The sequence below is a fragment of the Oryza brachyantha genome, chromosome 6 (genome assembly GCF_000231095.2).
Source record: "Oryza brachyantha chromosome 6, ObraRS2, whole genome shotgun sequence".
Classification (NCBI taxonomy): Eukaryota; Viridiplantae; Streptophyta; class Magnoliopsida; order Poales; family Poaceae; genus Oryza; species Oryza brachyantha.
This window is the reverse complement of record NC_023168.2, coordinates 9,007,674-9,071,078: the sequence shown is the minus strand read 5'-3', so window position 1 is coordinate 9,071,078 and position 63,405 is coordinate 9,007,674. Positions and strand designations below refer to the sequence as shown.

General features: G+C 41.8%; 1 protein-coding gene across 9 annotated transcripts; it reads right to left on the bottom strand.

Moving 5' to 3' along the window:
• Positions 1-5,566: 5,566 nt before the first annotated feature.
• On the bottom strand, positions 5,567-13,774 carry LOC107304490. 9 transcript variants are annotated; one of them, XM_040524904.1, is made up of 19 exons: positions 13,631-13,774; positions 13,358-13,431; positions 12,840-12,944; positions 12,555-12,616; positions 10,233-12,479; positions 9,845-10,155; positions 8,982-9,761; positions 8,704-8,875; positions 8,415-8,634; positions 8,068-8,331; positions 7,778-7,981; positions 7,609-7,701; positions 7,416-7,514; positions 6,950-7,330; positions 6,799-6,858; positions 6,679-6,721; positions 6,338-6,577; positions 6,202-6,250; positions 5,567-5,812 (listed from the first exon to the last, which is right to left on the bottom strand). In XM_040524904.1, the coding sequence occupies exons 4-6, from the start codon at positions 12,581-12,583 to the stop codon at positions 9,921-9,923; spliced, it is 2,511 nt and encodes an 836-aa protein (XP_040380838.1). In that variant the 5' UTR covers positions 12,584-12,616; positions 12,840-12,944; positions 13,358-13,431; positions 13,631-13,774; the 3' UTR covers positions 5,567-5,812; positions 6,202-6,250; positions 6,338-6,577; positions 6,679-6,721; positions 6,799-6,858; positions 6,950-7,330; positions 7,416-7,514; positions 7,609-7,701; positions 7,778-7,981; positions 8,068-8,331; positions 8,415-8,634; positions 8,704-8,875; positions 8,982-9,761; positions 9,845-9,920. The 9 variants fall into 9 exon arrangements, 7 of the variants coding, with proteins under 7 accessions (XP_040380838.1, XP_040380844.1, XP_040380839.1 ...); XM_040524910.1 differs by having other exon boundaries at positions 8,751-8,875; XM_040524905.1 differs by having other exon boundaries at positions 8,982-9,284.
• Positions 13,775-63,405: the final 49,631 nt, after the last annotated feature.

The following is a 63,405-nucleotide window of genomic DNA, read 5'->3' as shown; positions in this document are numbered from 1 at the left end:
TCTATAAATGATGATATTATGGTATAAAATTTGAATGCTAGAAATTATGTGTCGGTGGGTGGGGAAGGGAGGAGCTAGGTTGTTGGTTGTAGATAGAACAGTATGCTAGCTACAGTGATACACAAAGGCTGCTTTCTTTCTCCAATATTTCGCTGCTTGTGTGCGCATGCTTTTCACACTACTTGTGTTTATTTTTATAAAATTTTTGTATATAAGTCTTCCATCTTTTATCTTTTAGCTAGAAAGAATGCTGTCTACGAGGCTATATATAATTATATATACTTCGGGGCCTGTGAGACCAACAAGGTAGGATAGTTGGATGAGGCCAACGTGGTCGGACAATAGAAATATGCTATAGGTGGGCGGATGGTGTGATTTTGTACTCAGTTATTAGGGTCGTCAAATTCTATGCTTGATGCTATTGTCCTCTAATTCAAGATGTACACGCATATGTGATTAGTAAGTATGGATGCGTCCACTCTCTACAGGGCACTCGTGTTCAATGGACATGCATAGCCATGCGTTTTGGAGAGTTGGATGCCTCTTATATACTTTATGTGCATTGAGTGTTGTCTATGAGAGCATATATGTGCTTGATTGTGCTCTAAATCATAACAAGGTGGGTAGTTGGGCCAACGATAATTCCCTACAAAATACTTTATATATTATAAGACTTTTTAGCTACATCTGGATTTATCTATAGTACTTTAAATATCTCTAGTGGTGGTGGCAGTGAATCTGCCACCCCACTACTTTCTACAGTTCTTTTGTAAATTAGTCCATGGTATTCTTTGATATTATAGAATAGTTCGTATTTGGTTCAAACAAGTGATATTAGTATAACTATAGTACTTTAAATATCTTTAGTGGTGGGGTGGCAGCTACTACTTTCTACAGTTCTTTTGCAAATTAGCTCATGATATTTCTTGATATTATAGAATAGTCCATATTTGGTTCAAACAAGTGATATTAGTATAGTTGATAAAAAAATTTATAAAATTTTGTAATACATTTCCATATCAAAGCATGAGTATTTTGCTAGTCTATTGATAAATGTATATGGTTTATTTATATGCCTATATTCATAAGTATACGTTTGAATCCGAGCAACACTAGAAAATCTTACATTACATTAGAACAGAGGGAGTTCTTGTCTTTCTCTAAATGGGGGATAAGCACATACCACGAATGGCATCTCTGTAGCACACATTACTGAGCCTAGCACAACATGACTCTGAGCAACGGACATAGGGCATAGGACTACAACATGGAAAGCAAACTTTGTAATATTAGACATTAAAGTTGTAGCTTTCTGAAATTTGTCATCAATGTCATAAAAATCCTTGTACCTGACACTCCTTTGTTTTGAATGGCTGAGGTGTCGGAGTATATATATTGCCAATTCATGTATCCAAACAGGTCTATGCATGTTATGAGCTGCAAGCACCACTAGGGTTGGGAGGCAACAGGATCGCAATGGGTTCGAATAAATCAACTGCACCATCCTCAAAATAACTAGGAACTTGATAGGAGGCAAACCTCATTGCACGAATGGTGCAACACTTAACATGCACCCAACATATATGGTTAATGTCAATCGAAGCTACACAATGTGCCCTCCATAGGACAAAATAATAGCTAGCTCTCCACGCATCACAGGTAGAAACTACACTATTGCAGTAATAGGTGCCATTGCCATGATCAAGTTGTACCCATGACTTGAGGAATCATGGAGGACGATCTCACTAATATGGTTTTGAGACGGTTTACTTGATTGGAGCTATCACAAAATTTATGTTAAAATAGTGAAACTGACTAGCTGTGTAGTTAATAAGGTCTATGTACTTTCCAAGGATTGTATATAGTTTGACTCTAAGTCTCTAGTTACTGCATGTTTAATTTTCAGTATCGTACACAGTTGATGTCAAGAGAGAAAGCAATTTAACTTTGATTGACCTCTCCTGGTGCAATGGAAATACCACCATATATCAAAAATAGGGAAAATACATATGTTTGCCATGTGCCACACTACAACAAACACAGCCACAAAGAGACAGTCATAGAGAGATGGTCTTAGCTAGAACCTGTGTCGATCTACATAAGCTTGCCTCGCTGCCCACCTGTAATGTAGGGTCGAATTAAACCATTTGATGAACATTAAATCTCACTAAGAACAAAATCTATATTTAATGGCCTTTGAGACTGTGTGAAAAAATGTATTAAGCGCACTAGTATTAGTTAAAAAAGAGCAATTTTACCATCTTTGAAGAGGTGTCAAGAGGTACCACTGTTTTCTATATAAAATTTGGTACCTTAGTTAGTAGAAGGTACCAAATTTTACATAGAAAAGAGTGGTACCTTCTCAAGGATGAGAAAAAAGCTCGTGAAAAAATGGTTTTGTTCTATATTTTTATTACTTGATAGGTTGTACAACAAAATACACTATGCCAAGATTCTGTAATTGTTTTCAATGTAGAATGAGGTATATATGAAATTGACCAAGAAAAAAGTGAATGGTCAAGAAAGCTAATGTTGAACAAGCTATGTTAGATGTGCTTGGAATGGATTACAATAGTAGAGCTAGAGACATGGGTCCAACTATTACTCTAATTAACGAACTATTTTTGGTGAGACATTTTTCGTATATATCATCAAGCAATTAACAACACACTAGCTCTAGTAATGTCAATGGTTTCCTGAGCTTTATGGTGTCATATTTTGCTGAGAAATATCCACAAGATAATTTACTGTCTAGGTTGCCACCATCCCTTCCTAGGCTCATTCCGAGCCAAGAGGTAGGAGCACAATATTATATTTATATATCAGTAGTTTATATGGCCATAAGCTTGCAAATTAACATACTGCTCCATCCTTTGGTGGTAGAGCACCATCCGAGTATTCACGTGGACAAGAGTGAAGTTGAAGATTTGCACCGGAAACCAAAACATTACGTATCACTTGATGCAGTAGAATTAGTTTTGGTCAAACTAATCATGAACCTACTGGCTCATTGTGTCAGAAAGAATGATAAATCATTTCAATTGGGAATAATGTATGAATGTTGATTGCTTTAATGCTAAGCTAGCTATGGGTGCTAAAACATTGTTAATGTGGTATGATGGTAATTCAGTTTGATGATATTGTTTTTATGATCGAGTACCGTCTAGCTATGAAAGTTTCATTAATCGTTGGCATGTAACAAATAGTTCTTGAGATGGATATTTTATAAATATTGCCCGGTGTAGAAATGGGTATTGTTTGAAAAAAAAATACGTGTGTAGATATGGGTATAGCCATGTCTATAAAAGTACAACCATATATAGGAGAAAAATAAATAATACGTTCACTGTGAAAAGAGGTGGCTTTAACCGTTTCTGGACAAAACACAAACACCAGATGTACTTTATGACAGAGATAGAAATAACCATGACTGGTACTAGCAAGTGTCCCAATAAGAGTTCATATAAAAATTGTATTTCAAATTTGATATGGTCATAATTAAAAATAGAGACGGTTTTCCACATATCTAGAAAATTGATTTTCGAATTTTGAGTTGTGTCTACCAACCATCATTAGATATTTAGATGTACACAGAACTACTTAAACCTTCTTTATTTTTGTGACACGGGATCAATTGCAATACCCATGAGGCGGGTGCTAAAACCATCTCTATCTCTACCAGAGCTGGTCTCTATAGCACATAAAAACCTGATCTATAGATTGTTTTTGCTTTAGCGCCAACTGACCATAGAGGCGATGGAATCATATTCTTTACCAAACCGGCTGTCTAAGCTCACGTATAACTCCATTTTCTCAGGCTATCATTTGCCTTTTGTACTACTACCTCCCTTTCATATTATAAGACTTTCTAGCCTTACCTATAAATTCATTAATTGATAAATGTATATAATTTATATATATCTAAAATCATTAGCATCCATATGAATCTACACAAGACTACAAAGTCTTACATTGTAAAACGGAGGGAGTATATGTTATCGTCAGACAGGGATCCAAGATAGGTATATGTTGGAATATGGTTCGGTTGGTACCAAGATAGATGCGAGAGTGTATCGTCAAGGGGACATAAATGCTTATACTAGTTCAGGCACCCCCGATGACGGGTAATTAGCTTAATCTACTTAATTAAAACTTGTTTTGCTCTTCATATGATTCCGACAAGTGTACACATATACAATATCAAGAACATCTTACTCCGCTAGACCACCCCTAGACTGGATGTTGACCAAGTTGACGATACTATAAGAGCTTGATCTCAAGGAAGGCACTCTGGAATGCTTGACATGGTGTGTCTTGTGTATCTCTTCTAACTTGTCCTCTCCTCCTAGGAGGTCTTTGTATTTATATGTAACACCTAACCTGTTGGAAGCCTAGTAGTAGTGTGGTTTAGACCCATGTGACCGGGAAGTGGATATGTAGTGGTGGTTAGTACCACCTTGGAAGTTTAGGTGGACGAGGGCCTGCTTATAAACCTTGGTGTTCTAACAATAATATCTCTAGGTTAATCTTTTTACATGAAGCGATAACAAAAGTGTAAGAAAGATATTATGCAAATATGGGTCCGCTCAATGTGTAGAGCAGACTAATGCGGATTATAGAGATAGGGCGTTACATCATATCACATAATCCTCCTTCTTCAAGTAGAACTCGGGTAAAAATACAACTAGTGAGTATGTTTCGTACATGAATCGTACTTAAGTATTGTCCTATCTAACTAGGATTCCATCCTGTTAACTGTGTCTTCTTGGGAACACACTGAGAATTTAACACAGATACACCTTAATCAACTTGATAAAATATCACAAAACTATGATCTCCAATGTTGATGCAATATTTCTTGAGTACATTTCAGAAAACTATATATACCTTGATAAAATTTTCACAAAACTATTGATTTTAATAATATATGTAACAAAATCAAAACTTCCACTTAACAATTGTGCTAACTCTAAAATCTATAGTTTTTTTTATCACACACCACTAAATCCATAGATTTATGATATGTGACCTTAAATATGCACCACACCATGGTCCAATATCAACCACAATAAATCTGCCCTAGAAAAGTGATTTTCCTGGCAACTGATGTGCCACCAATAAGTTTTCCCGGCACTAAAAAATTGTCCCGTTAAGTGCTGACGGGAATTCGTTTTGCCAGCAGATATCTGATTGCTGGCAATTAGCTGCCCTAGATTCTCTAGAGCTTACCCGGCACATATTTTTGTTCCCGGCATCTAACTGCCCTAAATGGTTTATTGCTCTCCCGGCAGAAGCTTGGATTGCTGGCGGATGATGTGCACTTCATGCTACACCAATAGCCGATGGTACATCTGCCCTAGATGTTTTGCCGGCAGTTAATTGAATTATATTAGCAATTATTATTATTTAGATAAGCTTGTCTACTTCAAATAGTCTAAATTATAAGAACCCGCTACAACTTGAACAAACATCACATGCAAAATCTCTAAATAGTCAAGTTTAGATTCCAATAAAACAGGGAGCAAACATGTGTTCAACATACACACCAGCATCCATACAGGTGCAATTCCTTAACAAAATTATACTATGTCAATGTTGATGTTATTTACATCACACATGTGCATCCATACTGGCATACATCGTGGCATACATCGAGGGATAGTAATTTTTCAGCATTCATACAAAAGTAAATTAGGCCATTCTTATACATGGAACAATTCAAACATCAACTTCTACCACAACATTAGGCTTCTTTGTATATAAAAAACATCCATCTACAAATGATAGCTTCAACGACCTCCATGGGTGTGACCTGAACAAGAAAAAATAATATAAATAAATATGAAACATATAGTACAATCATGCATGAAGAAGTATCTAATAAATTTATAATATTGATAGTATAGCCATTATTAAGGGAGATAGATAATCAATCTTGTAAAGCAGTATATGAAACTGCTACTTCTAGTTCTAGGAATATGGCATTCAAGTGATAAATTTATAATCAGCTACTTCCAACATTATGCCAGAAAAGTCCTGAGTCACATTAATCATATTTCAGTAGAACAATATCTAACAGGAATGTGCTACCACTAACTAAAAATTCCTATATATTAAAGTTGTATCTCTGCCCAAAGCCACTTTATTCTTATTTTACTGAAACGTGAGTATCTCAAAACTAAAGTTCCATGTTTGTCTAACCTTGAAGATGGTTGGTACGTTGCAGTGGTGACTTTCTATCTTCTTTCATCTACATGTCAGAATATATGGAAGTTCATTAACCGAACAATAGAAATTCAGGTGAAATTAATATAAGACAAGTTGGATGAGTGATTACATGTTGAAGTGACCATGCAATAGATCTCCCAAGCGCATCAGCTATGACGTTCATACTCCCATATGGACGAAGAAGTGCAGCATTTCTTTTCAAGACAAGATTAACCACAACTTCACAACATTGAGCACCCAGTGGAGTACCACCCACTACAGTCATTCGGTTTGTTGATAGGACAGTAGCCTTGGCCACAGGGACATCATGTGGACCAATAAAACTGTATAATATAACTTCTTTTCCACCCTAGCATGCAACCATTCAATACGTCAATAGAAGTGTAGCCAAATAAAGATAAGTAAGAAGGTGAAAAAGAAGAAAATTAATGGTAAGAATTCAGATCTTACTACTTCATATCCTTTGCGAAGGTGTTGCATTCCTACTGGGCGTCTACATGTGCACATATAGTTATAACAAAATATGCTTTAATTTTAGCAGTGAAAAAGAAAAATATAAGTTTTTTTTACCTTTGCATGCTGCATGTATTCTGATTGTGTCTCACCATTGTCACTCTCATCTTGGTCGTTCTGCAGAGTTGGGAAAAAATAAATGAAAATGGAAAGATTCCACTACTTGCGAGTGAACTATAAAGATAAATAATTTATTCAACATGTTTACCTCGTGTATTGGAGAATTTGATGTTACGTGCACTTGGCGTCCATCCTGAGAATTTGCAAGCATTAGTTCTGTCAGTTTTGCCACTTGTTCAGTAAGGGCAGCAATTTTTCTATCATTTTCCGATTGTATTGCTCCAAAGTGTTGTATCAGGTGCTCTTTGTCCACTTCAGCTTATCGTTGACCTTCCATTGCCATTTGTACCTTAGTTGATCTATATTTGTTTCTTCCAGGCATTTTCAGATCTCCTGGAGTTGGTCCCTTGCCTATTGAACGAACATATCCATTTCTTTCAGGTCCAAATACTCGTGACATGATGTCACCATCAGTTATAGATTTCTCTGTCAACTCTGGATGTTCTTTAACAGCATCCTGAAGTGCTTTCTACAAATATGAAGATTGTGTTAGCTATATGCAGTAAAAATAGTTTCTATTGAATAAACCAATGTGTTACTTAAGAAATACTTACAATATTATCTTGTGAGTTATTTGAAGGAATACCATTTTTACGAGTATGTGTTGCAATATAGACCTCATCTCGACGTGGTTTATAGCCATTCTCAATGTGCTATATATATGCTAATTCATTTCAGTTCATATCATACAATAATATAATCACTCAGTAATTCTGAAATTAGTCACAACATAAAGGAATTATATACCATTTCATGGCTGACACGAGCATGGCTCTTGCTGCCAGTAGTATGTAACCCAGACATCCTAGCCCGATTTGCCTTTCCTCTCTGACTACGCTCCTGCAACAATGAAACTAATAAATTAAAGAGAATTCTATACCATGCATTATAAAGGGACATTTTATATTAGAATTACTTGAGCTAATGGACTCCTCCAATGGTTGATAAGCCATTTCCAAATAGTCGGGTTAACTCTCTCATCACATATAGCAATGAGTTGCTTATCAGTCTTTGTCTCATCAAAATGTGCTGCCTTTAGATCAGCCTTGAAATCCTTCCATATCTTGGCAGCTGTTCCCATAACCTAGTCTTGAACTCTTTCATCAACTTCATAGAACAGCTACATGCAAAGAACAAGCATAAGTAGATGTTCTCTAGATTTAATTATGATTAGGTGTTGACATTTGAGTTTGGGAAGTTAATTACCTTTAAATCCCTCCAAAGCTTCAACTTTTGCGATGGGTGGACCAACCTCCAATCCTTGTGTGCAAACGAAAAATTCTTGGATTTCACAAGTGTAGCTATGAAGTTAGATAGTTCTTTTGCATTTTCCCCAACAGGCTGTCCATGTTCATTGATAACCAACTGAATTAGTGGTTCATCAGCACCTCACTTATGGATGTTGTACTTTTTTGTGTAACGCCTTCCTTCTTTTTTTTTTCTTAGCTTGACCACCATTTAAACTACAGTCTGTATGATAATTAAATAGCAATGAGTAAACATTAATCTCCTAATTCTAGTAAATGATGCACCGTGCTTTATTTTATATGTACCTCCAGTATTCTCATCCACCTCTAGCTCATCATTAGCTATGCTGCAATTGTTCATTTGATCATCATGCCTCTGACAGATGTCACCTCTATTAGTATCAGTACCTTCAGTGTCATCATACACTTCTGCATCACTCCTAACACTCACTCTTGTCACCCTAGGTCTTAGATTTGGATGCCCCGTTTCATTTTGAACACTCATATTATTTGTGGTGTTTGTTCTCTACAAGATAGAAAAAAAATGTTTATGCAACAAGGTTGCATATGTTGCAATGACAAGTTACAGGACTACCTTTCTCTTTTGCTTCGATTTATCAGAAGATCCTGACCCAGGATTACCTTCCTGAGTGTTATCCAACTCCCTTCTTATAGCAATAACTTTTTGAAGGGCTTCATTATTTCACCTTATCCTTTCTTGCCTCTCTTCCTCGTACTTATTGCCTTCTCCGCCTGCCATTTTTTTCCTGCAAATAAAAATACATCAGCAAAATTATAACATAGTGTAAGATCAACAAATAGGACTGAAGAAAATTAGACTGAAAGATGGCAGTAGAGGGTAAAATGTCATACTTTCGCTTTTCACTTGATCCAACAAGTGTTCCATCTATATCTAATCTAGTTGGAGGTACATCTCTAGGATCAACACTAATGTCGGTTTGGCCATTTATATCAAGGCATGGGTCTACATGTTCATTTTCACACTCCAAATCTTCCAATAATACATTAGACATATCATAGAAATCTCTTGGCTTTGTCTGAATAACAGCACTTCAACCATTGCATGCAGGGTCATCAACATAGTATACTTGTGTTGCTTGGGATGCCAAAATGAAAGGTTCATCACTCAACTTATCACCAGTATTAAAGAGGTGCCTGAAATTAACATCAGTGATACCAAACTTATCAACTTTAACCCACTTATCTTGAACACGATTGTCGACCCAGTCACACTTGAAGAGCACAATGCTTCTTTTGTCATTATAATCCAACTCAATGATTTCAGTTATAACACCATAATAAGTCTTATGTCCTACCAATGGAATATTATTTGTTCCTGATGACAAGCAAGAGGTCTGAGCAACTAGAGCCACTCCACTGCATTGGACAGACCTACCCTCATCATAAGACCTAGTGTGGACAATATGACCATTTATACTGTAACTATTATATTTCTTTGCAACTATAGAAGGCTCATTAGCTAGGGTTTGAATCTCTTCAGAGAATTGTTCACCATTCTGTAATAATCCTGCCACATGAAACCCAAACCACTCATGGAACTTCTCAAAATGAATACGACTGATTTCTCTGTTATTTTCATGGACAAGTGACGACAGGTAGTCAAGATGTTTTCTGTAGAGGTTAAATTTATTCAGTACAAACAGTAATAAAAAATCATATATGCGATAAATAGTAATATCATTAGCATAATTTACCTCAAATATGGCTCTATATGGTCATAATTAAACAAGACATATCTATGAGCTTGACACCATGTTTTGTAATCTAAGGTCACAATAAACTTGCCAGATAGTTCTCGACCCATGTTCTTGCAAAAGAATGGCATGGTATGGGTAGAAGTACAAGGCTCAGTTGAACCATTTCTTCTTTTCGTGAGAATCTAGTTTCGCATCCTTCCAAATAACGGGAGCAAAATGTAAGACTCTCATCAAACACATAACTTTCTGCAATTGATCCCTCAGGATGACTCTTGGTACGAACATATCCCTTTAACCTCATTAAAAACCTACATATAACTGACACTAGATCAGATTACAAGCATATTAATATTTTTTATATAGACAATTAGTTTTGGCATGTCACCTTTCTACTGGATACATGTTCCGGTAATGAACTGGGCCAGCAAGCCTTGCTTGAGTTGGAAGATGTACCATTAAGTGAACCATAATATCAAAAAAGGATGGAAGAAACATAGTCTCTAGAAGGCTTAATGTTTTAGCAATTTCTGCATCTAATTTTTCCATATCACTTATTCGAATAACAGGAGAATAGATTTTCTTGAAGAAGTTACTAACACGAATCAGTGTTGCACTAACATTTTCTGGTAATACTTTGCGGACAGCTAGGGGAAGTAAGTATTGCAACAGGATATGATTGTCATGGCTCTTTAGCCCAATTATCTTTTTCTCATTGACATGTACATGGTGTCGTAGATCAGAGGCATGACCGTCTGGAAATCTCACTCCTTTGAGAACTTGACAGAACAATTTCTTCTCTTCAGAACTCAATGTGAAAGGAGCAGGAGGCAAGAAAAAAGAATCTCCTACTTTAATAGGATGCAGATCTTTTCGTATATTAAGAAGTTTGAGATCTAATCGAGCATTCAGGTTATCTTTAGATTTCCCATCAATACCCAACAGTGTGTTAATGATGTTGTCACACACATTCTTCTCAATGTGCATGGCATCAAAGTTATGTGGGACTAACAAGTCTTTCCAATATGGTAACCGGAACCAAATTGATTTTCTTTTCCATATTATTTCTTTTTTTGTACCCTTGCCCTTATCTGTTGTTCTTGGCCTTTTTTTATTGGGATCCTTTCCAAAATTTATAGGTAGATCCTTTGTCTGATCCAAAATCTCTTCTCCAGTTAGTGGTTTTGGTGCTGACCTTAACTCTACATTTCCATCAAATGATGCCTCATCAAACCTAAATTTGTGATTTGCATCTAAGAACCTTCGGTGGGCCATGTAACAAGTTTTGCCACCATTCTTTAAACGAATAGAACAAGTTTGTGAGTTACATTGAGGGCATGCTAGCTTGCCTGAAGTTACACATCCAGCAGCATAGCCCAAGCTAGGAAAATCAGTAATAGTATATATTATGGCAGCACGCAATTGAAAGTTCTCACTCCTTGAAGCATCATAAGTTATAACACCTCCCTCAAACATTTCTAGTAGATCATCTACTAGTGGTTCAAAATAGACATCCATATCCTTCCCAGGTGAATAAGGGCCAGGAATTAATAGAGAAAGTATGAAATTTGGTTGCTTCATGCAGATCCAAGGGGGGAAATTCAATGGAATTAAGATAACAGGCCAAATGCTATAACTGCAGTTCATCGATCTAAATGGATTAAAGCCATCGGTAGCTAAAGCTAGCCTGATATTGCGGCTATCTTCAGAAAATTTTGGATGTTTGCAGTCGAAATGCTTCCAAGCTGGAGAATCAGCTGGATGCCTTAATAATCCATCCCTAGTGCGTGCCTCGTCGTGCCACCGTGCATCAGTTGCTGACTTAGGAGACATAAATAATTTTTGAAACCTCTTCTTTAGTGGAAAATAATGGAGAACCTTTCTAGGAACCTTATACAACCGCTTCCCATCAGGACTTTTCTTAACTGTTTTCCAACGAGAAGTGTTACATTTGGGACATATATTTGCATTCTCATACTGCTTTCGAAATAATATGCAATCGTTTTCACACGCATGAATGTTAACATATCCAAGCCCAAAACATCTGATCATTTTCTTAGCTTCGTTAAAATTCTTAGGAATTGTTGACCCCTCAGGAAAAGCCTCTCTAAGCAACTCTAGTAGCATGTCAAAACTTTTGTCACTCCAACCACCAAGAAATTCGATGTTGAGTAATTTTACTACAAAACATAGCTTTGAAAAGTTTTTGCTCCCTGGATAAAGCTCTTTACTTGCATCACAGAATGATTCATGCAAATCATTTTCCCCTTCACTTGGATCCACAAAACTATCATTATTTTCACCTAAATCCCCTGTATCTAATCCATGTGCTACATCATTAAGCAGTTCAAACATCTCATTATCTTCCTCTGAATTATCTTCCACCACAAATTCATTAGCCCCAGTTTGTTGTGCATACTGTGCAAAAGAAGATGTCGGTTCTCCATGAAATATCCATTTCTTATACCCTTCTAAAAACCCATCACATATTAAATGGACATAGATATCATCAGCTTCCTTCCAACAACTGTTCACACACTTCCTACATGGACATAATATGGTATTTGCTTTTGCAGAATGGGTAAAAGCATATTCTATAAACTTTTTGACCCCCTGTATATATTCAGATGTGTGCCTACAATTTTATTTTTGGTAAGTTCAGAAAAAAATTGAAGCACACTGTGGAAATATTTCAGTTTTTCTTTTGTACCTCGGAAAGTCCATCCATCTTTTATCCATAGGTAATATACACAACCAAATTTTTGAGGTCACCTAAATTATGTAAATTGTTAGAAAAGTCAGTAACTATGAAACTAAACATTTTCTTTACTATTTCATTACTAAATAAGTTTATGTTTTAGTGGTATTTTTCCCTTATCAGGTCAACTTATTCTCAGCGTTGTGTCAGTGGAAAAAAAATAATGTTGCATAGGTAAAATAGCAAGGTTACAGATTTCAGAAACATGGTAGGAGTAAGATAATGATTAGTACCAACCTATTATTTCAGGCCTTTGTGCTCAGTAGCAGTTGTTCAACACGTACACCTTAGGTAATCAGCCATAGGAAACAGATTACTATCTAATGTTAATAAACCTTCAAACTGCAGGACGCATAATAGTTTCATTGTCAGAAATGGATGTAAACCATGAAAGCAAATAAATGCTACAGAAATTTGTCATCAAATAATGCATCACGATTTAGAGATAAGTATATCCTAACTACTAGCTAGACACTCAAAATCAAATCTGTGCTACCAATTAAAAGCTCCTACTACCCTTCTTCAGACCAAAAAGAACCCATAGTTCTATGTTCAGGGAAAATCATATTCTAGAAAAAATGCAATTAGGAGCTGTCGTATCCTACTCTAGAATAGGAGCTATTAGGAAAGCTTTTACTCTTGTTTTTAGCTGAAAACGAAAATGCTTCTTTGCCCAAATAAAATCAACCAGAATGGGACAAGCCAAATCCACGCATAGAGAGGAGGGAAAGGGATGGAGGAGATAGAAAACACACCAAGGAATGAGCCAGCTACCAATTAGTGTGTAAGTCCTCACCGATGTCATTCTTCACCACACCCCTACATCAGCCTATGAAAAAAAAACCCCAATCAGAAAAATCTTGAACAAAATTTAACCACATAGTTGGGGAAAAGTCTAGTTATTGCAGATCTGAGACAAGAGAGCTTGTTGGAAAGAATTTACCAAATCAATTTGGGGTTATAGAAGACTAGGAGATGAGACTTATGGTGCAAATCAGGGATTTAGAAGTGAGGATGGCTATGGTGACCTGAACGGAGATGGGGAGGGCAGCACGGCAAGGATGGCTGCAGTGGACGGCGTGGTGAGGATGGCTGCGGTGGCCAGGCCCGGCGGAGTAGAGGACGGCAACACGACGAGGATGGCAGTGTGGACTGAGGAGCTAGGGTTTGGTGTGTGGACTGAGCAGTGAAGAGTGACGCACTGATGTGGCGTGGCTCTTTTATGCGCCATTTTTTTGGCCATTTTTTCCCCTTCGCGCTCAGTCACCGCGCCAAAAAAATTGGCATCCGATAGTTCCAAAGTGCTGGCAGTTGCTATGACGTATTATCTTCTTTTGAGGACAGATTGCTCGCCACTAAATACAAATCAATCTAGGACAGATGAAGTGCTCTAGTAGTGGCATATTTCTGGCAGATAGTTAGACGTTGAATCACTTGTGCATTGCCGGCAGAAAGTACGCCATTACATTATATTTTGTAGGGCAGTTTTACTGTTCTAACTACTATAATGGTGTAGTGATGTACTTTTGGGATAAACACAGAGTTAAATTAATAACTTTACCATTCACATTATAAAAATCTATAGTTCTGCGATAGGTTGATCAAAGTATCTGCAATTTTCTGAAATTTACTCGGTGGGTAGAAAAAGAAGGTTGAAGTATGAATAGACAGTAACCATGAATTGCTGATGTGTTTTGCGTGGATTTCAAAACTATGGTAGCGTGTTATCTGACTTAATTCATCTCTGCAATAGTAAAATGATTCTGGCCTATTAAAGCAACCACATATTTCATATCCCACGACGCCAGATGACAGAATAAATGCATCTCTACTTGTTGCCATCCAATACAGTATTACCCTGCCCATTGTGAAACAAGACAAGTCTGTGCCATTCATTCATCGATCTAGACATGGGAAGCATTTGGGATATGCATGAGTGCCATCCCATGCATTAGTTTTCATGATAGGCCCTTGCCTCCAACGGTCTCCATTTCATGAGTGTCATCTTCCCATGTTTATGCTTCTTCCACTGGGATGAAACTTAATTTTGACAAACACGGAATTAAGAACCCTCTAAATTTAAGATTTTTGTACCAGTAGATGTTAATAATAAGGTTATGCCACACCATGGAACCACTAATTTATGATGGGTTAATCTACATTTGTGACAGATATATGACTCATCACTGATTTAGTGATGATAAAACCTCACGTATGACGGGTAAACACCAAACATCCCTCATAGATGAGTCATGTCTGACAGGTTGATGTTATGAACTATCATTGATCATACATCACAAATTTGAATTTCAAATGGAACAACAAAAATCCTAAAACTTGTTTAAAATTTTACTAGGCATCTTGCCAGATCACCCATTGTTGGCCTTAGGCGATGCACAATTTTGCAACGAAATTATCACCGCATTTTCTTTCTAAATTCTTTTCACCAATTCTTTTAACATTACATATGACTTGAAACAAGAATGTCAGCGATGTAAAATTGTAGATCTTGTCAAGCTCTACAATTTGTGTATAGGGAATGTTTTACAAAATTCATCACTTACAATGCATACCGTTGTATGTAAACGATCTCAAGTGAAACTACTGTGAAATTCAATGTGTCCATCTGTGGTCATATCAAAAATATAAAAAATATTTTTTTGTCAAAATCGACCGAACTATTTAGAACATATATTCGAGAACGTAAACAATATCAAATGATAGCTTTGTTAGTTATAATGTTGTAGATCCGATCCAAATCTACAGTGTTGATACATGGCACTATCCATTGTTTGAAAAAAAATGAATATTCACTAATCTATGATTGTTTGTAAGGACCACCCATCAGGGTGAGAGAGAGCCAATTGTGAGTGGTATAGTTATGAACGATCATGCATGAGCGTTTTCATCTGTGACAATTCATCCCACTAGATCTATCATAGATAACTTATCAACCATAACGGGTCACAACTACAATTCTTCCTAGAAGATCTCACGATTTTCATAGGTCATATTTTATAAACATATCCTAAACATGATACTTCTGAACCTATCAAAGATGAGCCATCCTACACAAGTTGTGTTAACCTGTTGTAGATAACTCATCACGAATAACTAGTTATATAATTATATGTTTGTGCACCAATTACATGCACAATCTTTAACGAAGTGGGTGTCATTGATTAATTTTATTTCCGAAAGTTCCTATGAAAACATAGTTTCAGGTTTGCGCCACCCGATACATTCGCGCCACCCGATTCATTCGCGCCATCGTTGTTGTTTGTCACCATCCTGGAAGTATATGTCACCATCCAATAAGTAGAGGAAGTAGTCACTTGAAGAATGCTAGGAAGTACACGGAGCAGCCACATGAAGAACCGTAGGATGTAGACTTGATTGCCTGTCTACCCATATAGGTGCACATGATGGGCGTAGCGGACATTACATTTTTCAAAAGAAAAATGTCACATCACGCCTCGGGCCACTGCACGGCCCAGTGCGCATGTGTGACACCCTGCCCACCACATTGAGCGGTCAATAGGTGCACTCAAATTATATTCCTTTTAAGTCAGGTTCCTTTATCATAGTCTATCAATACAGTATTGTTAGTGAGCATTTATTGTGGCCCTTTTAGAGTTTAATAGATTAAATAAGTCCGGCCCAACTAAATAAACATTTTCTCCTCTGCTAGGCCTAGAGGCCGATTTTCCATTGGCTTAACCTGGCTCATGGTATGGTGCAGCTAACCAAAGAAGCCAATAATTAGACACGTGGTGTGAGCTCAGGGTGATACAGGCTACCAAACACACCCTTACTAAAAGGATTTTTTAAGGTACCGTTTCATAATTATGAATCGTCCATTACTTTGGATCCAACGAATCTAATTTTCTTGTACTCTGTTGGTAGGAGTATAGCAGAAATTTTATGAAGGTAAAATTTAAACTAAAATATATAACATTGCAATAAATTTGCCTATAATATTTTATATTAAAATAGATGAATTGCAAAATATATCTTATCGAAGTGTGTCTTGTTTTAGTGCTGTAGATTGCATCATATTTGCTTTTTCGGTTGGGCTTGTTATGCCTGTCTGTTTAGCACCAGAGAGACATGTGCATTCACGTTGTGGCATCAAATCAAGCAGTGCGCATTGTGTTCTGATCACGTGGAATGGCATACAGTGAAGTGGACGAGTACCCAATCACCCTTTCCGTTTTATGACCAATAAAAGGAAGAGAGAGCAAACAAAAACGCCATAGCATGTTTTAAACGGCACCAAAAACTTTTCGTCAAATACCTCTGTCAAAATGTTTCGAGAGATAGTGAGCGAGATTCTTAATCATCACTCGTAACATATGGTTTTGCAAGAAGTATTTCAAGCTATAAAAACAGCACCCCAGAACTGATATTGTGCCCAGCTCGTCAGAGGCCCGGATGATATCTGTAGCTTTTCATCAGTCGTGGCTAGATTGGCCAAATGTATCTTGATGTAGAATCTCGATTGAGGAACATCAGGATGTGGGAGCGGATGCCCATTGGTCGCAGATTGAAACTAGAGGATCACGAAACTTAAAAAGAACCCGTGAGTAGTGACCAGGTGGGCATCAAAATATCATCTGATTGCAATGAACCGATCATGATAACTGGAAGAATCTCCATTGGCTACACAAAGGTCGATGAAATGTGAGGCTAGTTGTCCGACGAGTAGAAATTGTGAACCGTTGAGTCGCAGGTTCTACGAGCGCACTGGCACATGCTCTTTTGGATGCACCTGCTTACGCACAAAAAGAATCAGGTAGATTCTCATGGATGCTCCATGGCATACTAATCTCTTAAGATCATAGTCATGATCTACATTTTGGGATGAACAGTTGGCTTGTAAATTGATAGAATTTAATTTGAAAACAGTTATAGTGTTGGTGTGAGTGTGCATGACTAATATGGGTCAGGTTACGATATCTATGTCTGGAAATAGTTTGTTTGTCTCCATGTATACAGGTGACTTGAGGACCATGACTAGGTTCAGGGAGGAACCGATGTCTGGATGTTTAGGATGCCATGTGACATGGTTGAACTAGAGTCGTGATCCTTGGAGGTCAATATCGGTCAACAGCAGCATGATCGTGACTAGGCTCAGGGAGGAGCTGAGGTCCGGACGATCGAGGATGTCCGGTGACAATGTTAAATACGAGGTGGCACATGGTAAGGGAACACAGTGTAGGATAGAATCGTAACGGGTTTCACATGTTGTATGTGTAAACGTCAGAAAAATCACCAATAAATCGGATCAAAATTGGATGAGGAAAAAGAAAGAAATGTTTGCTACAGTATGCGTCGCTACAGTACTCGTTGGTACTGTGTCGTCGGATTACTGTAGCACGCTTAGAGCTGGCTACGTTGAATTTGATTAGTAAACTAAGATATGAGTCTTATTAGTATAAGGAATCCTACTCCTATTTATTGATGGACTTTTTAATATAAATAGAAACTGAGGGGTATATCCTCGGTGGACTTTTGTGAGATTTAGTTGTTGATTTTAGATCGACGATTTTGATTAGGGTGCTGTTGGTGCACTTTCTAAATACTAGTTGAGAGCATTTAATCTACGTCTTCTGCTTTTATCTACCGGTGGTTTTCTGGATTCCGACGATCTGATCGGTGGCATAGAAACGGCGTAATTAACTAGAGGTAATCTTAGGAGCGACGTAACCAGAGATAATTTTTTATTTTCATTAAAAGATTTTTGGGTTTTGGTTATACTTATCATTCATCCAGCTCTGGTAGTTATATTTAACTCTAGTTGGATCCTACGATCTCCTGTTCTAATCTATGAGCGTTCGAAGCTTAATTGGAGAGTTCCCACTGCCATCACAAACTTTCCTCCAAGAACATACGAACAAGATGACACATGTTGCCATGCAACAGTGATCATGTTAGTTATTGGTGTTACCTTAGGAGGCATCAGGACCCTGTATAATGCTGCCATGAAATATATTTCATCTAGTTCATAAAAGACGATATGTTTGTTCGCTATCTGTACTTATGACTTAAGCACGACTTAGTCTGTTGTGCTTGGTGCCATCACCTGTGTTGCAGTCTGTTGTAATCGTGTTGGCAATTCAAGGTTTGCAACCACTAACAATTGTGATTGATCAGCGGATTAATACAAAAGACGAACTGCTAGATAACAACTAACGGTTTCTGTTGACTAGTTGAGAGCTCATTGATGTCACATTGTAGTGCCAATTTCCATTCTTAATGCTAGTAGGGCCTTTGCTGTTGTAGTATTTGGACTACAATTAGTTTTAGGCTTTTAGGCTAGATGAAGACACCATTTTAAGCCTTTCGGGGGCCTAAAACATCAGTTTATCCCAGGAGCTATTTTTATATTTAAGTTGACTATACGTATCTGTAGCTTTTACACAAACTCAACTACTTTCTCCGTTTCACGATGTAAGACTTTCTAGTATTTTCTGTTTCACAATGTAAGACTTTCTAGCATTGTCTATATTCATATAGATGCTAATAAATCTAGACACATATATAAATTATATACATTCAACAACGAATGAATTAAGAGAAGGTTAGAAACTCTTACAATATGAAATAGAGGTATTACCTCCGTTTCATGATATAAGATGTTTGACTTTTTTGGTTGCAACGTTTGACCATTTGTCTTATTCAAAAATTTAGTACAAATATAAGAAATGATAAGTCTTTCAGAAAGTACTTTTAAGTCACAAGCAAAATAAATGATACTTTCATAATATTTTAAATAAGACAAATGGTCAAACATTGCAATTAAAAAGTCAAACGTCTTATATTATGAAATGGAGAGAGCAGTAGTTAATAGTTCCAGCCACCTTTATACTACCATTTATGAAGTTCAACTACTATCTCTGTCTTTCACTTGCATCGTTCTTTATTTAAACACAATATATCTTATTTTTTAGACGGAGAAAAAACACATGTTGTGCTTATAAACATATAAAATTGATACTTTTTACATAAGTATATTAAACACATTCAAACTTAAATTATGACCAAAGTAACACTACTAGAGAAATGGCCACTGAGTACCTGTCCCAAACTGTCACACCCAGAAATTTACACCAATTTCTAAACAATAGCATGCATTAATCTCGATCTAGGAATCAGCCCGAGTACACACTAGGACAAATTAATACACAATTCTACGACTTAAAAACAAATAAAAACAATTATCTATCGAAATGCAGCGGAAAAAGAAACAAAGCTAAACCATCTAATCACCAGCTTCTGTTGGTGATGACGGCTCCAAACCACAGGCATTCTTGACGGCGGACTGAACCTTACTTTAACCTTCGGAACAACCTTCTTCTGACACAGGCTCTGGCACTTCCTCTGGTAGGGAAAAAATTAAGCAAGGCTGAGTACAAACCACCGTACTCAGCAAGTAACACCCAAGAGAACAAGAATAATAAATGCAATAGGGTCTCAAGGATAGGCTAAGGTTAAATTAAACAAAAGCAGCAGTAATTTAGCAATATAGTAAAATAAAACAGACTGAATGAAAGTAAAGTAAACATTTAAAATAAACATCCGCTGTCCAACATTACACCATGATGCAACAGGCATAAACCACTGTCCAACGTTACACCATACTGCAACAGGGTCAACCCTCTGCCCAACGTTAAACCACGTTGTGACAGACCCAAACCAGTGCCAACGTTACACCATATTGCACATGGTCAAACTAGATCCAAGTTCATCAAGTTATTAAAAAGTTCACTTATCCCAGTGAATCTGTAATTTCGCCCATAACCGCGGGCACGGCTATTCGAATAGTCTTACTCTGCAGAGGTGTACAACATTACCCACAAGACACAACTCCACTGCACTTGAACGTGCGCTGGTGTATCACCGTGATACCACGGAAAGGAAACTGTGATAGGACCCGTCACATAATACTCCCTATTTAATCGCACCGTACTTCAGGTTTCACCCCATCCTTTACACCAAGTCGGGCAGTCCCCTCTTGTTCCTTGGTAGATCCGAAAGCAGCAGGGGCTTTCGTTACACTACGATTGCCCATCCATACTCCACCACACCTACCCTTGTCTTAGTACGTCAAATAGTTCGAAGCTATGCTCCAAATCCCAGCTTACCTATTTTGGATTGTGGTTAGTACGGGTAAGACTTTCAGGGTATCCTGAGAACCGGTCCTTAATTGCCATGAGCGCGAGTCTCAAAACTATGCACCCATAGCCCACCATAAACATTATTTTAGTTATTATTAATCCACAACGGGAGATTAATCATGTTTACAACCATTAAAGGTTTGTCAAGTCTAACAGTAATTAAATGATAAATTATGAGCTAGTTGAACTAAGCCAGGCTAAGCATTACCTAAGCCTATTTCTAGTCAAATTAACCGTGGGATGATAATAATAAAGAGTAGGAATCAACGGATATAAAGGTAATTGTCCAATAGAGAAATAAAATAAATATATTTGAATACAATGCATGTTTGAATGTAAAGCAGAGATTTTATAATCATGGGATCAATATGTTCAAGGATAGGGTGTCACTTGCCTTGTGCAGACCCACGAGGAACTTCGGCGACGACTTCGGGGACAAACGACGCTGCGACGGGGTCAAAACCTACGACAACCGAAGCAAAACAAGCGAAAATAGGCTATAAAACTACTGAAACAGAGAAAGAAACTATTTTTAATGGATTCATGACATTTCACTGGATTTAATGAAACTTGAATGGGCCTAAACGGAGACCAGACGAATTAGTTATGAATTTTAAAAAATTAACTGTGTTTTAAAGTAAACAGAAACCTTAATAAATTATTGAGCAATAAGTGGAGGCGATGACGTCAACATTAGAGGAGAGAGGAAAGCTGACATCCAAGACCCACAGGCAGTGAGACAGAGAGGGGAAAAGGGCTGACAGTGGGGGCCCACGGGTAGTGGGAGAAGAAAGGGCAGACAACCCGGTCCCACAAGGCAGAGAGAGAGGGGGAGAGCTAGCGAGCGGGCCCACATGTCGGCGGTGGGGTGGCTGGATGGTGGAGCCCACTGGAGAGATGAGAGAGGGGGCATGACGACCGGGGCCCACTTGACAGAGGGAGAGCACAGGGGAGGGGGGTTGGAGCGGCCGAACGGATGGGAGCGGGCGGTAGCCGGTGTCGGCGTTGACGAGCGTTGACGGCAGCAAGCTCCGGCGAGCGGCGGCGGTTGGCGTCCGACGGCCGGCGGCGCCAAGTGGCGAGCAGCACCGGCGGGCAACGCACGGCGGCGAGCGGAGACGCTTGGCCGCGGCGGCGGTAGCACGACGACGCGGGATGGCGACGCTAGGCGGCGGCAGCAAACAACGGCGGCTACGCGAGCATGCGCGCGTGGCGGTGGCACGACGACGCGACGACGCGGGCGGCGCGCCAAGGCGATGCTGGTGGCGGGAGGATGGCGCAAAGCCACGGCGATAGAGGGTAGTGGCGCGACGGCTAGGTGCGGCGGCTGTGTGAGCATGCACGTGCGGCGGCAAACAGAGTAGAGCGAGGAGGTGGGACTCACCGGTGGCAGCGCGTGCGACGGGAGATGGCTACGCAAGCTGGCGCATGGCGGTGAGCGGCTAGCGGCGGCGCAAGGCGACGGGCATGCGGCGAAGCGCGACGGCTTGATGGGAGAGGAGTGGCGGCATCAGTGTGATAGCGGCTACGGCAGCCAAGCGACGGCAACAGTCGTTGGCCCGACGACGTGGCACGCACGAGTGGGAGGCGGCGCGTGGCGGACGCGCGGGTGAGCGGCGCGATGTGGCGGGCGGAGGCTAGAGAGAAAGGGGGAGAGGGGAGATCCAGGTGCGGCGAGTGTGGCTAGGAAGAGGAGGAAGGAGCGGCACGCGACGACGGCTTGATGGCGCAACGTGTGCACGGGGAGGCAGAGGAGGATGGAGGGAGGCGGAAGTCGTGGCGACGGTGGCGGCGGCGTCGGCGCGACGGCTGGCAACCGGCGCGGGCGCAGCAGTAGGGAAGGAAGCAGGAGAGGGGAGAGGGCGGCGTCAGCGCGCTAGCGGCTGCGTCGGCCGAGCGACGGCGACAGCCGTTGGCGATGGCACGACGTGCGCGAGGCGGGAGAGAAAGAGGAGATGGGAGACCGAGCCGGGGAGTGGCGGCGGTGTCGGTGCGACATCGCGCGGCGCGACGGCAACGAAGAGCGGACGCGGCGCGGCCGATGGGCACACGGCTGCGCGGGGCGGTGCGGCCAAGAGGGGGCAGAGGGGCAGTCGTGATGGGATGGCGAGAACGGCACAAGGCCACCGTGGCGATGCAAGCGAACGGGCCGCGAGAGCTGGGGAAGCATGGGTGTCGACGGCGACGCGTCCGCGACGGCGAGGCGGCGAAGACGGCGCCGAAATGGCTCGTCGACATCGGCCGATGGCGCATGCGCGCGGCAGTGGGCTCACGGGCTGACGGCGGAAGCCGAAGGGAGGGAGGAGGAGAGAGGTGCTCACCGGCGATGGGAAAACGACGGCCGGTCGGCGAGGTGGCAGGATGGGCGAGTGGGAAAAGCGGCACGACCGCGAGGCGCAGGCGGGGTCGGCGGCACACTAATTCTTAATCTAACCGGTATATTTATGTTTTAGGAATTTGAACTAGACAATGTTCAAATTATGAAAACTAATTAAAACTGAAGTTAAGTTCTACACCTACCTTGCTCATATATAACTTATATATAAATATCAGGCAACTTTCATAAATTCATATGTTCCAAAATATAAGCATTTCTAAATTTTTTGGTATATATCAATGTTTTGAGCAAAAGACTAGGATGTCCCTCAAGAAATGAGATTAATGTTGAAACTAATAGAAAGATGGAGAAAATTTTTGAGTGAGAGGTGATAGGTACAGCTGTTTCTATTTTAGGGTAGAGGTAGCAAAAACCTTCCCAAACGTAGAGCATTTTTTGGCGTGAAATCCAACTACTCTCGTCACTTCCATCATTCTACATTTAAAGATAAGATCTTATTAGTTAGAAGAAAGTTTTTAAAAAAAATATGTCTTTCCATTATAGATATGAAATTAATTTAAAGTTGATACATATTTACACAATGTATACTCTCTCCTTCCCTAAGCTAAATGTAAGGGATTTGGGACAACGAATCTAAACAATCCCTTATATTAGGGACAGATCGAGTATTAAACATGTAAAAAATTAAAAAAAAAACTAAAAGAAAAACCATACATATTACAATAAAATTAACTAAAGTTAGACGCATCCCATATCCACAGCGCTGTAATTTAAAACATATATATCAATCAGCAACATAGGCGACTGGAGAACCGTAAATTAATACCCTACCCAAAATGTATAAAACACCATTTAGTGTGAATTTTCAGTATAATTAAAACAAATAACTCACTAAGCATTGTAACTTATCTGTGATATTGCAGGCAGCTGTCTGAGGGTTATGAAGAGGGGCTTTACGTATAACCAGTGAAAGAGGGCAGTTGAAGGCTGTCTTCTGTAGAAGGTGGGGGTCACGTAGTAATAAAATTGCCATCCTTCCCAGGGTGGGTTAGTTATGCGGCACGGAAAATATATAATAGATTAGTGTATGATTAATTAATTATTAGAAAATAAAAAATAGATTAATATAATTTTTAAAGATACTTTTCTACAGAAATTTTTTTTGTAAAAAATACACCATTTAGTAGTTTGGAAAACGTGCATGCGGAAAACAAGAAGGTTAAGTTAACTTACCGGGTCTGCATGATATATACATATATATAGATAGATAATGGGTATCGTGGGTTCATCGGTCTTGCCCAGGCACTCAAGCGTTTTGCATCTCTGTTGTGCTATGACTATTGCCACAGACCCAGAGAGCCTGCACAATTGCATGCATCTGTGTTTGAGAGGTATAGGGACCAAGGAATTGATCCATATTTTTACCACAGGGTTAAAAATTGACAAGGGCATGACAAAACATCATGTTCTTCCTTCTGCTAGAAAGGAAATGCCTTGCGTTTCAGGATTATCCAACCGACCGGCACACTCTTGAAGAGCTTCATTTCTACCCCTATGAGCACTTCCTTAATTAAAAGGACAAAGCCGTTGCTCTTGTTCGTTTATTGGGTGCTATCGGATGATAAAACGTTCTCTTTGCTTCAAAACAACAAGTACTTCCTTTGTCGAACAACCATCCTTTTTTTATCTCTCTTTCTATAGAGACTATCCGACCTTCACACTCTTGAAGAGCTTCATTTCTACCCCTATGAGCACCTCCTTAATTGAAAGGACAAAACCGTTAGAATTCTAAAATATTCGCTCCAACGAGGAGTCGAACCTAGGACCTCTTTATTATGTTGTAGGCTAAATAGTACTGTAATGCATTCATCTTCTTGACATTGAATGCGTTTACTGCGATGCATGCAATATATAATGCTTCCTTCGTTTCAAAATATAAGTATACGAAAGGTTTAGTCTTCTACCACAGTAAAAACATTTCTATCACTATTCACATTGATACATGTCTCTTTAATTATTTATCATTTTTTTCTCATTTTATCTTCATCTATCTTCCACCCTCATACATTCTTCATTTGTAGTGTAATTATAGTCTTTTCTTCTTGACCTTAATCCATACTAAACAATATATACATGATGTTGTATTTTGTAACAGATGGAGTACACATATGGTCACTGCCGACACTACGATGTCAAGCGAAAAGGCTAATGATCAAATGCTCACGCAGCTGTTAGCCTGCGCTCACACTTCATGTGTGTGTCTCTCTCTATATAAATGTATATAATATACATACACTAACTTTGTAAATATGAACTTTCTATATACATATATTTATATATATAATTTTGTAGTGTATGATCCCGTAGATAAATTTTTTATAAGATGATATTTTCCATATAGATATATATTTGTTTCCATGTCTTAATTTTCTATACATAAACATCATATGTAAGATAAAACTTTATATCTATAAACACAAATTATAAAAATTAGTTAACGGGTGCGTGGGTGTTCAATTCATCCGTTAGACCCACCCGATGACCGCCCATTAGACACAGTCATAGTGTGACTGACAGAGGCTAGAGGATATATATGTCATATGAGTAGATATATGGTGGTCGCCAATTTGTATTATTAATGGAGTGTTGAAGACAACACCAGGCAGCCTATATGTAATATCTGTGTGTGTTTGAGAGAGATTCGGATCCCATGCAGTCACAACGGCGATTGCAAGTTAAGGACTGCACGAAGTTTTGTCCATCAATTCCAATGATCAACGGCCTAGATCTTGTGCTACAGTATTCTATGCTACAATATGTTTTGCTACAGTAATTTTGCTACCGTGTGCCGTACTGGTTTGTGCATTCCTATTTACATCTACTGGTAATAAATATAACTGCTAAAATTACAGTTGCTATAGTAACTTCAGCTGATTTGGATCCGTATCGGGAACAAGGAGTTTGTAACTGTTTGGTTGCTTGGTAGATATCTGCGTGGCGAGGAAGAAGGGGGAGACCAAACTTTTTGGTTTCTTTCGTTGCTACCCCAAGATCCAACGGGACTCAGGCAACTGCACCAGGCTCTGCCACCGAAAATCATCTTGGGAGTGTTTGGTTGGCACGTTGTTTCTAGCCAAGCTCAAATGAAGAATCCTTGTTAGTGTGAGAATTTTTTTTTATTTTTTAAACATTTTATTATTAAACCTGCGGTGGAAATATTTCCACTATATGAACCTTTTGGTCACGCCACCAATATTGGCAAGACCATGCCATTATCGGTGGTGTGACAGTATTGTCTTACCACGGCACTAACATTGGCGTGGCAAGACTGTCATGCCGACCAGGCTACGTGGTAGCGTTGTCTTGACACGCCACCAACACTGACGTGACCAAAAGGTTCAGTTTTGAAAAAAATTTCTGGTGTCTTAGTAATAAAATTACTTGCTAAAAATGTTTATATAATTAAAAAATTTCTTAGTTTAATCTGGACGATACGATGTAAGTAAGGTTCATTTGTTTGTTAAGTGAGCTTTTATCGGTTAGAATGTTGTTTGGTTGATTGTGTTAGAGACATGGTACGAGTAACCTAGATGAGTAATATATATGTGTGAGAGAACAAATATTAGAAATCTTGATTATAATAAAAATAGTTTAGTAGGTAATATGTACCATATTAATTGTTATTATGAAGAAATATAAGCACTAAAACTAGTTGTTTTATGCTAATTACTACCCTCCAGACATAATCAAATAACTTTTCAGACAAGCCATTAACAAAGAAAATATGCTAAAATATTTGTCTAAAATGACAAATAAAGATGACCGAATGTAGTATCATGTGAGGATGCTATTAATTTGACCAACTTCAGCCTGGCTGGACAGAAAAGATCCACATTCTCATTTTAGGCGGAATGCCGTTAAAATAGTTGCCCTAAAGAGCGGTAAAATCCATGCACCAAACACTACCTCAGAAACTAAAAAAAAACGCAGGGGCATCGGTTAAAAAATACGCGGCACTCATAGACACAAAACCAGATACCCGCACATAAAAATAAAGAACCTACACAAATGACTCACTATTTATGCCGGTCTTAGTAATAACCATCACAAATATTTTGACCCACTGTTTGTGACAGGTATCTAGAAGAATCGTCACAGGTAGCTACCTTATTTGTTCTGTGTACGGAAAATATCAAAGAAAAAAAATGGCAGGAATATCTATTTGTGTCGGGTTTATATACGAGAGCCGGCACAAAAGGTCTACTACATGTGTGTTAGACGTCAAAATGTGAACGTTGATGTGTCACATACGAAGGATTGAGAGTCAATCTTAGAGAGTTGTAGTGCAGTACCTAAATCTTAGAATGCGCGAGCGTGACAGCTAGTTTAATCCTACAACTGACAAGATAAGTAGTAAAACAAACCGATCGGCTATCAAGCCGATAGATAACTAATAATACAGTCGATCAAACGCCGATACGGTAACGGTCAGCCAGACCGTGCGGTGTCTGGTGGATCTGATCAGCCTGCAGGATCCGATCTACATTCATCAATCCAAAGTGATGTTAATGCATCAAACAAGCCTGGCTCAACTCAAGCACAGTGAAGGAAACATGCCCCTTAATTGTGACTCAGGCACACTATGTTTCTTTTCTCAGGTCCTACCACCCGACCAAACAAAAAATCATGAACACCTCGTAGGTCAAAGAGGTCAAAATGCCATAGTTTCGCTTTTGCTTGTGCTTATAAGCTGAGACTTAAATTTTGGAGTTAATTTTGAATTTTCAACCATTAGGTCAACTTCCTGCTTGCACCTTAAATCAAGACCAAACATTAAAATTCCCTAAATAAACTAATTGCACCTTAAATTAAGACCAAACATCCAAATTTCCTAAATAAACTAATATTAGGGAGAACTGTCACCTGTGTCCTGCAAAAGGTTGTAATGAGTCCATTGTCCATTTAGTTAATTTGAAATTTTTATCATTCAGATTTCAGCGGCAAACTTGTAGTTAACAATATTAAGAAACATCCAATAATCATGTAGTGGCAGACTCCAAAACACAAGGTCTGAAATTTATCCATTTCCAGAGTAAGAAAAGGACCTAAGAGAATGAACCATGTAGGTAGCTAGAGCTACAATTCCAATCACTTGGAACAAAACCGTAGTTTGTATGGAAATTACTAGTAGCGATATTACTAATCATCAAGTGACAGGAGGCAAAACAGAGTACCATCCCCATCACCGTAGTTTGTGTCGTCGTGATGCCTATAGTCTACAAACACATTCTTGCCGATAACACTGCATATTTTGAACTGCACATGCATTTTCCAGTTGGTTTATCCCGAGGGTGCAACCTAGTGAACTTCACATTTTTGAATTTTAACTGTCCAATAGTCATTAGGAATTTAATATTTTATATACCCGCTATATATAGGTAGTCACTATGTGTGTTATATATAAGGCATGAGCAATACATATAGAGATCTGCTACATATATATATAGATATCATTTTCTTACCGTGCATAGTACCCCTAGGTACATGTGACCTCATGGAACTCACATTTTGATCTTGAATGCAGAAAATTAGACCATCTACCATTTTTCAAGTGGACTATTATGTATATGTGGGCCCAGGAGATTCCCTTGGAGCCGTTGCCTGGCGTGTGTACATTTCTTCTCTCTCTTTTAGGCTACAACAAATGTAAAATCATCTGCAATGCCGGCGTTCTCTTCTACATTTATCTCGAGATTATTTCTCGGCTTTTCTATACAAGCTTACTAATTACTAAACTATGCGCATCTTTTACACAAAATTTTATATAAATATTCACCATTTACTTTTTAAATGGATTTTTAGCTCTGTAGCAGTTAATTTTTATATATATATCACTAATAGCTACTGAAAAATCGCATAATGTTTCATTTCTCCTCCACGAAATAACGCAAGCAATGTACACAACCAGTGCTTCGTTCTTCTCTCTCCTTTGGTGAGGACGCTCTAAGTTGCCGAAACCACGGGCAAATTACACCTCCAAATATTCTGACATTGGGGATCTCTTCATCTATAAATTAGACACTCAAAGATCCATCAATCAAGAAGCAAGCAATCCAGCATCTTGCTAGTACATACAGTAGCAATACTTCATGTGAAATTCAGTACCTGCAGGCCTTGTGACTATGAGCTAATTGAAAGGTGGCACATGTACATTTGTACCCATTAACTTAGGGCTGGGAAGCATCAAGATTTTTCTTGTGGCTCGGTGTTGGGGTTCCTCATCGAGTTCATTTTTTGGCTGAGTGGTGAAATTTGGTGTGTTCCCACCATTGCCAAATGCACCATCTGTTTATTACTGTGCAACCACCTGGATCACTTACCCCTGCGATGGTGACATATTATGAGCTAAAAATGTTAACTCAATCATTCGCTTAACATCGACATGAGGGAGATGATGATTCAACCATCGAGTAATTATAGTATTCATTCTGGTGATTGATTTTAAACCCGTAACTATGCACCTAATAAGTTGCAAGGATTTTCCTTGGCACTTTTATACTTTTTAACCATCTCTGGAATCTCTTCAGGTAAAATCTATATAGTAGCACATTTGAAAATTAGTTAAAATATCAGATCCAACCGAGATAGTATAAGATTGATAATAACAAATATCAATTAATATAACCAAATTAAAACATTCAAAGTGATTGATTAGAATAATTCAAGCAATAAATACAACTCGAACCAAACCAGTCAGGTTGATGGCAACAATAAACGTTTTGATTGAAACATTGGATTGAGTGAAGAAAGTCTCATTCTAGCATATAGCATTATGTGTCAATCAAATAGAAAGACTAGAGCTATAAAGATAATGTCGATTGAAATAAATTTGATAATCAGTAGTGGCACAAGATTGTTCAGAATATTGGACTTAACATAGAAAGTCTTGATCAAAACAATACAACTACTATATGTCATGAACCTACCCAAGTGATGAGGTCAAACTTGACCGATGCAGCCCAAGCCGAGAGCTCGCTTTGACTAAAACTAGAGCTAAGATGAGAACGTGCCGAAAGTATGTTGATATTGATCTGATTTTGCAAGGCCCCGGAAGGACTTATACCCTTGGATAGACCTAGAGGTTACATGCAACCAATCATAGTTTTGTTCCTAAAAAGGGGAAACGAAACTGTATACATTATGAAATCTATTATATCTCCAATTTGGAGATCACCTATTTTGCTTCAAAAACCCTCTGATTAACGAGTTGGCTTTCCAAAGCTATTAGTTGGAAACCACCAGCCTTCTGGCACAAGCTCTTTCATGAACGCACCGGCTTCCATCTTTCACCATATTTTTTCAATGATCATTGTCCTAATGGTCAGTAAAATTTTACCGTTAACAGGTGACCCAACCCTTCTAAATGAGAGGCATCCAAAGGTCCTACTAGACTACTTGAGAGGACCCCTTTACTAGGACCTGAGGACAAGCTACACTGGCAAGCATCGAGTGTTGGGCCAACCGATGTTAGCTTGCTATTAAGGGGATTGGTGTGGCCCGACTCCTCCCAATGGTGTCCTAAGGCCTCGATAAGGTGGAACTATCAGGTCGGGTTGCCCAATCCCTCCCGAGGAGGGCGCCCCTAGGACTCGAGGGGCCTAGGGGCTGGTTGGCTACCTCCCAAGGGAAGCAAGCCTCGATGCCCTTGCATTGGAAGACACATGCTATCCTTTGGCACAGAGGCTTAGTCCCCTGCTTCGCCTCATTTTCCCTACCGCTAGACTTAGTGTACAAGAAAGATATTCACAACTTTATATAAGATGACGCGAAATGGTTTGAACCTACCCGACCTCTTACCTACCCCTCAAGTGGTCATGACACTGCATTTTCCAAGCATTTCGGTGGGCTCATGGCGTGGAGACGGTCAGGTTGGATTCCATAGCACACTATCGGGGCTGAGCTCTACCAAGCTGTGAGGCGGGCTTGAGCCCCTAGGGTATCTACAATGCCCAAAGTGCTACTCGCATTCATATACTATCCCATGGTGTAGTGGCATGTTTTAGCACAAGACTCAACTATTCTCCGATCCAATTATGGTGTGTTTGGATACTTATACTAATATTAAGGTGATATACCTAGTAGGACCTCAAAATACGATGATCCTTGAAATGGTGTCACTACCATGTGCCATCATGGACATCGAAAAAATGTAAAGCCTGCAACCTTCTACTGCACCCTTCTTGCTGTCATGGTAGTTGTTGGAGGGTAACACCTCGAGTGGGTGGTCAGTGGATCAATATTCTGTGTTCAACCCAGGGAGTGCGAGGGAAGCGACGAGCTATGGATTCAGTTGTGTAGAGGAGAAGAAGGATGCATGGAAGAAATCCCATGAACAAGGTGATTATAGAGGTTCACGCTGCGTGGAGCAGTAATACTCTATGTAGGATCAAATAAGATCAAACAAACCTATAAGAGTTGGATTAATGGTAGGGAAAACCAAAGCCAAAAAACCTAGAATTGACGAAACCTTGTTACCTCTAGTCACACCGCTCCTATACCGCCGATCAGTCCGCCAGAACCTAGAAAAACAACAGTAGATAAAAATAGAAGATGTAGATTAAACTATCTCAACTTTATTGAATCAACTAGTATATACAAAATGCACCAACAGCACTCCTCTCAAAACTTTAGATCTAAAATTAAAATATAGTCTAAAATCCTAATTTTCTCTCATCTATGACTGACAAAGGAACACCTAGGGCATACCCCTTGGGCTCTATTTATACCCTCAATTTGGCACGAATTAGGAATACCAACCCTTTCCTTAATGAATCAAGAAATCCAATTATTTATTTCCTTATCTCCATTAATCTTCTTGAAATCAAACTCCCTTCCAAATTCGAACTCAATTTATCAAGAATCGAACTCAATTTGCTAAACCAGACTTGTAACCCACTAGGGACGTACGTACTGTAGCGCGGTTTTCTCTCAGTTTTTTCTTTAGTTATTTATCAACTATTCTCTAGTTTTCCTCCAATTTTTTTTCAGACACTTGTACATACAATATGTGAAGCCATTACACATCCATCCCCAAGTGGTGTCCCTTCACCATGTATCACCTTGTATTCAATATCGTCACCCGGCATCCTCAATCGTCTGAACCTTAGTTCCTCCCTGAGCTTAGTCATGATCACGTCATTAACTGATGTTGAACTCCAAGGATACTACACATGCAGAGATAAATCAATCATTTTTGGGCATATATATTATAACATGGCCCACATTAGTCACACACACAGTCACGCTAGCTTGCTCTTCCAAGGATCAAGGAGGCCTGACTACTACAAAAGAGGTGAGCCTAGGCCCTAGCGCCTTGTTTGGTCATCCGCATACAATCGGGTTGACCCGACTCCTCCGAACTAAGCGTCACAAAGTCCTATGAGACCCTCCGAGAGGACACTCCATACTGTGACCTGAGGACACTGCGCTGGCAGATATCGGGTGTCAGACTAACCGATGTCGGCTTGTTTTTCAGGGGGTTGGGGTGGACTGAGTTCTCCCGAAGGAGTGCACCCATGTCATAGAGGAATATCTGCCTTTCCATATAATGTTGGGGTAGGGTTCTGAGGTCCCGAGAGGGAGACCCATTCGCGCCCTAGGAAAGGGATCTGGTTGGGTGACCTAATTCCACCCGAAGAGGGGCAACCCTAGGACCCATGGGGCCTCTACCAGTAGAGTGGCCACAAACCTCCCAAGTTGTGAAATCATAGCCCAATTAGGATATGGCCTATGTGGTCCCATGAGAGTTGTGTACGTATGTCTAGTACTATCTTGCTAGTTTAATTAGTAAGAGTGGAACCAATCTATAAGGCCTCACCCATTCAACCATATCATATCCGGGTTAACCGTTTTACACGAAACGAGGACGGAAGTACAAGTGAGATATTATGTGAAAATGGACCCACCCGTCGGTTGGGCTGGCTGCGCGGTTCTGGTGGACGGGCCATTAAACATGGGAGACGAGCCCTGGCCACTCTGCGCTACAAGTTACTAGTACGAGGGTTATAATACTAACATATTTGAACCCTGTATTTTTTTCTATTTCTATATTTTAAAAATGTTATGTTTTGATGAAACGCCGTGAATCATCGAGACCACATCACTTGACCTATAAACTGGACGTGCACCTCCGATGCCACCTAGTAGTAGTAATGCTGTAGTAGCGGAATGTACAGCCAGGCTCTTGCCATGAGTGTTGCAACTCGCAGCCAATGTTTGTATCCATCAAGTTAGGCAAGGAAGACATCAGGATTGTTGTCACGCCTACGTATTGACATCCTGTCGCGAATTGATCGTTGGGCTGCGTGTTGAATAAACGTTCGGTGTTCCCACTGCCATCAAATACATGATCGAACAATTCATTTTGTTGCTTTACAACAACCAGGGTCAATTCCATTTCCCTAGGTGATTGTGACAATTCAGTTAGCATGCATGAGCAACATAGAGCAAGTGCTGGTGTTTATTGAATAGATAATTACGGAGTAGTATAATAAAACTAGCTGGTGTGAAATATAGAATATTTAATCAAGGAACCTTATAAGAAATAGCGACTTAATTACAACATAAAGAGTCTCATAATAAAATCACATATTTGTTAATCAATAACATTATATCTCAAAAACAATGCATGATAAATATGTAAATATTGTCTATGATACAATCGTCTTTATGATTGTCTTTTGAGCATATCACGAACATCACGTAATTTGTTAACATAACTAGTGTTGGACTAATTCTTTTTGCCAAATATTTTCTATTGTTAAAACGTAGGTTGCTAGGATATGCTCTAATTATGATGTATATTGACAGATTAATCAGTACAGTTAGAATAATTCATACAATTTTTTGTTATGGGACGGATTTTGAAACACCTATAATTATAAAGACCAGGCTGATATATACATGCCTTAGTAGCTAAACATACAGCACCATGGTAGATCCTATGTTCATGACAACACCGAGGTATGTTGTTTGTTTGCAAGGTTTGGCAACCTGTATTTCAGGGTATTGACTATGAGTATTTTTCTCATCTTTGAGTAGGTATCATAAGGTATCACTGTTTTCTATGTAAAATTTAGTACCTCTTGGTATCTTAGATATTAGAAGATATCAAATTTTACATAGAAAACAGTGGTATCTCATGATACCTCCTCAAGGATGAAAAAAATGTTCATTCATTATTCGTCCTCCTCCCTAAACTAGTACATTTAATTACAAAGTATAATGTTGGTTTATTGCTCCCTTGTCTATGAAACAATTCCATGCGGTTATGTCATGTGTGTCTTCTAATTAAGAGAGAGGCTAGGATAAGTATCCAACTCTCCTGTCCTAAAAGAAAACTATTACAATTGGATGTGCTACCTTGTAATTGACCTAAACGCTAAAAATGGAGGGAAAATTTTAACATATGCATTGGTGCATCTTTGGGCTCTATAAAGTTATCACCTCATAGCAGAAGAGCTAGAAAGTTATTAATAATAGAAAAGAGATGCTCAAGGGATATCAACCACCTCGGGTCTACAAACCACTCGATAGGCATGTCCTTTGATCATCCTGTATTCATGTAGACATGGAAGGGATCTGGAATACATACTGCATAGGATTATGGAAGATTGTATACAAGTCAATTCTCTCCTGTGCCACAATTATCAAGTACACAGGAAAATTGTGACATAGTTCAGCTTTGAAAGGTGCAACTATACGTGATCTATGTGATCACATCTGTAGTAGAAATCATTGGATGCAACCGACGTTGATATGCCAGCGAGACACTAGCTACTCCTGGGAAATTGTTAAACCAATAGGTACAACTATGTCAGGACAGATGGAAGGCCTGAAACTTATTATAGGATGACATTTTTTCCCGGCATATAACTACATCAACAACAATTAATGAATGTGCCCGGGTAGTTTTGCGATTCATTTCAGAGAATATGTGATTTAGTTCAATCGTTTCTTCTGATTAGATTATGTGTTGCATGATTGTGTCCTTTTAATTTAATGCTTATTGCTTAATTCACAGCAGCTAAGCGTAATTAGCCTTAATATTTATATTCCAGTACAGATTCACATACTTTTGCTAGAGTAGGAGGAACAAAGATCACCACAGAGCAACACATGCAACTGTCATGATCCCAGCATATTATTTCAGATAAGAAAACAGGTGAACTAGGAGCATAACACAAAACAGTATGAAATATGAGCATATATGATATAAAGAAATCACTGCTTATCAATACCCTTGAGTAGTGAATATGCCAACACCCTCATCATAAATTCCCAAAACTTTGACACATGGGACCACTGTTGAAATGTACTTTAGAACGGAAGGAGTCATGCACACAGCCTATAGCTCTCAACGGTAATCATCCTTACATGCTAATAACAAAATGGATCAGTTTTGACATCAATGAAAACTTGACAAGCAAAAACCTTTAATGGATTGCAAAATTAAGATCTAAAATACAAAATAGATTTCTTTTTAGCAATGTGTCAATATGAGTTTTTTAATTCCACTCATTTAGTCTTTTGTTTCGATTATATTCATGAAAATATTAACTATGTATATCTTCTCTCCACAATAGGTTGTTTATATGAACCAAACGTTAGAATAGAAATGCTTATTCATCAATCCATATCAGAATTTAAAATTTAAGAAACAAAAAAAATGTTCTTCTACATGACCGGACGTTGAGAAATGAATGCAGTACATTAAAAAAGCAACTACTGAAAATTTGTGGGTATTAATATGGGATTTTTGTCTACATAGCGTAGTGATTACAACCTCTATATAGTGGGCAGCCGAAGAAGAAATGGAAAAAAAATCATTTTAAGACCATGTCAAAATTTTGTCTTGGTATGCTCTTCCCAGGAAATAGGAGGCTGCAGGAAACAAGTCACACAGAGCTGAGCTTCCAAAGGGTTGTCGAAGAAATCCTATAACATTCTTGTGAGGAGAACTCTAGTGGGGTATTATATATACCGATGATTACATTAACAAATTAAACTGAAGTTAAGTCCTATAAAAGTTCACCATATATAAACCAGAAATTGTATTATCCATTCTAAAAATACAATTCACCAACGAACATCTCTCCTGGAATTCCATCACACGGTGAAAGATAGCTTTGAATAAAGGAATTTTAACTTCCGACGTTCAAATTAAAGACACACACACACATATATATATATATATATTACTCCCGTCAAAAATATTTTACATTGGCGTCATATCTTGTTAGCTACTGGCAAACTGATTTTTTTAGAGAATGACAATCTTAATCTTGGCACAAAATTTTGCATAAAAAGCCCCCTAAACATAATTTTAATTAGTGCTCCATCCATCCAACATTGATCATCCCACAAAGTCTGGACATTAAAACCAACGAGAGGAATAACTCTCCCACAATAAATTTAATACTGTATCTACACTGAAAGAGCACGAAGGTCGCAAATCCCAAACTACGTAATTATATGAAAAACGGAAATTTGCAAATTTCTTTTTTCCCTTGTGATGACCAGTATATATACGAGGAAGGAAGTACGGCAGTGGTTTAATAATTATGGTTGTTTTGCAAAATAACACGGCCTATAAATATATTATTTATTATGCTTTGTATTATAAAATACAAAATAACTCGTCTACAAATGTTGTCTCGGTGTTTTCAAACAAAATATATTAAAACATTATTAATATTCAAAGTTGTAAAAGTTTAATCTTAAGATATATATATTTGTACCACGTATAAACAAGAACCAGCACAAATAGATATTGCCGTTATTTGTGGCAGGTTTTAAGATGACCCAGTAGTGCTTGTATTTTGCAATATGTTGCAGATGTACCTATTTTCTTCAGGATTTGAGGGTTCAGTATGATGTCATTAGTATTTTTTTTACCTACAGTAAACGTTGTATGGTGTTACGCCTAGATACCAAAACAATTTCTAAACAATAATCTGTATTAAATCTCAGTCTAGGACCCATCCAAGTATACACAATGGAAGGTAACTATCGTCTTACAAAATAAATAAAATACCATAGTTTTACAGATGCAACGAAACCAAACAAACCTAATCATCATGGAAACGACCAACCAGCATACCTGAGCGAACAAACAACCTTAACCTTCAAAAGGAGCTTCATTTGGATCATGACCTGCTTTTGGGGAAAAAAAGGGGAGAATTTGGAAGATCGAGTACAACCATACTCAATAAATCACGCCGACAAAAGCAATATAACACATAGTAGTACAAAGGATAGACTCAGTGTTATTATGCACATCACAAACAACCTTTTATAACATTTATTCAACAAAGGCAAAACATTGATAATTATTAATCAATATTAAACAAAACACTGGCCAGTGTTACAGCACACTGCATCAGACTGAATCATCCACTAATACCAAGCTTAGTGCTAGATTCACCCGTCTATCCTATGAAATTTTCACACCATTTTCATTTATTATAAAATAGTGAGACTAATCATGGTGAATCTTGATCAACTGCCCATAGCCCCAGGCATGGTTATTCGAACAGTTTTACTCTGATCAAATATGTACTACTTTGCCCATAATACACAGCCAGAATGTTTGCATAACCCATATGCCACTATCCCACCATGGCATCCCGATGAGTGGTTGGGACAATATTGTTTGCATAACCCGCTCCTAACCATTCACAACACGTTGTGGTTCCAACTCCCACACTGTTAATCAGGTTCAGGAGGCTACCTCTTGCATCATGGAAGATCTGGCAATCGATTATCCCTTCCCCGAGCCGACCCAACTCCATCCCACGTACCCCACCTCGGTGCCTAGGAGAGATGAAAGGTATACCTGAAAGCACATCTAGGCTCCCAATATGTTTTGGTGATTAATCACAATCGAATAGCGAGGACTAATGATTTATGTGAGATCCTGAAGGATTGGCTAGTCCACGCGTAAGCCAAGTCATGTTGTCGCCTATGTGGAAAAGAGAAGAAAAATTGTATAATCATGTTTCCATACATGTTTATTTTGACTTTGAGTACATTAGGATTGTTGTACTATAAAGAGGGGTGTGTGATGAACTCTATGAATGAATCCCGTGCTCGGCAATATTTTTGCTATCTTTTCGGAGTTATGCTGAAATTTTTGACAGTTCCGAAGGAAGTTCTGGAAGTTTTGAAGATGACATAATTTGATTCCGTAAGTTTTCCGATAGATTTTGGTACTATGAGATTTCCGGAAGTTCCGAAAAAGTTGACTGGAACTTTCAAAGATTTGACTTTTCGCATTTGATTTTGAAATTCTAAGTGTTTGGGGGCTGTGTTTTTGAACTGACCAGAAGTTCTGAAGAGAGAATATTTTGCCCCCAACGAGCAGAAATTATGTGGGGGCCGGGTATAAGTACCGACTTAACCCCACTAGGTAGGGTTGTTGGTTCACTTGCTCATCTTTTGGCCCTTGGCTTGCATTTCTTGAGATTCAATTTGAGTCTCGCTTCCTCACTTCCTCCTCTCTACAAATCTAAGTGTTTGGATTTTGTGTGTGAGAGACTTGGTGGATTTGAGTTAATTTGAGTGCTTGGTGTTGACTTCGTGAAGAAATTTCTTGAGCACTAGATTCATCCCCAAGGAATTTCTTGAGGACACCTAGATGGCTAGGCGTCGTTACATGAGCCACCAAAGTTCTTGTGGTGAGCCGAGGAAAAGTTTGTGAAGGTCGGGTCTTACCTCCACAAGTGAAGAGACAACTCGAGTGTGGGGGACTGCATTAGTGCAACCCTAAGGAAAGGATTGTGGAAACCCGTCTCAAATTGAGCTCTTCATTGGAGAGTACAATCCTCTCAAGTATTGGAACTTCGGTAAAAAGTCTTTGTGCAACCTTGTGGTGAAATCTCACTAATTTGTGTTTTGAGCTTTGCTTTTGGTTGTCGTGCGTACTCCAGTTGTTGTTTGTGCAAAGCTTGAAGGTTGCCGACTAGTTTATGATTTGGATAGTTAGATCTTTGCATTTGTTGTTATAGATCTGGTACTGTCGGAAATTCCGAAAGTGACCGGAAAATCCGAAGGACTGACCGAAAGCTCCAAAAATTTCGGCTTCTGCATTTTTAGTTTAAAATTTGTATTGCCTATTCACTCCATCTCTTGGCCTTGATATACTCTTTCAATACCTCTAGTCCAGCTCTTACCCATGCTGAATTGTGGTATGTATGGTTTTTCTTACAAGGGTTTCTGGCTAACTAGTAATTAACTTCCATGGGTGCGACTATCAAGACCATGTGCACACAACCTACCATTAACCAATGTCACGCCCAGAAATTCCTCACACGAATTTCTGAACTTAATTGTGTATTAAATCCCTGTCCAGGACCAGCCAGGGTACACAAAAAGACAATGTTGATTACATAACCATCGTTCTTAGAAACAACTGAAAATTACACTTATTCTAGCGGAAATGCAGCGGAAAGAAAAACAAAGGGGTAGACTAGCTCCAGCGGGTACGGCTCCAGTCCACAGGCAACACTTCGACGGCGGAACAGCTCACTCCTGAGAGGCACCTCCATCGGACTCTGCTTCTAGCTCTGGGTTGGGAAAGTTAAGCAAGGCTGAGTACAAACCACCGTACTCAACAAGTAACACGGACAAGGGGGAAGATAAATGATGCAATGGGATTTACAAGGACAGGCTAGGGTTAGTTGCGATAAAGCAGCAGTTTAAACAAATAAGAGAGATTAAAAAGAAAATACAGGTAATTAAATACAGTAAAGGATAAGTAAATAACAGTTGTAAAATACCACAACACTGTCCAACGTTACACCACGTTGCAACAGGCCCAACCACTACTCAACGTTACACCACGTTGCAGTAGTCCCGAGTGATAACCAATTTACTCAAGTTATTAGGGGTTCACTAATCACAGTGAAGCTGGGAGCTCGCACGTAACCGTGGGCACGGCTATTCGAATAGTTTATACTCTGATCAGAGGTGTACTACTGTACCCACAAGACACGACTCCACTACACTTGAACGTGCGCCGACATACCACCACGGCATACCGGAAAGGAGACCGTGATAGGACCCGTTACACAACCCTCCCTATTTAATCGCACCACACTTCAGGTTTCACCCCCTCCTTTACACCAAGTCGGGCAGTCCCCTCTTGTGCCTTGGTAGATCCGGAAGCAGGAGAAGCTTTCGTTACACCACGATTGCCCGTCCATACTCCATCACGCCTACCCTTGCCTGGGTACGTCAAATAGTTCGAAGTCATGCTCCAAATCCCACCTTACCCATTTCGGCATGTGGTTAGCACTTAATGACTTCCAGGGTTTCCCGTGAACCGGTCCTTAATCGCCATGGGTGCGACTCTCAAAACCATGCACCCACAGCCCACCATTATCAATATTTTAGTTGACATTAACCCGAACCGGGTAGTGAATCGTTATCTCAGCTAAACAGAACTAAGCATATTTATATGTGATCCCATGAACTATTTGTTCTAAGCATGGCTAAGCGTTAACCTAGGCCTGACTCTAATCAAGTTACCCCTGGTCCAGCATGAATAAAGTTGGATAAACAACGGCATAATAATAAGGTTTACCCGAAAATAACATAAAGTAAGTACTTTAATTAAAACAATGCATATTTGAAGTAAATAAGCGGGGGATTTGCAATAATGGGTTCAATATGTTCAAGGATGAGTGTCACTTGCCTTGCTCTGGCCCTTGGGGAACTTCGGCGACGATCTCGAAGTAAACCGGCTCTTCGGCGGGGTCCGAATCTAAGCGACAAAGCACAAAAATAAATAAAACAGGCACAAACTCTACTGAAACAGCAAAAGAAACTATTTTTAATGGATTCTTGACAGTTTTATGAATTTAATGAAATTTGAATGGACCTAAACGGAGACTAGATGAATTACTTATGAATTTTAGAAGTTTTCTGGGTTTTTAACTAAACAGAAAAGTCCTAAATTAATTATTGCGCAATTAATGGGGCTGCTGACGTCAGCGAGGAGAGAGGAAGCTGACGGCTGACAGGTGGGGACCACCTGTCGATGAGAGAGAGAGGGAGAGAGACTGACACGCGGGCCCGGGGAGGAGAGTGAGGAGGCGGGCGCGGGGAACGACTGACGAGTGGGACCCACTCGTCAGCGAGAGGGAACAGAGAGGAGGGGCGCAGAGCGCGGCTCGGGCGGATGGCGGCGACCGGCGGGAGCGGCGGGCGACGCGGCGGCGGCGGCGACGCGACGACGACGGCGCGACGGCGACGACCGGCGGGCGGCGACGGCGCGACGGCGACGACGGCCGAGGCGGCGACGCACGGCGACGGTGGAAGGACAGCGGCGACGGCGACTGGCGAGCGGCGACGGCACGGCACGCGTGGGCGCAAGCAACGGCGGCCAGACGTCGGCGACGCGAAGGCGACGACGACCACGGCGACCGGCGGGAGCGGCGAGCTTCGGTCTCGTCTGGCGACGGCGCGCGACTCGGCGGCGGTCGGCCGGAGAGGGGGAGAGGGAGGGGAGGAGGGTGCGGGTGCTCACCGGCGGCGGCGAGAGCGCGGACGGGTCGGCGAGGCCGAGGCGGAGGTGGCGACGCGGGCGGGTGCGGGAGATCGGCGGCGGCGGCGGAGATCGATCGGCGGCGGCGAGGCGACCGGGCGCGACGGCGACGACGCGACGGAGGAATGCGCGGCGCGGGAACGCTCACCGGCGGCGACGAGGGTGGCAACCGGTCGGCGACAGCGGGACGGAGGTGGTGACGCAACAAAGCGGCGGCGACCGGCGTCCGACGGCGAAGTTGCGCGGCGGCGGCGAGAGGCAGCAGCGCGGCGGCGACTCGGGCGGACGGCGGAAAGTGAGCGACGGCGCGCGGCGGCTCGGGATTTATAGGGTGGCGGCACCGGCTAGGGCGGGCGGAGGTTGGAGACCGAGTCGGCGACGACGTGGTCTCGGCGGCGGCGGTTGCGGCGACGGCGCGGAGTCCGGCTCGGACGCGGCGTGGCGCGGGAGAGAGGAGGGAGGCGACGCGGACTCGCGGCGCGGGCGAGCGGCGAGCTGGGCCGAAGCCGCGGCCCTGGCGGGGCGCGCGTGGGCGGAGGGGAGCGAGGCCGGCTTGGCTGGGCCGGCCGAGGAGGAGGCTGTGGGCCTGCTCGGCTGGGCCGGCTCGGGAAGGAAAAGAAAAAGAAAAAAAAAAAGAAAAAGAGAGAGAGAGAGGAAAATTGGACTTCGGCCCAATTTGAGAAGGAAGGGAAAAAAGAAAGGAAAAAGGAGGGAAAAAGGAAAACCCCACTTTTGCCGAGTTTTAAATTAATTTGTTTGGCCAAATTTTATACTTCTGCAATTTGAATTTAAATCCTGTTAGTCGATTTGCGAGCCTCGATTTAATTGAATTAATTCCTTTTAGAGGGATTTTTCCTGAGTTAATTAAGCCAATTGTTATTTACGGATTTCTTTTTACGATTTAGGCTTAGGACGAAACTCCGGGTGTGACAACCAACAACTAATTTCATTATGATCTCACAACTCAACAATTGATATGACAATGAACCATATTCCACCACAATTAGTTGAGTTGAATAAATTAAGCATGGCTAAGAATATAATTATAAAACATATAAATAAAACCAAAGTGACAAGTAAAAAAGAATACAACATTATGGCATAATAGCGTAAGCGTAGGATTCGAACATAGTGCATGCCATTACAAAATAATTCATGAATTATTAACAAAAATGAAATAATTTGAAAACATGGTGTATTATGATCAATGAGTGAAGTATGACCTGCCTTGAAGCTTTGAACTACACTGAGCTATGATTTCATAATAAACGGGTGTATCCAAATCACCGAGACATAGAACATAGAAGTAAAAACACTCAAAACAATATAATACATAGTACAGTCAATAAAAAAACTATTTTTGTTGCATTCTTAACAATTTTCTTGATTTAGTGAAATTTTAATGGACTTGGGTGGACTTTGTATAAAATAGCTATAAATTTTGGAAGTCATATTATTTTCTGGTTAAACCGAAAATAGATTACCGATTTATTAGAAGACGGTGGAAAAACGTTGCCATCAAATAAGTTCCACGACCGACACACAACGACACACTATGAAACCCCGAGGGGACAGCCAGTAGGTTGATTGGGCTCGACTAGGGGGTGTGCTCCCTGGTGTCGATCAATCGAGAGAAGTGGTCAAGCGGCCGTGACAAGGGGTCCGGCGACGACACAGGCTGTTGGGCGCTAGCCGTGTGGGTCGGCTGTGGTCGAGACAGTAAGGAGGATCAGGCGGAGGGGCTTACCGATGCTGATAGGGGAGGACGACTGGTAGGATTGAGGAAAAAAGGAGGCCGCTCAGGTCTTCTTTTATACCACGGGAGGACGCAGAATAAGAGTGCTCTTTTGGAAGGGACGACTGTGTATATCAACTTTGTTGCATCAAGTTGTGTCTACAAAGTACATACAGAGTACTCCTCACAAACCCTAATTTCCTGTCATACAAAAGTTACACAAAGATTCTATCTCTAGGGCCTCATCCCCTTGTCTATTTATAACCAAGACTTCATCACCAATTAGGAGTAGAATTTCTTATCCTAGTAGGACTCCTCCCCTTAATTTACAAAACCAAATTTAATTTCCCAAATTAATTATTTTAGTTTCCAAACTTCTCAACTTTCCATCTATACTTATTCAGAACTTGTGAAGCACATCAGAAATTCATCACCATATGGTATTCCTCCACCATATGCCTCTTTGTTAGGCAGCGTTTGGCACTGAGGGTAAAGGCAAAAAAGTTTGTCGTTTGCCTTGCTTCTGTTTTAAACTATTAAACTATGTGTTTTTGTAAAAAAGATGCAATAGGAAAGTTTGCTTTTAAAGAATCATAATAATCCATTTGTAAATTTGAAATAATTAATACTAAATTAATCATGTGCTAAAAGCTCCCTCATTTTGCGTATCTAATTCTTCTTTACCTCTCTCACAAACTCAGGCTTAGTTCTATTATATAAGGTCACGTACAAGGGTGTTTAATAGCTGACTCTCTTAATCGTCACGTAAGCAAATTTGGTGATATGGAGAAAAGAGAGGGAAGGAGAGAGAAAAGTTGTTGTCATGCATGACAATGGCTTAGAGTCAACTCTTAGAATTTATTCAAAGAAACTTTCTTACATGGGGTGTATAAAAAGAAAAGTAGCGTAATAAAAATATTTTATTGTATTGATGTAGAAACCACATATGACTCTACCTTTGTACGTATCGTTATAAAATAAACTCTTCTTGCTGATGTGGCTTGAGGTACGTAGAACCCACAATGGGCTCTACCATTGAACATGCCCTAATATTGGTACACTCAGTTGTGTTACCTTTTATTCTTCACAATATTTAAGCATGATTCAATGTACATGGATAAAACACTATCCATGATTTGAAAAAAGAATCTGTTTAGATTGCTGGGATTCTAGAAGTTGATTCATTACGGTCACATAAATGAATAGATATCTACGATTAGCTTCCTTGAGATGTTTGTGAGTGAATGACAATGATATGAAATTCATCATTACTCAACATAAACATGTTGTACTTAACTTGTGAACCCCATTTGCATGAAATATACGTAGAATACACACGCAGTGGAAGTCCTTCCATTTTACATGCACTAAATAATTATAGAGAAATTATGTTTTTGGCCCTCAGATTAGCTCTTCCTGTAATCAAACACTTCAGGGACCAAATAGACTGTAATAATTGTCTATGGTAAGCTTTCATGTTATTGTGAAGGAAAGCTAGCTCAGGTTGCAGAGTATAAGAATAATCCACCAATATATTCCTAAAGTTGAGTTAGAAGCAATAAAAATAAATTCCTAGTACATAATGTGTGCTACATGCTAGTGGGTACGTGTGTCCTGGCTAAAATTTTTTGTCCCAAATAAACATATATATTGTGTTCATCATACGGGGACGCTGGAAGCATCGGCTCGGTGAGTTCATTCTTGAGCTGACCAACCATTTTTTTTTTTTTGGGTCTCGGAGAGGCATGTCAGTGCCATTTCCTAAACCTGGCATTGATGCTATCTCCTCATCAGTGCCCAAATAATAGTGTCGGTTCTTATGACCTTCTTTTAAGTCGCATAGATGACATGCTCTATAGTAGTGCATGCTGAAAAAACAAACTAAAAACAACCACCCAACATTACCTGTACAATCACCCCTAATCCATGTTCTATGAAAGTCTGCTAATGGACTTCAATACAATCCAAATCAATTTTAATCTATCTCTTTACAAAGCAGTCCACCAAACCAACTCACACTAATTATTTTTCATTAGGACCCAACCCTGACCATTCTAACTTTGACTTTATCCCAGTACACCGCAAACCATTTGGCTAAAATGGATCCAATACACTCTAGTAGAATGGATGTACTCACTAAGTATGTACGTATAAACTCATAACTAAAATTTTTAAACTCACATTCACATTATAAAAATTTATGAAATTTTAATAAAATTTGGTCAGATGATTTATTATGTATAAGAGCAACTTTGAGAAAATTTTGATCAATTTCTACATGTGGTTCCTACATATATTTGTTCTCTTGTCCATTGATTACCTAATTAAAGAGATCCATTTGTCCTCCATAGGCCAAATCTATTTAGAACTTGAAATCACCTAACTAAATCCAGTCCATACCAATCCATTTATCCCTATAACCCAATCTAATCCAAATCATTTGAAGTAACAACCCATTTGTACCCAACCAAAGACAACCCAAATTACAAACCAATCCATTTAATCCATTCTCATCCAGCCTGTTAGCAGGCCTAATTTTATGTTGCTCCTAAAATTTCAAGTAAAAGTAAGTGTCATTCGAGATAATCTAGGAGCTGCGCATTTGAAACAAACATACTTGCTGACATTACCTCCCTCCAAGCATTAATGTATGAAATGATATCTTGTGTCAATGTGCTTGCTTCAATCGTGAAACACCATATTTCAGTGAAGGGAGGATTGCATATTTGTTTCCAATCCATCAAGGTAGTCCAGATAGGCTTTCTTGACTGTGACATTAATTCAGAATGCACACCTGCAAAATAGCTTCACAAGCCGTGGTTGTTGGAGAGATGTACTCTTATCATGTGGGGTATGAACACCACCACCTTCTGCTTCTGTGGTTGCCAGCTGATTGGACTGATGCTAGTTGCCTAGGTGTGATCTTCTTCCTGAGCAATGAGCCATTCAGCTGGCAATCGCAGAAACAAAAAGTTGCAAGTCAGAGTACACTGCTGCAACAACCAAGATTTTCCATGTTATGTATATATATATGGCTGGTGCGTCTATGGGGAAAGTTATAGACTCATAGGCCTGATCGAAACAACACACAAATATCCAAACGGTGATTTTCATGATCGAAGTAAGCACATCGACACAAAATGTCATTTCAGGGCCATGGTAAAAAAAATGCTATGCATAATGGACACCAATTTTCCGTGTATGCTTGATCTATATATAATAGAAGAAAACAGTAAAGTTTGCATGATATTATGCAGTAAAAACCATCCTATTCTTGCCTCCTGTTTCTAATCGTAAAAAATATTGGCCCCTAGGCAAGAACACGATGATTTATGCTGCACAAAATCGTTCTGCATTTCCAGATTTCATATCCTCCTATTTATAGATGAAGTGGACATGGATGTGTCATTTTGTCATTCTTGCCGTGACCATGAACACTTCCATGGCCGCTCGATGTTCATGCAACGCATGTGGTAGGATTGAGACCGATTTATTCTGAAATAAACACACATGACTCGAGCTAAACTATTGTATGGCCACCCCTTAATTAGTGATGTGCATGCCTCGAGTGGTGGATCTACGATTCGAAGAAGGCTAAGGAGCTGGTTACCTTTTTCTTTTTCTAGCCTCTCTCTTCTTTTTCCTCCCCTCCCCTCTCTCCTATCTTTCATGTGGGATCCAATGTGTGTGTGGGGGGAGGTGGCTGGAGTCCCCTAGACCCATCGCTGGATCTGCCCCTGCTTGCCGCTAAATATGCAGAAAATAAACTAAAAACAAATCAAATACGAGATTAATTGCATGAATGGTTTGTTTTATGGTACCCATTATGTTCCTACCATAGATATCAAGTGAAATTTTATTGGCATTGTTTCTGGTGCTTATGTTATGTGGTCATGTGTTGTTTCTCAAATATTTTGGTATTTAGTTGTCATGAACTATGTTGTGATCCGTAATAATGCTTTACTACTTTTTATATAACCAAATCTTGGATCACAGCCAAGCTATGTTCTCTGTTCTATTTTTTCACCTATGTTTCCAAAATCCAATAAATGGAAAATTTCTCAATCTTGTTCTCTGTTCTCTCTACACCCCCCAACAACGGCAAACTTGTCTTTAACCGGTACCAAATTAGGAGGGCCGGTCAAGCTGCAGGGAAGAAAAGGAATTTATCCCTCCCAAAATTGGTGAATGAAGAAATAAAATGGAATGGAGAAAAAAATAAATCAGCATGACCAGCAAAAATCCATGCAATTCATGTAAAGACCAACAACATCCTAGAGCACCATGCCAATTGAATGTACACGAAAATCACCTTGAAAGAGTTTGTGGGCGAAGTGAATACAACCACTAGTTAATTATATCCTCTATTTTTTTAAGTGGGATAAGACATGGCATCACACATCCACTCGATGTACACAGTGTAAGATCATAGTCATGATCAATATCTTGTGATGAACAATTGGCTTGTAAATTGATAGAATTTGGTTTGAAAACGATTGTGGTGTTGGTGTGAGTGTGTGTAACTAATGTGGGTCAGGTTGCGATATCTGTACCCGGATACGGTTGGTTTGTCCCTATGTGTGCAGGAGACTTGAGGTCAACTGAGGTTTGGATGGCGAGGACCATGACTAGGTTCAGGGAGGAACTGAGGTCTGGATGGTCAGGATGCCATGTGACATGGTTGGACTAGAGTCATAATTCTCGGAGGTCAATATCAGTCAACGGTGGTGTGATCGTGACTAAGCTCAGGGAGGAGCTGAGGTCCAGACGATCGAGGATGTCGGGTGACGATGCTGAATACGAGGTGACACATGGTGGAGGAACACCGTGTGGGGAAGGAATCGTAACGGGCTTCACATGTTGTATGTGTAAGCGCCGGAAAAATCACGAAGTAAGTCGGATCAAAATTGGAGAAAAAGAAAAGGCGATTTGCTACAGTACTCGGTTCGGACGCCGTAGCAGCGTCGGTTACTGTAGCGCCACGATACTGTAGCGCTCGGATTACTGTATCGTCGTGGCACTGTAGCTCTCGCGGTCACTGTGGTGCTTGTGCTTGATTTTGGAACTTGGACTTTGGATGCTATTCTTATTTAGAGATAGATTTTTTGATATAAATAGGTATCGACGGGTATGCCCTCGATATGCTTTTTGGTGAGATTTAGAATTAGAAAATTTGAGTTGAATAGTTGTTGATTGATAGGAGCGTTGTTGGTGCGCTTTGTAAATTCTAGTTGATGCAATAAAGTCAAGTTCATTCGATCTACTTCTTCGACTTTCATCTACTAGTGATTTTCTGGATTTCGACGATCTGATCGGCGGCATAGGAGTGGCGCGATCTAACGATCTGATCGGCGGCACCGGAGCGGCACGATCAAGGTAGCGGTGGCATAGGAGTGAGGCGATCAAAATATTCTTCGACAGGGGTAATCTTTTATTACGCGAAAGATTTTTTGGTTTTGGTTTTCTCTACCATTCACCCCCCTCTGGTAGGTCTGTTTAACTCTGTTTCGATCCTACAAGTGGTATCAGAGCCTCGTTTGCATCTTTTCTGATTTTTATTTGATCTTCAGTTGCTATGGCTAATAAATTTTCAACTAAGCCCCATGTGTTCGATGTACTGATTTTCCCTATTGGTGCAAAAAGATGAAATCTTATATTATGGTTGAGAATTATGATATTTGGTTAAAAGTTGAAAATCCCTATGAAATTCCTGATCAGATTAATACTGCTGCTCGAAAAACTCAATTTGAAAATAATTGCAAAGCTCGTAATATTTTACTTAATGGAATATCTCGTTCTGATTTCGATCGTGTTTCTCATCTTGAAACTGCGAATGAGATTTGGACAGCCCTAAACAATTTTCATCAAGGGACTTCCAATATCAAGGAACTTCGCAAAGATGTTTTTAAAAAAGATTACATGAAGTTTGAGATGAAATCTGGAGAGTCCTTGGATGACTACCTTGCTCGTTTCAATAAAGTTTTAAGCAATCTTCGATCTGTTGATGCTTCTTTTGAAACGAACTATTTTTAATCTGAAGTTTCTCGACACTTTTTGAATGGTCTTGATATGTCTATTTGGGAGATGAAAGTTACATCTATTCAGGAGTCTGTAGACATGTCTGCTTTGACTTTAGATTCGCTTTACACTAAACTCAAAACTCATGAGATGAATATTCTTTCTCGTAAAGTTGATTCTAAATCTAGTGCTTTGGTTTCTTCCTCAACATCTTTAAAAGTTGGTGCTTCATCGTCGAATCCTACCATTCTTGATTTGATTAATGCCATGTCCGATGAGCAACTCGAACAATTCGAGGAGGAGGATCTGGCTCTGGCTGCTAACAAACTTTCTCGAGCTATGAATAATTTTAGATACATGAAAAGAGGAGGTCCAACTCGTTGCTTCGAGTGTGGAGCACTTAGATCACATTCGTTGGCGTTGTCCTAAGCTTGGGAGAGACAAGAAGGAAGACAATGGTGGAGATAAGAACGAGAACAAGCCTGAGTTCAAGAGCACATTCAAGGGAAGGAAAACCAAGGAGGACCTCAAGAAGATGTTGGCTCAAGTCTGCGCTGCCTTTGAGCCACTAAGCGATGTGGATGGAGAGAGTGAAGAAGATGAAAATAAATGAAGGCACATCTCTGGTGTTTGCCTCATGTCGCATGATGAATCAGATTCAGAGGGTGAGGACAATGAGGTAAGTTCTCTTGAGCAAGCTATTCTTATTTTAAGTGCGAAAAATAAAAAATGTGAGAAGATGTATAAGAAACAAGAGTTTGTAATTGAATCTCTTAATGCTGAAATTACTAGATTAAAATCTCTTATTCCTAATGATGATGATTGCAAAAATTGTGAGGTTTTGATGCATGAAATTTCAAAAATTAGAGATGTCAATGTTTCACATGATTTGAAAAATAGATCTTTCTTGCTCTTGGTTTTGCCTTGCTTACACGCACTTGTGATGAGTTGTTTTTAACTAGAAAGATGTTGAAAAAATATCGAATTGCTTTTTATGCTAGTTTGATGTTTAACACGCTTTGTGCTAAAAGGTTAAAACAACAACATGGTGTTCTAAAGTCTGAAAATTGCTCAACAAGCTCTGTAAACAAAATGAAGTTAAACATTGCTTTGGGTCGTGTTGAGTACATGGAAAATATTGTGAAATCTGATGAAGTGCTTTCTTGCCCCAACTGTCGTAATAGCAAACGTGTCAAGGTTGATTGTAAAAACTGTGCTAATCTTGAAAAAGAGGTTTCTTATTTGAAAAGTTCTTTGAAAAGATTTTCTGATGGTAAGAAACAACTTAACATGATTTTGGATCAATCTAAAGTGACTAGTTGCAATAGGGGTGTTGGTTTCAAAACTTTGACAAAACTAAGCAGTGAAAAAACAATTTTTAAATCTGCTGGCACCATGTCTTCATTGAGTACATCTTCGTCAAAGGTTGTGAATGCTAAACCTGCCTTTAGTGCTAAATCTATTGTTAGTGCTAAACCTGTCGTTTCACGTGATGCTCATCGCGAGAAGTATACATGCTCTTTTTTGGAAAAGATGGGCACTTGGTTGGTTTTTGTTTTAGACTTGCTCGAAAACAGAAAAGGGAAAGAGAAATTACTTTTGCAAAATCAAAGTGGCAAAAATCGAGTTTTTCTTCTCGAAGGACGGTCAGACCGACTACCGGTTAGACCGAATGTACACCCACGGTCAGACCGACTTCAAGCAGTTTCTTCCAACATAAAACATGTTGAATTTTCTACTGGTTTTGCTTCTGTTGGTTCTGGTCGTGTGTCTCAGTACTGGGTTCCTAAGTTTTTATTGTCTAACCCAAGTACTTAGGCTTCAACATCTGCTTTTGTAGTAGGCTTTTCAGTTGCCTATTTTCATGGAGAATTTGAAGTTATTCGTTCTTTTGGCATCAATTGAGGGGGAGTTTTTTTGCATACATGGTGTGATATAAAAAAACAAAAAAATTAAAAAATTAAAAGAGAGCTTTGTTATATGCTTTAAGTATATTCTTGTGCTTGCTAGCAATGCTTGTTAGGTTTTGTGGCTACTGGCTTAGCTTGTATGTTTCCTTGTTTTGATATGAGTCATTGCTTTTACATTTAAGTGATATGATACATGACATATAATTCTTTTACTTGAATTAAGTAAATATGCAATGTTGATACTAACACTAATTTGGTTCATATATATGCTTGATGATTTTTGCATTCCTCGTATGCTCCTTTAATGTCTCAAGTGGTGAAAAAAAAAGAAAAGAAAAAAATGAATACCGAATCCTTGGACAGTCTTGATGACAAGGACGTATTCGATGTGAAAAAATAATGGGTGCCGAATCCTTGGAAACAGTTTTTACGACAAGGACGTACCCGAAATATGTTTGTCTTGAGAATGAGCACGTCAATTTGAGAAAGAATGTTTTAATCTTCTGGTCTATATGTGATTGTCATTCTTTCCTTGTTAGGCTAGTATATATGTTGCATTATAAATCATTGAAATCATGAATCTTCAATATTGATTTGATCTTAATTGTACTAGATGTGATTCATGTTTAAACTTGAATGCATGCTTGATAGCTAACTAGTCATTTTATCTAACTTTTTATTGCTATTCATGCTCTTGAATAACTTTGGGTATGCTCTCAGAAAAAAAGTTCAAAATTAAATTGTGACAAGTTTTAAATATTGCATGGCATATACACTTTCATGTTTTGATATTTTTCCTTTTGAAATTCTTGATGAATCATTGTCAAAGGGGGAGAAATATACAAAATTCATCTTGAAAGGGGGAGGAAAAAAGTTGCTTCGATTTTTAATATAGTCCATTTTATGCTTTTTAACATATTTATTTGTCTTTATTTTTCAAAAACAAATTTGCATTTTGGAATTGCATTTTGGAGTTGTTGCCAATGTGTTCATCAAGGGGGAGATTGTAAGATCATAGTCATGATCAATATCTAGTGATGAACAATTGGCTTGTAAATTGATAGAATTTGGTTTGGAAACGATTGTGGTGTTGGTGTGAGTGTGTGTAACTAATGTGGGTCAGGTTGCGATATCTGTATCCGGATACGGTTGGTTTGTCTCTATGTGTGCAAGAGACTTGAGGTCCACTGAGGTCTGGATGGCGAGGACCATGACTAGGTTCAGGCAGGAACTGAGGTCTGGATGGTCAGGATGCCATGTGACATGGTTGGACTAGAGTCATGATTCTCGGAGGTCAATATCAGTCAACGGCGGTGTGATCGTGACTAAGCTCAGGGAGGAGCTGAGGTCCGGAACATCGAGGATGCCGGGTGATGATATTGAATACGAGGTGACACATGGTGGAGGAACACCGTGTGGGGAAGGAATCGTAACGGGCTTCATATGTTGGAGGAGAAAAAGAAAAGGCGATTTGCTACAGTACTCGGTTTGGACGCTGTAGCAGCGTCGGTTACTGTAGCGCCACGATACTGTAGCACTCGGATTACTGTATCGTCGTGGCACTGTAGCTCTCGCGGTTACTGTGGTGCTTGCGCATGATTTTGGAACTTGTACTCTAGATGCTATTCTTATTTAGAGATAGATTTTTCGATATAAATAGGTATCGAGGGGTATGCCATTGGTATGCTTTTTGGTGAGATTTAGAATTAGAAAATTTGAGTTGAATAGTTGTTGATTCTAGATCAACAATTTTGAGAGGAGCGTTGTTGGTGCGCTTTGTAAATTCTAGTTAATGCAATAAAGTCAAGTCCATTCAATCTACGTCTTCGACTTTCATCTACTAGTGATTTTCTGGATTTCGACGATCTGATCAGCGGCATAGGAGTGGCGCGATCTGACGATCTGATCGGTGGCACAGGAGCGGCACGATCAAGGTAGCGGTGGCAAAGGAGTGAGGCGATCAAGATATTCTTCGACAGAGGTAATCTTTTATTACACGAAAGATTTTTGGGTTTTGGTTTTCTCTACCATTCAACCCCTCTGGTAGGTCTGTTTAACTCTGTTTCGATCCTACACACAGCCACTGTTGAAATACTAGGGTTGTGCACAATGACAATGACTATGTTAGCCAATGAGAAATTAATGCCCAATTACTTTTGATTAGTATATCCTTAAGCATATCTTCATTTGTTTGACATGAGGAACTCATTACGTGGGATAGCTATACCGGGGGTATCCGTAGACTATACAAATACGTACGGTCAATAGGGTACCGAATAGGAAGGAGAATATATCTGTACGGTGTTGGCTAGGAGTCCAGTACGTACCGGATTGTAGGCCATATACTTCGAACCCGGGCCATAACCGAATTAAGATAGATCTTAGTCTTACTAGATTAGGACTCTATCATATCTATAACCATTCCCCCACTATATAAGGGGTACGGGATGCCCCCTCGAGGGCAAGAGAGATTCATCTGCGGAATACAATCGCCAAGCAGGAGTAAGGTATTATCTTGCCACGTCGAGAGCCTGAACCTAGGTAAACCCTCTCCCTCTTCATCATTAACCATCGAATTCCGAGCTTGGTAGCCACCCCGTAAGTTTATTGCCAACCCCAATCGTCGACAGTTTGTGCAGTGCTATCTTTCTTTTTCGATCTAAAGCTCTTTTCAGCAAAGTTCGATGGACTTCAACTCAAACATCATGAAGAGGAAATTCCCACCGGGCTCGACCTTCAAGTTCGGCGGCATCAAACTTCAGACCAACCAGTTCGGCGCTTTGTCGTACACCGACTCAAGCTCATCTGACTCAGACGAATAAGTCTGCCGGTTCGAGCCCAACAAAGAAGCATCGGGTCAAACTCAGATCCAATTTGAGTCGCACGACACCAAGATGCTTTCTCCTAGCCAAGGCCGGCAGGCAAGCCAGGGCGCAACCCTGATGGGGGTGGAAACCAATCCCGAGGCAGCATCGACTCCTCCAGTCAACGCTTCCGAGACTCGGAGCAGCACTAGGAGCTTCGTGCCGCCCCGAGAGGTCTTCGGCTCCAGCTAGCCAGCGTCGCCTTCTTCTGCAGCCAGATGACAAGAGGAGGAGGCGGCCCGCCTAGCAGAAGAACGCCGACTTAAGGAAGAAAGGGAACGCCAGCAGCGGGACGAAACAGAACGACAAGCAGCACAGTCTCACGCTGCGCTGCGAATCCAATCTCGCAAGATGCAACGTGATCTGCTCCAGACGTCCCAGCAGAACGTCCCAGCAGCTCTAGCAGAAAGTACGTGCGGCCACCGATTTACTCGGCGACATCATCCAGCAGCTCCCACAACCGGGCCTACCTGTGGCAGAAACCATAAACAAGGTCAAGGCTATGGTGACTACCGCTGCGATCCAGCACTCCCTCCAACGCACGACAGGCACCCCAGCCGCTCGTTCGGAGGCTCAGTCGTCCAGACCTCCTAGGTCTCGGGCGAACGTCTCCCGGCATACGACTGGTTCCCGGCCACATAGCGAAAGCAGAGCGCGCCGGCACTCCCCCGACTCGGCATGGAGGAGAGATGCAACCAAAAGACAACCCCGCATCGACGACAAGATTCGCTGACTAGATCAGTAACATCAGGAGCTCAGGGCGGAGAAGCGGCATCTCAGTCAGGAAAAATCTGCCGACCTCCGCCACAAGTTCGAACAACGACACCGGGAAAAACCGCCGCCACGATCGAGACTACCAAAGTCATAGCCGGGCGTCTAAGCATCAGTCACCCGAGAGCTCCGACACTGACATGACAGATGGAGTCCCGGCCTTCACTAAAAAATTAATTCAGTTAACTTGGCCGACTGGTTTCAAGCCAACTGGCATTAAGAAATACGACGGCTCCACCGACCCAAATGCATGGCTTACGGTATATTCCATGGCCATCCGGGCGGCAGGAGGCGACACTAAAGCCATGGAGGAGGCGATACCAAAGCCATGGCCAATTACCTACCGGTTGCCCTAGATGATTCGACCGGACATTGGTTGTCGGGGCTCCCCAAACGGTCCATTGACTCCTGGGCAGAGCTCCGCGAACGAAGTACGACCTGTACCAAGTCCAGCAAAAGAAGGGTGAATCCCTACGGGCCTATATCAAAAGGTTCTCAAAGGTCCGCAACTCCATCCCCGACATAAAGGATGATATGGTCATCGCCGCATTCCGAAAAGGAGTACGCGATGAGCCATTCATCGCTAAGTTCACCAGGAAAGAACCGAGTACTATCAAGGATCTTTTCGACTTGGCTAATTCCTACGCAGCGGCCGCCGATGCGGTGTCCGCCTCACGGGGAGATAAGCACAAAGAGAAAAGACAACCGTCGGGCAAAGGAAAGGAGAAGGAGCGCAAGAAGGACTCGCACTCATGGAAACGTAAGCCCGAGGAGCTGGTCACCGTCATAGATCGACAGCCGATCCAGCATCCGAAGATGTCTGATTATGACAAAGTCATGAACAGCAAGTGCCCTTATCATCTGAAGTCCTCCCACCTGGCCAAAGATTGCTTTGTTATGCGTCACTATGCAGAACAGTTAGCCAAAAGCCAGTCGGGGGCCGCCGGGCAAAGCAAGATGAAGTCTGCCGATAAGAAGACGACGCCGACTTCCAGGACGCGGAAGACGAGCTAAACCATATTTTTTGTGGCCCGCTCGCATACGAGTCCAAGCGGAAGCAGAAGCTCACGTCAAGGGAGATAAACACCACAGCGGTGGATGTCTATACCTATGGTGGTGGGAGGTTCTGATCACTTTTGACCGCTCGGATCATCCTGACCGACTGGCTCACCTAGGGCGGTACCCACTGGTGCTAGCCCAGTCGTCAAAGGCGTCAAACTGAAGCGCGTCCTCACCCACGGAGGAAGCACCCTCAACATCCTCTTCGCCAAGACACTCAACGACATGAAGATCCCAAGGTCGGAGCTATGCCCAAGCAATGCGCCCTTTCACGGGGTTATTCTCGAGCTATCAGCAACACCACTCGGGCAGATCACTCTTCCGGTCACCTTTGGAACAAAGGATAACTACCGGACGGAGAACATCTGCTTTGAAGTCGCTGACTTCGAAACGGCATACCATGGCATCATTGGCAGGCCCGCGCTGGCGAAGTTCATGGCGGTCCCACACTACACCTACCTTATGGTAAAGATGCCCGGACCACATGGCGTCATCACCCTGCGTAGCGACATCAAGCAGGCCTTCAGCTGCGAGGTGGAAAGCTGCGAGATTGCACAACAGGCTGAAGAACAAGCTGGCTGGGAGCAGATACGAGAAGCCTCGATGGGCAAGATGGAGGACGACGATCTACCATCTAAAAAGGCAGCAAAGATCACCTCCAACGAGAAGAAGCAGATCGCCCTCGACCCCGCCGACTCATCTAAATTTACATTCATAGGAACTCAATTAGATTCTAAATAGGAACTCGCGCTCGTCACTTTCCTTCAAAATAATAAAGATATTTTTGCTTGGAAACCGTCAGATATGCCGGGAGTCCCTAGGGAAGTGATCGAGCACTCCTTGAATGTAAAAGATGACGCTAGACCAGTTAAGTAGCGCCTTCGCTGCTTCGCACAAGACAGAAAAGACGCGATTAAGGAGGAGTTGACCAAACTTCTCGCGGCTGGCTTCATTAAAGAAGTCAAATATCCCGACTAGTTGGCCAACCCTGTCTTGGTCAAAAAGAAGAAGAACAAATGGCGAATGTGTGTGGATTACACGTGTCACGCCCAAAAATTCCTCACACGAATTTCTGAACTTAATTGTGTATTAAAATCCCTGTTCAGGACCAGCCAGGGTACACAAAGAGACAATGTTGATTACATACCATCGTTCTTAGAAACAACTGAAAATAACACTTATTCTAACGAAAATGCAGCGGAAAGGAAGGTAGACTAGCTCCAGCGGGTACGGCTCCAGTCCACAGGCAAAGCTTCGACGGTAGACCAGCTCACTCCTGAGAGTCTTCTCCACCAGACTCAACTTCTAACTCTGAAGGGGGAATTAAAGCAAGGCTGAGTACAAACCACCGTACTCAACAAGTAACACGAAAAAGAGGGTAATAAATGATGCATAGGGATTATCAAGGGCAGGCTAGGGTTACTTGCAATAAAGCAGCGGTTGAACAAATAACAGAGATTAAAATGAATAAAGGTAATTGAATACATTAAAGGACAAGTAAATAACAGTTGTAAAATACCACAACACTGTCCAACGCTACACCACGTTGTGACAGGCCCAACCACTACTCAACGTTACACCACGTTGCAGTAGTTCCGAGAGAAAACAAGTTTACTCAGGTTATTAAAGGTTCACTAATCACAGTGAAGCTGGAAGTTCCCCCGTAACCGTGGGCACAGCTATTCTAATAGGTTATACTCTGATCAGAGGTGTACTACTGTACCCACAAGACATGACTCCACTACACTTGAACGTGCGCCGACATACCACTATGGTATACCGGAAAGGAGACCGTGATAGGACCCATCACATAACCCTCCCTATTTAATCGCACCGCACTTCAGGTTTCACCCCCTCCTTTACACCAAGTCGGGCAGTCCCCTCTTGTGCCTTGGTAGATCCGGAAGCAGCAGAGACTTTCGTTACACCACGATTGTCCGTCCATACTCCATCACGCCTACCCTTGCCTTGGTACGTCAAATAGTTCGAAGCCATGCTTCAAATCCCACCTTACCCATTTCGGCATGTGGTTAGCACTTAATTACTTCCAGGGTTTCCCGTGAACCGGTCCTGAATTGCCATGGGTGCGACTCTCAAAACCATGCACCCACAGCCCACCATTATCAATATTTTAGTTGACATTAACTCGAACCGGGTAATGAATCATTATTACAGCTATTCAGAACTAAGCATGATTAAAGGTGATCCAATGAGCTACTTGTTCTAAGCACGGCTAAGCAGTAACCTAGGCCTAACTCTAATCAAGTTACCCCTGGATAATCAACGGCATAATAATAAGGATTACCCAAAGAAAATAAATACAGTAAATACTTTAGTTAAAACAATGCATATTTGAATAAAGAAAGCGGGGAATTTGCAATAATGGGTTCAATATGATCAAAGATGAGTACCACTTGCCTTGCTCTGGCCCCTGGGGAACTTCGGCGATGATCTCAAAGTAAACCGGCTCTTCGGCGGGGTCCGAATCTAAGCGACAAAGCACAAAAATAAATAAAACAGGCACAAACTCTACTAAAACAGCAAAAGAAAGTATTTTTAATGGATTCACAATTTTATGAATTTAATGAAATTTGAATGGACCTAAACGAAGACTAGATGAATTACATATGAATTTTAGAAGTTTTCTGGGTTTTTTAACTAAACAGAAAAGTCATAAATCAATTATTGCACAATTAATGGGGCTACTGACGTCAGCGAGGAGAGAGTAGGCGCTGACAGCTGGGGGCCACCTGTCGGTGGGAGAGAGGGGAGAGGAGAGGCTAACAGCTGGGCCCCACGGGAGGAGAGAGGGAGGAGGGCCGGCGGGAGGCTGACAACCCGGGCCCGCCCGACAGTGAGAGGGGGACAGGGGGAAGGAGGAGGAGGGGTGGCCGACGGCGAACGACTCGAGCGACACGGCGGCGGCGCGACCCGGCGGTGGCGACGACGGCGGGCGCGGCAGCGACGACGCGACCAGCGGCAACGGAGCGGGACGGCGGCAATGGCGTGGGACGGCGACCGGCGATAGATGCGTCGCACCGCGGCGGCACGACGGGGACGCCGGGTGGCTCCGGGAGGCAACGACGGCACGACGAGCGCGGCGGTGCGGCGAACGGCGGGAACGAGCGGCGCCGGCGGATAGCGGCGACGGCGACGGCGACGAAGACGGTGGGCGGAGGGGCGACGGCGACGCCCAAGGCGCGCACGCGTGCGGCGGCGACGGCGGCCTCAGCGACATCCTACGGAGAGGAGAAGAGGAGGAGAGGGGAGTGGCAACAGCTCACCGGCGGAGGCGAACGCGGCAGAGGGTCGGCGAGGAGGCGGGACAGGTGGCGATGTCCGACAGCGTGGACGGCGACGATCGGGCGATGGGATCGGGGTGGCGGTGGTGAGGTCGGGCACGGCGGCAACCGGGTGGCGAGAGGATACGCGGGCGCTGGAGATGCCCGCCGGCGACGACAGTGGCGGCAGCAAGTCGGCGACGGCGAGGCGGAGGTAGTGACGCGGCTGGACGGCGACGAAGGGCGTCCGGCAGCGAGATCGAACGACGGCGACGACGGGGCAGCGCGGCAGCGGCTCGGGCGGAGAGGAAAAAGTGGGCGACGGCGCGGCGGCGGTGGGGATTTATAGCGTGGGGAGGCCGGCTAGGGCGGGGCGGCCGGTGGAGACCGAGTCGGGCGCAGTGAGGACTCAGCGGCGGCGGTTGCGGCGCGACGGTTGCAACGCGGCGACAGCACGGCGCGGCGCGGGCTCGTACTTGGCCGGCGCGGGCGCGGTCGCTGGCGCGGCCACTGACAGGTGGGCCCCGCCTGTCAGCGGCGCAAAGGCGGAGGGAGGCGGCGCGGACTTCGCGGGCGAGCGCGGGCGCACGAGCTGGGCCGGCGGCGGCCCAGGCGGAGGGGGAGAGGTGCGCGGGAAGAGGCTGGCTCGGCTGGGCCGGCCTGGAGGGGGAGATGCGCCGGCTCGGCTGGGCCGGCCCGGGAAGAAGGAGAGGAAAAAGGAAAAAGAAAAGGAAGGGGGAGGAAAATTGGACTTCGGCCCAATTTGAGAAGGAAGGGAATAAGAGAGAAAAAAGGAAAGCCCTACTTTTGCCGAGTTTTAAATTAATTTGTTTGGCCAAATTTTGTACTTCTGCAATTTGAGTTTAAATCCAGTTAGTCAATTTGCGAGCCTCGATTTACTTAAATTAATTTCTTTTAGAGGGATTTTTCCTGAGTTAATTAAGCCAATTGTTATTTACGGATTTCTTTTTACGATTTTAGGCTTATGACAAAACTCCGGGTGTGACAACACGGACCTTAACAAAGCATGCCCTAAGGATCCGTTTGGTCTACCACGCATCGACCAAGTTGTAGACTCGACGGTTGGCTGTGCATTACTCAGCTTCCTCGATTGCTACTCGGGCTACCATCAGATTAGCCTAAGACAGGTCTATCAGATGAAAACCTCTTTCATTACACCATTCGGCGCGTACTGCTAGATCACGATGTCGTTCGGTCTGAAAAACACGGGGGCAACCTATCAACGGATTATCCAGGGTTGCCTCCACAAACAGATTGGGCGAAACGTGGAAGTATACGTTGACGACGTGGTCATAAAGTCGAGGAAGAAGGATGACCTACTAGATGACCTAGAGGAAACCTACAACAACATCCGACGCTACAGGATGAAACTAAACCCCAAGAAGTGTGTGTTTGCCGTCCCCTCCAGCATGTTCCTTGGCTTCGTCGTATCCCGACGAGGCATCGAGCCAAACCCGGAGAAAGTCCAGGCCATACTAAACATGAAGCCTCCCAGCGAACTCCGACACGTCCAGAAGTTAGCCGGATACATGGCGGCCCTTAGCCAATTCGTTTCACAACTCGGCCTCCGAGGGATGCCCTTCTTCAAGCTACTGAGAAAGACCGACCACTTCACATGGACCCCGGAAGCGCAAGAAGTCTTCGAGGACTTCAAGAAGTACTTGACCTATCCCCCCCGTGCTGGCTTCGCCTAGCCCGAATGAGCCGCTCTTGCTCTATGCCTCGGCCACAGAACAAGTCGTCAACATAGTCCTCGTGGTCGAACGGGAAGAAGACGGACATGCTTAGTTGGTAGAGCGACCGGTCTACTTCGTCAGCGAAGTATTGGAGAGTCCAAGCTAAAATACCCCCAGGTCCAGAAACTTCTCTACGGCGTCCTGATAACGGTAAGGAAGCTCGTTCATTACTTCCAAGCCCACCAGGTTTCAGTCATCACATCCTATCCACTCGGCGATATTATACACAACAAGAAAGTGCAAGGCCGATCGCGCAGTGGGCACTGGAGATGATGCCATACGACATCACCTTCAAGCCCCGCACCACGATAAAATCACAGGCACTCACCGACTTCGTGGCCGAGTGGGCCGACGTGCAACTGGAAACCGCGCCAGAAGAGCTGCCCCACTGGAGTGGTGCTTATATCGCGCAACGGCGAAAAATTTAAGTACTGCTCCAGATCCACTTCCCGGCATCGCACAACGTCGCCGAGTACGAACCACTCCTTCACGGGCTACGGTTAGCTATATCCCTTGGGATTAGGTGGCTGCTTGTTCGTGGAGATTCCTAGTTAGTAGTCAACCAGGTCATGAATGAGTGGACCTGCAGGGACGAAAACATGCAAGCCTATCGACAGGAGGTGCGCAAACTCGAAAACAAGTTCAAGGGACTCGAGCTGGTTCACGTCTTGCGGCACAACAACGAAGCCGCCGACGAACTAGCCAATCTCGGCTCAAAGCGGCTACAAGTGCCAACCGACATATTCGTCAAACACCTCATGAAGCCTACGGTCGAGAAGAAGGGCGAACCCGAGCCAACCCCGAGTGAAGCAGAAGATACAGGAGATAACAGCCAACCACCAAACTCCAACGACCGCACGCTCGCAGTCCTCACTGACAACTGGAGAACCCCATTCATCAAGTTCCTCACGAAGGAAGTTCTCCCAACTGATAAAGTAGAAGCCGAACGCGTCAGCCGACGAAGCTACTGCTATATCGTGTCAGACGGAGAGCTCCTCCGGCGAAGCGCATCGGGCATTCTTATGCGCTACGTGCTCCCTGATGAGGGCAAACAAATACTCCAGTCGATCCACTCGGGCCTCTGTGGCAACCATGCCTTGGCCAAGACGCTAGTCGAAAGGGCCTATAGGCAAGGGTTTTTCTGGCCAACCACCGTCACAGACGCACAAGAGTTGGTTAGAAAGTGCGAAGGGTGTCAATTCTTCCCAAGGTAGACACATGTACCGGCACAGGTACTGCAAACTATCCCGATCTCCTGGCCGTTCGCCGTCTAGGGACTCGACATTGTCGGGCCCTTCAAGCGGGCACCAGGAGGATTCATCCACCTGTTCGTCACCATCGACAAATTCACTAAGTGGATAGAAGCAAAACTGGTCGCCACAATCGACTCGGCGCATGCGAGAGACTTCATACAGAACATTATCTACCGCTTCGGTATTTCGAACCGTATCATTACGAACAACGGTAAGCAATTCATCTCTAGAGTCTTTTAGGATTTCTGCGAGGAGTGTGGGATCAAAATCTGCTATGCTTCCGTAGCACACCCGAAGAGCAACGGCAGGTCGAAAGGGCCAACGACATGATCCTCCAAGGAATCAAAACCAGGGTCTTCAACCGACTACATCCCTACGCCAGACGATGGGTATAAGAGCTGCCGCTAGTACTCTGGGCACTCCGCACCTCCGTCAGTCGGCCTATGGGACAATTGCCCTTCTTCCTTGTATACGGAGCAGAAGCAGTCCTACCCACCGAAATCGACCACGAATCCTTCCGCATACGCAACTACAATGAGTAGGACTCCGCCGATACCACAACAGGAATGTTCGTGGGCACGGGCATTCCTAGTCGGCGACCTAGTCTTACGTGAAGTACAGGCCACCAAGGATCGACACAAGCTCTCCCCAATCTAGGAAGGGCCTTACGTCATAGCCGAGGTCACTCGGCCCGGCTCATACCGACTAAGGATGGAAGACGGAAGGTTGCTGCAGAATTCATGGAACATCGAACACCTATGTCCCTTCCACACATAGTCGATTTGTTATATTTTTTTCTTTTAAACCTTCGACTGCCCTCACCGAGTGGTCCCACTCGGAAGACCAGTCGGGGGCTACAACGTACTCTACCTTCGGGTTCTTTTAATAAAATCTACTGCCAACGAGCTCTCTAACTATCGGTTAATCAAAGTCTGGATGCGGTGGCACATCCGCTCGGCCACACCTCGCTTCCCACCAAACCGAGTAACGCTATGCTAAGCTCCGCACTGGCTAAGTCCGGGGGTTGCTG

Excerpts from the sequence above, each read along its gene's own strand:
- LOC107304490 (XM_040524904.1), bottom strand. The coding sequence starts at position 12,583 with ATGGATAAAAGATGGATGGACTTTCCGAG. Across the intron at positions 12,480-12,554 it reads AGATGGATGGACTTTCCGAG|GCACACATCTGAATATATAC; the intron begins GTACAAAAGAAA and ends ATAAAATTGTAG. Across the intron at positions 10,156-10,232 it reads AACATGTATCCAGTAGAAAG|GTTTTTAATGAGGTTAAAGG; the intron begins GTGACATGCCAA and ends AGTTATATGTAG.